Below are 72,089 nucleotides of genomic sequence, written 5' to 3'. Positions count from 1 at the left end.
GGCATCGAGTGGTTGATCGGCAACCGTTAATGCTATGGCCGAAACGCCAACACTTGAGGCACTGTAGTGCTCATGGGGCTAGGGGTTCAACCCTGTAAATCAATGGCCAGGCCTTAATCTCTGATGGGCGAGCCGTCCCTGCAAACGTTGCGATAACTGTTTCAGTAGGGACCTTCTTGTTGTCGACCACCCTTGTGCATCGATAAACTGATACTACACCTGCCGGTGAAAAAATGTCCAATATTTCTGCAGGACTTAGACTTACATCTACACCGCGGACTAGGCCGTTGCAGCAAGCTAAGTGAGGAGGGATGTGACAGCTCACCGGGTGCGAAGCGAAATTAGTGCATTTTAGCAGATCTTGCACACAAGCCTGGTCCGGCGACGGGCAGAGGATCCCCCCTCGTCCAAACTGTCGAACCTCTGTGATTAGCTGGAAGTGATTGGAGACTGCCCGAAGTTCCGTTTGAATGGCTTTAGGATTCTTCATACGGATCGTCCCCCTTTGGTAGTGGGTACCAAAGCCACAGGAACGCTGCTGGTTCCGCTGCGAAGAAACAGCTCCACCGGTATATCCTGAGGAGGGATGGAAGCAGACCAGAGGGAGGCCCTCTGGCCTGGAGATGAGACAGACATCAAGTCAAAATGAACCACGACTTTCAATCAAAAAAGGTGTGAAATAAAACAATAAATGTAAGAGAATAACCGCCGGCTACTTGACAGCAAACCCGGAAGTAGGCTGGGTAAGGGCCAGGCGATCTCGGGCAAGCACACTCTCTGGAACGGCAGGAACGGCAGTAGAAACGGCAGGAACGGGCGGCCGCTCAGCGCCGGTATTTTCACTGGCTAACCTCCTTGTCTTTCTTCCCCTTCTTTCTCTCTCAAGATAACACTCTAGGCGTGTAAGAATAATATTTTCTATTACTTTCCCTATGCAACATGCCAGGGCAGCATGGTGATATGATGTCAGGTCGAAAGGCGACTTTCCTGGTTTGAGCAGCGGTACAAACCGACTGATCTTCCACTCCTGAGGAACGATGCCGTCATGCATTGAGCGGTTGTAGCAATTCAACAGCTCTTGCCTGGCCTCTCGTCCGAGATGGACAAGAGCTGCATAGGTGATGCCATCGGGCCCTGGTGAAGATGAACGTCGAGAAGAAGCCAAAGAGGCGTCAAGTTCTTCCATAGTAAATGTAATTTTCATTCCTGGAACGTGGGACACAGGGACGACACTAACGTCTTCGGTGTTGGGGGTGACACACGCGCCAGCGATCCGCGCACAAAAATCATTCGCCACGTCAAGTTGCGTCTACCAGTGATGTAGGGCTAAGGCTATGAAAGGATGTTGCTGTTGCGGAGACGAGCGCAGGCCACGAACAGTCCTCGAGATGTATGACAGCGGTTTACGAGGGTCGAATGATTCACAAAACGACTTCCAACGTTGTTCCTACAATTTGTCCAAACGCCGCTGGAGTTTCTCAGGTCAGAAACTGCCTTCGTGCGCCCGTATCTCCTTTCAGCTCGTCGTCGAAGTGCAGTTAGCCTCTCCAGTTCTACGTCAAATTGGGAACGGTTCGCTGTCAATGTCAATAGGCATGAAGCTTACCTCATTACCTCTATGATCGCATCTTCCAGGCTATGGCCAAGGTCTTCTCTGCGTGCATTTTCCATGTTTAGCTTAAATTTAATGCAGTCAATTCATCGTACTGCCTTCGACCAGGAAGAAATGTTTAGCCTCGTGATCCGCAAGTAAGTAGGAATATGGTCCCTTCCATGCGTTTCTAGGTCTGAAAACCAGTTAACTTGAGAAATGAAGCATCGTGATACCAAAGGTAAATCCAGGCAACTGCTATACTTGAGGCCTCGCAGTTATGTAGGACTACCATCATTCGTCACACAAAGCTCGTGATCAGAGGCAAGTGATACCACATTCCTGCCTCGGGAATTGATTGCCGAGCTACCCCAGAGTAAGCGATGCGCTTTGAAATCCCCCGTTATAAACCAAGGACCACTGGTCTATAACAATATGTCTCGCAGACTATCGCGTTCAAATCGTCCTGACGGGGATATGTAGACACCAATGAGTGTGAATGACACTTGCTTCTTTCTTACACGTAAGCAGACATATTGATTGTTATCGTGTGGGTGTACTGCATGTTGGGCATGCGTAAAATCCATGCGGATGTAAACGAAAACTTTGCTGCGCTCCTCGCACGTCGACGACAGAAATGGTTTGTACCCTGAGAGTTTGATGGGAGTAACTAGGTTGAGTTCGCAAATAAAAATTATGGGAATCCGATTTGTGAAAATAAATTGACAGAAAGATGAGATGCGGGACCTGAAGCCTCTGGCGTTCCACTGTAAAATCGAAGCTTGTCTGACCTCAGTGCGAAATGACAGTATTGGACGAGCCATGGTGTCTACTCAAGGCTTGCACGTACTGGATTTAGAGCATCCAGTACCTGTAGTGCACTCTGGCGTTTTTAGCTTTCCGAGGAGCACGCGAATGGCATTCATCAGTGATCGAAGCATTGCGATCATTTGTTTGTCCTCTTCAGGCAGTTTATCGGTGTCAGGTTCAGAATTCAAGGTTGCCGATGTGCCCGGTGAGTTTGCTGGTGGCTGTCGCTTTGACAAGCTAGGCCAAGCTGCATCAGCCGCACCCACGCTTTTTTTCAGTATTCTGGTTCCTATCAGCCGCGACCGTCCTGGGTGGCAAGGGAGGTGGAGCGGGAGGGTATGTGACGGACGCGGTAGAGGCACTGACCTTCTTTAACGAACGTCGGGGATGATATCGTCGCTTTCTGATGGTTTTGGCAGCGTCCCGAAGAGACAAATAGTCTCTCGCCATTTGTTTTAAGACAGCCCGCTCTTTTTTCATGTTTGGGCAATCCTTTGATGATGATTCATGCGACCCATGACAATTCGAACATTTAGAGACAGTGGCCCTGCAATCATCCGCGGAATGTGTTTCCGCGCAGCGAGAACACACTGCTGTATTTTTACATACGCTTCTCACGTGACCCAGCGTCATGCATTCGAGGTACGAAACGTCGTGCAGGGTGTTGAAAGTGGCCCACCTTTAAATAGGGAGGTAGAGAGTCTCCCTTGAGCGCTATCTTCAAACAACGTGAGTTGCCCAGGCGGGAACACTGGAGAAGACAGCAGATTCACTGGCCGGCTTGACAAGAACTTCTAAGTCGGAGTTGGGAATCGCTGCATCTACGACGTAAATGACACCGGTGACGACGTCTGAGACCAGCAGGAAGTGAGAACGGATCTTCATTCTATCCAAGTCGGTGACGTTGCGCAGGGTATTCAGCGCGGTCGCATGCGTGACATCAATCGCCAAGACCTTCTTACGTGTGTTCACTCTAACTGCGAAGTTTTCAAGAATAGAACCGCACCAATTTGGCCAGCTGCCCATACTTTTGATGGAACTTCTCGTGTGCGGTTTTAGACATTCATTACTTTGCATCCACCCTTTTTAATAGCCTGGCTATTAACGTCCAGTGACACTAGCTTCGCAAATTGTTAATAAGACCGTGCAAAGAAAGAGCGAAGGACATACTCTAATGCTTGCTGCAGGTGTGTTCCTGGCCATACGCCTAGCCACGGCAGCGCTCGAACACTGAAGCAGCGCATGCTCCGTTCCTGCTGCGTTCGAGTGTGACCGTGGCTTAGCATGCTACTGGAAATTATCAGGGCACTGTGAAAAAGGATGTAGTACACTCTACTAGACAATGAAGCCATGAAATGGCACACTCATTTATAGTACACAAATACACAACCCACACGATAACAAGTAGCTTAAATGGTTAGCTCCTGCCGGTGTTTTCCAGAGGCAGACTAACAGCGCTTTCGTAGGCGCCATGCATCAAGAGCACGGCTTCAAGGCCCAAGCATGCTACGCAGCTTGAAGATGCAGTCACGTAAACATAATGGAGATTTGAGGACAGCTCTTGTAATCGCAAAGTGTGCATAAACACACAATATTGGACATAACTCATCGTACGCATCGCACACATTGCACAGTGATGATCCTGTTAATTGCAGGCTATAAAGAAGTAGTTTGTATAGGCAACGATTAAGCAAGTACTGCGTGAACATGTACCATCACGCCTTGTATAGGGCCACTCCGCAAGTGAAAATCTCACACTCTAAGAAGGAGGAAAGGGGGTACCGAAGTCACTCCTTTAGGGGAGGAACTGATCTGCTACAACCATTCCTCCCTTTAGGGGGTAGGTGAGAGGGGATGAACTGTTACTCCCCATGCGTAGGACTAACAGTTGCTCTTTTCCGATGCTCCTCAAGGGAGTAACGGTTATTCTTTCCGGTGCTCCTCGAAGATGGAATTAATTAAATCAGCCATTTATACGCGCATAAAAAATGACTGGGCTGAAAAAAAAAACGCGCCATCAAGTAGGATTCGAACTCACGTCCTCTCGCTCATAAGACGGGTACCCTAACCACTTAACCATGGCAGCTCTTTTCGTTCCTTTATTTCATGGAAATATTAGTAGTTATATGCGAAAATTAGTTGTGTTACACATATACATACATGAAAAAGAAATTCATACACGCTAGGCAGTCCAATGAAAGTTCAAAAATGGGGTAAACAAACACAAGCGTCCAGATACGAAATCCATTCAGGAACGGGGTCAATAGTTGCAACCACACTCCGCACTTGAGCAGCCTCCTCTCGAAAGACAGACCTTGTCGAGCGGGGTGGCTCGGCATGTCTGTGCATCATTCGGCTTCTCCTTAATGAATGCAGTCGTAATAACATAAACAAATCATATGGTGCATTACTGATTGTCTTTTTGAAAGGAAGGAACCGGATACCGTAAGGTGTTAGAGGAAATTATTTTTTGATAGTTCTTTGTAAAATGTCCCAAAAATAAAATGCATCACGACAAAGAATAAAGCAATGTTCTATTGTCTCAGGTTGGCTGCACAGTCTACAATTTGTATTCCACGGTACATATAATCCTTTCTCATGAAGCCATGTTTTAACTGGCAGGGTGGAAGTGTGCAGCTAAAAGAAAAATGTTTTCGCTGCTGGCGTTATACACATTCGACGAACACGGCAAAGAACATCTTGACCAAATAGAGAGAGATATGGCTTTCGATACATAGGTGCAGGGAAAAGGTTATTTACAAGTGCTATATTTAGCGATGTTCGATCAACGCTAAATAAATATTCTAACGTGAATCTGGCTTTTAAAAATCAGATAGTATCCACGAGTTCTTTTAGGAAGCCCCGTAACGGCAGTTCTTGAGCGGAGTTGGTCGTGATAAAAAGAAAAGGGAGGTGTGAAGCAAGACGTGTTCTATTAACTGCAAGGAGGAAAGGATGACGGACATTTTTAAGGTAAAATAATCGCATGACCAATTGTCTCACAAACAAATGCACAAGACTGAGACCTCCCTTCTCAAGTGGAAGAAAAAGATTATCCCTTCTCATGGCTTCCCATGATGACTGCCAAATAAAACATGCAAATATTCTGTGGAATGCCTGAACATGGATGCGAGAGCAGTGCAAGACCTGCAGAACATAAAGAAGCTTAGAAGCAAGGAATATAATGCACGCCTTAGCTCTTGCGAAAATGCAGAAGTCGCGTTCCTGTCAGGTTGTCACCTTTCGACGGATTGTGGTTATCGCGGATGTCCAATGAGGTCCACTATTACGGAAGTTATCGAGAGGCACACCAAGATATCGCAGCGAAGACTGATTCCAATGAATATTCGAGAACACAGAGGGAGTTAGAGCCCACATGCCTAGCCAAAACCCCCTACTTTTATCAAAGTTTACACTACCTCCTGCCATTTCACAGAAACGCAAGGTAGTGTTTATTGTCTCAGTAATACTGAGCTTATCCATGCAAAAGAAGGCAATGTCATCAGCATAAGCTAGAACTTTAATTTCTTCATCTGCATACCTGTATCCCTTAATGCTTGAATTATAAAGCACGCTTAAGCAAAGAGGTTCCAAGTATATTGCGAAAAGTAAAGGCGAGAGCGGACAACCCTGACGGGCGGATGACTGTACCTGTATTACACCTGAGAGGGTATGGTTCACAATTAACCTTGTAGTGCACTCTTTATAACAAAGTGCTATACCATTATATAATGCATCACCTAACTGCAGATGTCGTAGCACTCGGAACAAAAAACTGTGCTGAACCTTATCAAAGGCTTTGGCGAGGTCAATCTGAAGAAGAGCTACTTGATCCATGCTACCTTCTAAGCACTCAAGGACTGAACGTGCAATATGAATATTTGTTTGTATAGAGCGTCCTCGAATTCCACATGTTTGATGGTCACCAACTAATTTAGCAATGACTGCCTGCAACCTATTCATAAGTACTTTTGCAAATATTTTATAATCGACGTTACATAATGATATCAGCCTATATCCGTTTACACTCTTTAATACTTCATTATCAGTGCTCTTTGGGATTTGGGTCGTATGGCCCTGATAGAAAGTCGGAGGAAGCTCACCATGTTTATAAGCGTCTTTGAAAACCTGCTCAAGAAAGGGACACAGGAATTCCTGAAATTTTACATAAAACTCGGCACTAAGGCCATCAGGGCCAGGCGTTTTGTTTTTCTGCAGAGTTTGAACAGCAAGCTTAATTTCTTCTCGAGTTATTGGCTCGTCGACGCTGACTCGATCATCATCTTGTAATTGTGGCATAAGAGAAATAAATTGATCGGCTTTTTCTTCGTAACCCTGCTGAAGCGTAACTGCAGTGAAAAGATTTTTATAGTTATCTTGAAATATGGTGATTATCTGCGACGTTTCTGTATATATGGAACCACCAGATTCAATTTGTAATATTTGCTTTGAAAGCGCGTATCGCTTTTCATCACCAAGAGCCCTTTTTGTGGGCTCCTCATCTGTGAAACGAGTTGTGCGTGAACGCACCACTGCTCCTCTGTACGCTTCCGTCTCATATTTTTGTACCTCTGCTCGAACTGTATTTATCTCGTCGCTATACAACACTGGCTCCTGGCTTTCGAAAGCGTGCAGCTTATGAAGTAGATTATAAAGGTGATGTTTTTCTGCATTTTTTTTGAGACAGCTCACATGAAATAGCAATCGCTTCATTTTTTACTCTCTGTTTGAACATTTCCCATTGAGCAAACAGTGGGAGCTGTCGACATTGCGTTATCTCTAGAAATAATTCTTTCACTTTGTTTACAAATTTTTCCTCTCGTAAAAGTTCTGTGTTAAGTTTCCACAATTCCCAATTCGAGTAAACTTGCGAAACTTTCTGGGACCCCATGAAACAGCCACTAAACAATGGTCTGTGAAAAATATAGGCTTCACGACGTAGTTGTGAATGTGAGACCAGAGATCCGTCGAAACATACACACGATCAAGTCGAGCATGAGAGACGCCTTGAAAGTGCGTGAACCGCACGCAAGAAGGCGTGTAGACTCCCACGTCTATTAGATTGTGGTCTTCTAGTAATTGCTGAAGCAAAGTTGCACTTGCATCATAACGCTTTGTTAGGTATGAATGGTCTCTATGATCACAAACACAGTTAAAGTCTCCCAAAACTACCAAATCTCTGTCAGTGTCTAGGAACGGAGCAAGAGAAAGAAAGACTTCCTGTCACTCACTTTTAGGGGCGCATAGACACAAATAAACCGCGAATTACGGGAAGGAAAAGAGAGGTCACAACATAGAAAGCGGCCTTCCCCATCAACACGTAGCGACAATGAAGCGTGATTCAACTGCTTTCTAACTAACAAAAAGCATCCAGCGGAAGCACCACACGCTTGGCTAACATACACCTCATAATCTGGTTGAAAAATTTGCAGCGCAAGGTTGAGATCAGTAGTAGAAGAAATCTTGGTCTCTTGCACTGCACCAACATCAATTTCATGCTGCCTAAGCACGTGGAGTAACTGCTGCTGACGCCTTATACCCGCAGCCCACGCACGTTGAGTGTCGCTACACATAAGGGGAGGGTGAAGGCGGTAGCCATTTTGCTCACCTAAAGCTTTTGTTCTTCATCACCCTTGGCCACAGGTAAATCTGTGGTCTTGCTCCCTTTGCACTTCTTTATAGCACTCTCCTTACTTCGCTGACAAAACCGCCGCGGCACACCATCACCAGGGGAGGGAACCATGGTGAGGTTACTGAGACGAGGTTAACGACCTTACCGCAGGTGCGGCAATAACAGAAGAGACTCGGCATTTGGTGTATGCTATGCCGGGAAAGTCTAACGTTGCGCATACTTACAAATCTAAGTGTCTACATAAAGAAAGGTGCCCGATTATTCTTACGGTGATTTAAACTGAGACATTACGTGATCTTCGTGTAGCGAGCGCAAACGGGGCACGCAAGACGACAGAGGACAACTTCTCTATCGCTTAGCGTGCCCCTTTTGAGTTACACATCGCCTCAGTTATGTTTATAATCTCCTTGGAACGAAAGGAACTCCTTAGGTACTATTGGCCAAGAAAATCTGGCAATCCATCTATGACTTGCGCGCTTAATGTGTACCGTTCACACGAATGTGTATCGAAGAGCCGCACACGAAGTGCACGGCTCTTCAGATTCCACCTTTTAAATTACAGGCAATTTTCTCACGAAGATGCAAAGCGCTGCTTTACATCTAGTTCAGTAGACAGTACACGAACGTCCATCTATTCATGATATATAGACAATACCGCGTTCGCCGCATCACTCCACGAGACGGACGAAAACAGCAGAAGTGCATGGGGAGTAACTGTTGCAGTTTTTCCTCGCCGTTGCTCTCTTTCGGACCAGGGATCGTACACTTACTCTCCAAAATTTGCACACGCCACCCACACTCCTGCAATTACTCCCTTGAGGGACGAAAGTGCCCTTTTTTGGACTAACTGTGCAGTTACTCCCGTTTTCCCCGGAATACTTCTTAGAGTGCATATTGCGTTGAAATTTCGAATGAGTCCGCACTGTCGCAGCACATCAAGTGAACCTTGGAAGCGCCAGGCGACGGCGTTCACGTGGACTTAGCCGTCGCTAAGTCCACGAAGAGAAAGGCGCAGAAACCAGTGGCATTCAGTCGTCGCGCTCCACTCAACCCTACAGTGACGGAAAAACAGGTGTAACTGAACAGTTGATCCTAAAATGGGTGCTTTCGTCCGTCAAGGGACTAATTGCAGGAGCGTGCGTTCAGATTTCGGAGGATAAGTGTTTAGTCGCTGGTCAGAAAGAGATCAACGGGAGGATGAACGGCAACAGTTACTCCCCATACACTCCGCTGTTTTCCCCCGTGTCAAGTCAAGCGGTGGAGGCAGTATTGTATGCATAAATCTAGAAAACGTCAATAATTTGAAGTTCGTGAACTGTCGTTTGAAGTGCACGCGTAGCAGCAATTGGTCTTCTCGTGAGAAAATTGTGTGAAACTTATAAGGAGAAATCAGAGGAGCCAGGCGCCTCATGTGCACACATTTATGTGAACGATGTGAATTTAAGTGAACAGTGCACAATAAACGCGTCAGTCATTGATGGGCTGGCAGAAGTTCTTGGTCAATTGTGCCTAAATTGATTCCGTTCCAAGGAAATTACAAACTTAAGTGAAGTGATGCGTAACTCAAACGGGGCAGGCTAAGCGGCACAGAAGTTAACCTTCCCTCTGGTATTACGTGCCCCGTTTGCACCACACGTATATCACGTAATGTCTCGATTTAAATTATCATAAGAATTATCGGGCAGCAGCTCTGCAGTGGACATAAATATAGGATGATGATGATGATGGTTACAAGTGCTCCCAATGCTAGATTCTCCCCGCATAGCATACCCAAAGTGCCGAGTCTCTTGTTTAGCCGCACCTGCTTTGATATGCTAAGCATGCTCCCAGTATTCTGCCTTGTGAGCTGTCGTATACCTGACTCGTGAACGTGAAGGCATGAGTTGGAATCCTACTCTGCGGCACTTTTTTTCAGCTCAATATTTTTTATGATCTTTTAATTGGCTAACGTGGTTAATTTATTATTTGAGGAGCATCCGAAAGATTAACCATTGCTGCCTCGAGGAGCATCGTACAAAAGACACTGTTAGTCCTTGAGAAGTAATCGTCTGGGAAATAAAAGTTCATCACCTCACAGTTACACCCGAAAAGGACGAATGGTTGTGGCATGTAAGTTACTCTCCAATAGCAGTGAGCTCGATGGTCCCATTTCCTCCTTCTTTTTTCTTACAGTGCAGCTGCCCCTCCAGCATCTCCACTCCAGCATCAACCCCTCCTCCCCGCCATCTCTGCCCCATATCTCGGAAGGTTGTCTCTCCAGGATGAACGCGTGGAAAATCGTATATATACACAACCACGATATTTTGCAAAAATCAAGTCCACTCCAGATAGAAATCTTGGGTGCGCTAATGCTTGCGTGCACTAAGGTATGCGCAACCGTCAACTTCTTTTATTACATTTATTCAAGGAAATGTTGGTGCGTCTAGGTGAAACGGACTACTTGCCTTCTCTGAAATTATAATTGTGTTCAAAGTGATGGTCATATTAGAATCCACGACCAGAAAAACATACAGTGACACCATTGCTAATTGAGCAAATTTTGTAGGACAGAACACGCCACCCTAAAACACATTCTATGGGATTGCGCACATGTTCAAGATAAAAATGCTGTCTTCCCAGAACAGCTTGGGGCGCGGTGGAAAGCCACGCTTATCAGCTCAGATCTGCAAGATCAACTATGGACCATCCAGCGAGCTCGAGAGGCGGCCGGGAGACAGGGTCTCTCTACCGCCCCTGGCGCGGCCTAGGCCCAGGCCTCAATCCGCTGGTCTCAATAAAGTTGTTTCACTCACTCACTCACCATTGCTAAAGCTTATATAAAAAACTAGCCTTCGTGGGAGTTTCCAAAGGATAAATTTCTTGGCCAGGTGCAAACTAGGGTCTCTCTTGAGTGCCATACTGCATGCACAACACTCGCGAACGCGGACACAAGATCCATGGAAACACGAAGACACGGACCTACAGAAACAAGAATCTGTGATTTCAGAAGTACGCGAAGGGGAAGAAGAACAAGCATAAGAACACCTAGATCGAATAAGAAGAGCCTGGTGGCCTAAATAGAATTTAGCGACATTTTGATATTCCTGTCTCCTCCCGAAACTTCCGTATTACACCTATTGCTTTCAGATTGTTTAAAATGTGGAAACTCTGCGACATAGAAATGAAGCCTCAAGCCTGCACATGTTACAAGTACGTCCGCTGGAAATATGCGATCTCACTTAGGAAGCTGCATGAGAGGGTCGGAAAAAAGCTTCGCATTTAAGGGTGGAACGCGATAGCATTCAAAGATCCCTGAATGCTTGTCAGGCTTCCCGGCAACTGTAGCTTTCTTTTATTGCGATAGCAATTATATGGACACTTCAACCGGATTTCTGCCGTCGGCGTCGTCGTCGCCGGCGCCGTGAGGTTCCGTGTAGATAAAATCTTCGCCGCGCGCCGTATGCCCCAGCGGAAGCGTGCGGGGACGCGCGCTATCACGGAGAGCGAACGCACTCAAACTCCCACGCGCAAGCAAGGAAGCGGAAAGCCAGCGCCGGAGGAAGTAGGGGGGGTGGGGGGCACTTCTCTGCCAACAACCGCGCTCGTCGCTTGTCCGCACAGTCTCTTATCTCTCCCACGCGCAAGCAAGGAAGCGGGAAGCCAGCGCCGGAGGGAGCGGGGGGGGGGGGGGGCGCACTTCTACTCTGCCAACAGCCGCGCTCGTCGCTCGACCGCACCGTCTCTTATCTCCACACGGCTCGTACCTTTATGCACTGTGCATTCGCCGCTCAGTTTCTGTTGCAGCGATAGACTGCACGTACCTTCGCCCGCTGCAGCGTATGGGCTTGCTGTCAGCGTTTTGACAGTCGTTGTCTGCAGTCATTCAGTGTGATCTATTCATGTTTGTTTGTGCGCGCTCACACCACGCTTGTTCATTCAGTTAGTAATAGTCGGGCCACATTTTCCAACGCACGCTACACATGTAATGCTGCCCGGATCGGCAGTGCAGCGCTACAGGTGTGTGCCTTCGCACGCGCTGCCCACTGGAAGCGCTTCTCATCAACACCACCGTTTCATACGCACCTTCTCGTGGTCATAGAGTCTCTCTTCATGTCGGTCTACTTACGCCGCAGCACGCCTGCTTACTTAATCAGCTCATGTTTACTACAATTTATATTGCTATCAAAGCCGCTCACCTTACATCGTATGACATTGCTGTGTTGCTATCGCATTCATTGCTTCGCCCTTAGGGCGAAACTGTGACATTTTTAACAGCAAAGCTGTTCAAGGCAGCCGTAATTTATGGTGCGTATCAAGAAACTACCTAGAAATAAAATAAACGTTCTTGCCGAGGCGAGATTCGAACCCGCGTGCCCCCGGTCCGAAGGCTAGTGTCGTAACCACTAGGCTATACAACCACTTTTTTTAACATGGTATTTATTACAATGAATGAAACGCTTGCAGAACATGCATTTATGCGAACCATATGATTGCGTTCGAGCGTCGCCGTCTTCGTCCACAGCTGGTGCGTTCGTACGCTCGTGCTCTGCGAGGTGAAGAGATTTTGGCGCTATGAGAGCGAGAGAGAGAGAGACGCATTCACGGAGCGGGTCTCCTGGAACGCAGTGTCGCTGTTGGAAGCTGCGCTATGCAACGTGCAGTGACGGCCGTAAGTCCGAGACGCGCGAAAACAAATTATCATCATCATGAGTAATAAGATGAAAAGTTGGCGCGCACTTCAGGAAAATGCTGGGCTACGATCGCCCAGCTTCGCTGTTTCAAGCGTTGCGCGGCCGAGTGCAAGGTTAAAAGTTTTTTTTTCTCCCCCTTCGCCTCTGCGCGCCGCTACCTTTTACGCCACCGTCAGGGCTTTAACGCTGCCGAGGAGGCGAGCGCCATCCGGATGGGATCTTCGCAAGTAACCTACCCGAGCGCGCCGCTGTTGTTATGGTATAAATGCGGGAAAAAGCGATTTGTGTTTGAGTTTCCTTGTAACAGAATTATGTTTTCTCGTAGATTCAAATTACAATCCGGCGCTATCATGTCTGTAGGTTATTGTAGTTAAGTCATGCTTTATGATTTTTCTGACGGATTTTACTGTGACAAATTCAATTTTTGTTCAGTAATTCCTTGCGCCACGCGGAGGGCCTGTGTGGTCGCGGTGGTTTGGGATGAATGTCTCCGCCATGCATGCCACGGACGCTGATTCTTACGCCGAAGCTGGCACCGACGCCGGATTTTCTGCGACACAGGGCCCTTAACGCTTTCGCGTTAAAACTGGGAGAACGCAAGAAACCATGGAGCGAACATGATGACTATACCGCATGCAGTGCTGGCAAGCTCCGAAAGCCAGTTTTTCTCTAACTGAGCTGAAAAAGTTTCCTAGATTTCCCTAGATTTTTGCCAAATGTACCTGTTCAGTTCGCGAATATGATTTTTGTAGTCATAAGTGTTTGTTTGCATTATGCAAATGACTGCACATTTTATAGTTTAGATTTATTTGTAAGCTCGTTTTAAAATATTCAAATAAAGAAGTCACTAGACTCAACATCTAATGATGTGGCACTGCAAGTTATGCTAATAACATGGCATTGCTTGAAGCCATGTATATTCACAGAAGAAGATGCCAGCACGTGTGCACTTTGTTGTGGAAATATTTTTTGAACATAAGGCAAGGTGCCAGAATTGCACGGAACCTTATTCAAATTGTAAGTAAGATGGTTGTTGGACTTCCCTAACAGAATGTCACAGTGTCAAAACAGTACGCCGCTTCAAAGCGGCATTGTAAAAGATGTTAATTATTTTTGCTGTTTTTACATGCCATGTACTGACGTAGCACCACTGCTTCTACGCACTCACACGTCATTTGCTGCATGGCACAAAAATACGCGGCTAATTTTTTTTCTCCAAAGGAAAACTCGCCCAAAACAGATGACCACTGGGACTCTGTCCAAACTTGCTCTCCCTATGGGAGGGTCCCGGTAAACTTTAGTATACGCATGCATAGTCGGCTCTTCAGCGCCATGACCGCATTCTCGTGCCCGGTGCTAAGTATATGTGTCCACTTACGCCCACATATCCCCGTGCTTCTGTGTTTACTTTTCCATCATATGTTCGTTTCGCCGTTTGCAGATAGCATTTCATTCAGAGTGCACAGACATAGAAAGCACAGCTTTCGAATGGCAGAAAGGACAGTACGAACGGCAAAATCGTAGTAGCAGCACTCCGTCGAGGAACCAGGGCATCCACACCTTGTCGTCTGCTTGGCGAAATGTGTTCACTGCACAGCGATACGATCAAGACCTACTTCGCATGTTAATGCGGAGATAGTTTGAGCGGATTGAAATAAGAACACGCCTTCACGTAAGCAGTTCCACCCGTTTCAATGTCCTAGCGAAAAATTTCCCCAGATTTGAACAAATGTTCCTATTTCTATCAACAAGGGTTAAAATACGTAGATGTAGGTAAAGTTTTCTAGAGTTGACAGCAGTGACTGCATCTCACAAGTAGTTTGCAGCACTGTGCAAGCTGCAGGGCTTTTTAGTCGAGAGCTAGGTCGAATGCTCCTCAATATGTGTTAACCCGCGCGGCGTCGTCTGGTCAGTGTCTGCCCTTGTCATCCGGTCGATACATGCTTCATGGTTGATGGATTAGTTCAACAAATGTTTTGGCGATGTAACCATAAGCTGCGTTTACATTCATGAAAGAGACAATGGGGATTTCCTTCATCTATACGATTTTTCAGCAGTTCCTTGTGGCCTCCTTAGCTAGAAATAAGGGCCAACGCTTTTATCAATGTTCATCCGCGCATCGTCTGCTTGGCGTCTATTTGGTGCTTGCTCGCTACCGTCATCACGTACCATACTACAGCGGAGTAGTAAATTGATGCAGTGGTCAATGAGGCCTTCATAGCGTTCCGCACTGTCAATGGATCCCCCGCTCTAATGCTGTAGCGTCAATATGCTAACTAAAAATGAACATTTGCTGCTAGATGCTGCCTCTTAGTCCTAGCAGAGTTAGAACAAATAACTGATCTCAACAGTAACGACAAAACGTACCTAATGCTTTGCCCTCAGCGAGAGATGAGACTAAGTGATGATGGATTTGGCACTTATTTCTTGTTGTGCGGGCGGAGGGGCAGTAACAAGCGTGAGTTCGGATCGGAGTGGGTGGTCTAGGCAGTGTCAGGCGCTGCCATAATATGGCTGCCTAAACATGGCTCGGGTGGCTATCCCGTAACCGCTACAACAATTCGCGGCATATACGACGTGCACGCACAAAGGTTCGAACATGACACATATCGCCGTTACGTATCACGTACTACACAAAAACAAGACTATCTAATCCCTCCAATAAACATACAGTTACGCCCAGAACCATATTCCGCTGCACAAGGATATTTCCTGTGTACGCCTCGTACCGTAGGTAGTGCTGCAAACGACTTGTAAGAGGGAGTATCGAACACTGTGCGCGAGATGTGCATTGCGCTCTAGACTACTTCCTAAATGACACCGCACCAGAACCTGTTTTGTCTTACGGGTAACTCGGAGTTCCCATTTCTAATAACTTATCTGGAACAACCTGTTCGAATTGTTACAGGAAAAGCAAAAAAAAAAAAAAACCAAAGAGGAGAGAAAGGTTACTTGAGAAAGACTTTTTATAACTCCACATGGGTTTTAGAAGAAGCTACGTTATACCATTCATATTAGGCCACAATTAGAATATGCATCAATCATGAATAAAAAATACAGCCTTTTTAGAAAATTTCTTTAAAAACGTGCGCGCAAAAGTTATATACGGGCAAGGTTTCTATCGGGCGAGCCCCGTGCGGCCAAAGTTTTCAAGAAAGTTGTTTTAGGGGTGAAGCACCTTAGGGCCGAGCCTTGTCCCCCCCCTCGTCGTCCGTAGCTCTGGTTTCCATGGAGTCCGCTAGGGGCGCGGCTTAACTGCAAACGGAGTCGAGGGTTCGCAAAGCTGCTGCAGCACGGCGAGGCAGACAACAAGCAGACCCGGAGCTGAGGGCTCGCGAAGCTGCAGCAGCACGGCAACACCGGCAGGCGGACCCGGAGCTGAGGGCCCGCAAAGCTGCAGCAGTACGCGAACGCCGGCAAGCGGACCCGGAGCTGAGGGCTCGCGTAGCTCGCGCTTGAACCGAGCATCGGTGCCACCAACCTCAGGTAGAGAACGCTTCCGGCGTTTTGCCGCCGCTGCCCGCACTCTCGCCGCCTCTGGGTCCGCTTGCCGGCATCGCCGTGCTGCTGCACTGATCCCAAGGCAATGTACGAGGGATTCACGGTTACTCGAATGATCCCCCGGTGCTTCGCCCACTCATCATTATTCATTTCGTGGATATGCGGTGTTTTTTTATTTTAGGCAACAGTTCTGGCTGCAGAAGAAATAAAAGCCAGCAACACCATGGCTTTCATTGCCGTGTCTTTTCGTAACAATTCAAGAGAACCGTGAAGGTTAATGACGTTGAACAGAAAGCGAGGTTATCGTAGAAAAGGTGAGAAAACCCAGACACATTCTCGAGCAAATAAGCCCTTGCAAGTGGCTCTGAACTTTGAAAGAGAAGCAACTAGAATTCTCAGCGAGAGTATAACCGAAAATAAGTACCATGGAGTCTAGACCATGCAATTTCAAGAACGAAGAAGAATATGCAGCGCGCCTAAGACCGCCCGCCGCTCGCCGCTCTGACAGTTGACGTGGCGAAGGTTACCTTTGATGTGTGTTGGAAGTTTATTTGCACTCTGCAGAGAACTCTCCAAATGGTATTTCCGCGTCGATTCAATTTGGTGCCCGAGCAAAGAGTCATCGGACACGGAAAGCGCTGGCGCTCACTTTTTTGCCGGCATGTAATGAAAGTGGTGGACGTTTGTTCGGCCCTTTCTCACCTCGGTTTCTGGCAATTATCGATTACGTTGGTCTTAGGTCATCGACCGGTGACCTCGAAATCGCGTGGCGTGCCGCTACGACTCCTTCCAGTCGAAAGACGTCTTGAGAAGCTGGAACGTGCGGTGCCAAGAAAGTGATTTCCAGTTCTGTTTGTCCTCAAAGAAAGAGAAGCGGCCTTTCACTGCTTGCCTGGTGCATTCATCGCGCTTGTTCTTAGATTCCGAGGCATTTTACTCCCACGCTTTAGTTGTGTTACTTCCATGATTGAGAATTTTAAGCCTCATTTTACCTCGTATTCTTTTTTTTACAGAATTTCTAAAATTAGCCAATAGCTGATAGCGCTACTTAAATCCTTGGATAGCTTGGAGTGGTGGGCATTACTTACTCAATAAATCGAAATGCATAATTGAATAATTACAAAGTTTTCACAAGTTAAGTTTTACGTAATCACATTACGGCACATATTTCGATTGCAATTTACGATTACGAGCCGGTTAGTTTTCAAGGCATATGCACAACAAACGAATTCTGAGGCTGACACCAGTTTCTAGATAGGCGCCTTCTAACTTGCAATAACACTGCACTGTTGTTACACTTACTTTCATAACAAAATGCTGTTTTATCCATTGAAGCACAAACATAATTGGGATGGTACTGTATTTATTTATTTATTTATTTATTTATTTATTTATTTATTTATTTATTTATTTATTTATTTATTTATTTATTTATTTATTTATTGAAAATACTTTCAGGGCCCAAAGGCACTACAGAAAGCATTGGGGGGACCGTGGCGAATGTGCAACTAACGTGGCGAACGTGGCGAACGTGTGCAACTAACAACAAAACAATACAAGGCATATTGTAAAGCGATCTTGAACTCGTGGTCATCAGTTATGCTTGCGAGTGTGGAGGGAAGGTGATTCCATGCGACGCTTGTTCCAGGAACAAAAGAGTCATTACACAATTTAGTGCGAAAGGACAGCCGCACATTTTGTCGCACGCATTTGGAAAATTTATCTCAAAACTGGTGTCACCCTACGAAGTCATTCGAAGTGAATCTTCCTTCAGAATTCACCTGCTGCAGTTATAGAAAATTCCAGTATATGTCGAATACTAATTAGTTAGGTGCGCAATGAGTGACATTTTATGAATTATGCGATGAAGGATTTCAGTTTTTTGTGCTACTAGTCTCCACTTTTTGCAATAATTCTGCACAAGGAATCGGATTGTGCTCTTTGACATAGAAGGTAAAAAAAATTCTGTTCAGTCCTTTTCTTTATGCCATCCAATAAAAATTCCGCTGGCGAAGTACTATTTGCCTTTTTTTTTAATCAGTATACAAGGTTAAGTGCTCACCGTGGAAGGAAGCTCAGTTCTATAGCGCTTTATTACGTCGCTTCTTAAGACGCAGACATCGGCATTGGCTTCAGCCCTTCACATAAACTTCCCTGTGAGTTAACATTCGAGGACATCTACATATTTGAGGAAAGATTTGCAAGCCAGTGTGGTGTAACTAGAGCTTACTTCGCGCCATCCAGCTCTTTGTAGTGAGTTCTCATTTATCCTGTTCGATGTGGAGTGATGGACAATTGAGTTGGATACCTTTGGAGTCAAGCTTCCCGGCTTTTTTTCTCTGGTTTCATTGTGCCATGCATTTTGCATATTATAGAAATAATAATAATAATAATAATAATAATAATAATAATAATAATAATAATAATAATAATATAGTAATAATAATAATAATTACTATATAGGATTTTTGTCTATTATATCAGATCAGGATTTCGTAAACGTAATACATTTAAAGTTCTCTTTCGTAATCAGTATCTTTCGCGTTACTTAAGATATATACTTTGTTCCTAAAATAAAAGGTTAAACAAGCTATACAGACGGTTGCAACCAGTTCTAAGACCAGTTTAAGTCGTATTTTTCCACCCAGTCTAAGCAACCATATTAACGGCCCTCGCAAACACCGAGTATTCTTTTGTTTTATTATTTGTAGGGGAGTTCTAAAAGTAACTTTTTACACCAAATTGAAATACAAATAAATAAGGGCAGAAGAGATTCGAGCCAAATGCTTATGATTTCGGAATGATTATCAATATTTTTCGTAAATAATAAAGAATACTCTTATTCAGATACTATTATAACTTTTAGCTGACTGCCACTAATGCACTGCCCATTATTAATTACGGTGTGTTACAAGCTTAAATGAATCCTTAATGACACACAAGTCGTTTGTTCACCTACTAAGGACTCTTCAGAGCATAAGTGGTGGGAAGTAATAGGATGAAGTTCATTACCGCAGTCTCGTGGGCCAAGAGAACCAGTGTGTATTGCCGAGATTATTACTCCAATGACGTTGTCTGCGGCGACGGTAGACAATAAAAGCAGACTTTTTTATCATCGTAATGGTGGCGGCCACTGTTATACCAAATAATGCTAAAGTGATAGTATACGTCAGAGCAACACTGGTGTGGGGAAGTAACCGCACTTTAATCCTGGGCGAAGCGGCATGCTTTAGCAAATAACGTTTCATACTTCATAGTGACTGTGGTCGCAGGGAAATTTGTTGCATTTTTTTTATAGGAAATTGGTTGATCCCACACATCTACCATGTAAAGTATTCGAATAGATGTTAGAATTTGCAAATCGTGGCAATTCGATTCCCACATGGAACCGAAAAGCACATCGATAAATGATTTATCAGAATACTGCGGCAATCGCATGCTACCAGTTATTTGTAACGAACCCTAGCCTTTCACGAAGACCCCTTGTCACCCCGAAAAACTGCGGCTGCAACTTTCCAAGTAAGTGTCTGTGCATTTCTCGTAGCACACGTCTCACGCGCACTCATCAGAGCAATTGAAAGCTATCTCCAATGAAGTTGTCGAACATACTGGTGCAGATGGCCAGTCACAATTGGTGCACCGAGCTAGGCACGTGTTCTTGAAGCAATAAATGTGGAAGGGGCTCGAGTAAGAACACTTATAATGACTTATACGTGACATCCACCGCTCCACAGACGCCCTACAATGTCATAGGGAATGATACCTATGAAAGATTCACGGCAAAGCTAAAATGCATGCAAATTAGATGAAAATAAATGACCCAAGTGGTATCAGTCGTGTAAACTTTCCTTCCTTTACACCGAAGAAGAACACAAAAGGATCAGCTTTTCTTTATTGTATTAAAAGATCCAAAACTCGGAACACTGAAGTGTACCAAAGAAATTCTGGCAGAACCCATCTCAGATGAAGGTCGACGTTAATGCGAATAGCAGTGAAGTAATGTAGCCGCACACAGTCTAGCAAACGCAGGGACACGTCATTGAGGAAGTGTTTATGCAGCCGTATTCATGATGATGATGATGATGATGATGATGATGATTTATTGGCATCCCCTTTGAAACAGGGCGGCGACGAATAGTCATCTAGCCTGCTTGAGGTAATCAGGCATGCTATACATGCTTTTCATTCTAGCATTTTGTATACATCTCCTTATTCTTCCTTCTAGTCCTCGAAACTTCTCTATCAACTTTGTAACACTACCTACGTCTGTAACGGATCCGGTTGTATCAATCTCTTCCCTGCTTTTTTCACCAATACTCTAAAACTCACTTGCTTACCTCGACTGCTGACTGGTTGATTCTTCCACGCATTTTAAATCAGAGAGCTCCTGGAAGGTGTACTTTGGCCTCACGGGTTGTATACCTTCGCAATCCATTAGGATGTGCTGAGTGGTATCCGGATTTTCGCTGCAGCATACCACTGCCTCATCTTGATCCGATATGTTTTTGTCCTTAGGCAACCAACTCGAGCCTCAAGTAGCAAGGCACTTCATTTTTGTTAACGTACAGATTTATCTCTTCTTATTTCTTTCTTCCTAATTTTGTAAATCTTTATGGTCTTTCTTGTTTCCATTCTTTGCTTCCAATTCCCTGTCTGTGTTTCTTTCTTCTTGATGACTCCTGGTTGTCTATTTACAGTTTGAGTCATCCTGCACTAGGCTGCCAACCATCTTACCTTGCATTATCACCATCATTATTATCATAATTATCACTCTATTTATGTACACCGCAGGACTAGGGCATCTCGCAGCTATCTCCAATGACACCTGTCTTGCGCTAGCCGAACCTATCTTATGCCTGCGAATATCCCAATTTTATAATACTGTCACGCTGCTGTGTAACTCGCTCGGCGAGCTTCGTCTGCCCCCGGAGAAATTGTCACGCTGCACGGCGCAGCCGAAGGAACAGGAAGAAGGGTGCGCGAGGAGCTGGCCGCTGCCTGTTGGGCTTGCATGACCGTCCTGTCCCTTGCGCTACGCTAACCATCCATCATTCTTGTAAATAAATCCATCCCATCCTATTACAATACCAACTAATTCTCTGCCACCATTGACTGCGCTCGCCTTTTCTAGGCTCCAATTCCGGAACTTTAACAGATCCCCGGTTATCGGCCCTACGCATTGCATGTCGTGCCCAGCTCAATTTTATGCGATTAGCATTTTCTTTATTTTAGGGTACTTCACCCATCTGCACGGGGTCTGTCTGTCTGTCTGTCTGTCTGTCTGTCTGTCTGTCTGTCTGTCTGTCTGTCTGTCTGTCTGTCTGTCTGTCTGTCTGTCTGTCTGTCTGTCTGTCTGTCTGTCTGTCTGTCTGTCGTCTGTCGTCTGTCTGTCTGTCTGTCTGTCTGTCTGTCTGTCTGTCTGTCTGTCTGTCTGTCTGTCTGTCTGTCTGTCTGTCTGTCTGTCTGTCTGTCTGTCTGTCTGTCTGTCTGTCTGTCTGTCTGTCTGTCTGTCTGTCTGTCTGTCTGTCTGTCTGTCTGTCTGTCTGTCTGTCTGTCTGTCTGTCTGTCTGTCTGTCTGTCCTGTCTGTCTGTCTGTCTGTCTGTCTGTCTGTCGTCTGTCTGTCGTCTGTCTGTCTTCTGTCCTGTCTGTCTGTCTGTCTGTCTGTCTGTCTGTCCTGTCTGTCTGTCTGTCTGTCCTGTCTGTCTGGCCTGTCGTCTGTCTGTCTGTCTGTCTGTCTGGTCTGTCTGTCCTGTCTGTCTGTCTGTCTGTCTGTCTGTCTGTCTGTCTGTCTGTCTGTCCTGTCTGTCTGTCTGTCTGTCTGTCCGTCCGTCCGTCCGTCCGTCCGTCCGTCCGTCCGTCCGTCCGTCCGTCCGTCTCGTCTGCTGTCCTGTCTGTCTGTCTGTCTGTCTGTCTGTCTGTCTGTCTGTCTGTCTGTCTGTCTGTCTGTCTGTCTGTCTGTCTGTCTGTCTGTCTGTCTGTCTGTCTGTCTGTCTGTCTGTCTGTCTGTCTGTCTGTCTGTCTGTCTGTCTGTCTGTCTGTCTGTCTGTCTGTCTGTCTGTCTGTCTGTCTGTCTGTCTGTCTGTCTGTCTGTCTGTCTGTCTGTCTGTCTGTCTGTCTGTCTGTCCTGTCTGTCTGTCTGTCTGTCTGTCTGTCTGTCTGTCTGTCTGTCTGTCTGTCTGTCTGTCTGTCTGTCTGTCTGTCTGTCTGTCTGTCTGTCTGTCTGTCTGTCTGTCTGTCTGTCTGTCTGTCTGTCTGTCTGTCCTGTCTGTCTGTCTGTCTGTCTGTCTGTCTGTCTGTCTGTCTGTCTGTCTGTCTGTCTGTCTGTCTGTCTGTCTGTCTGTCTGTCTGTCTGTCTGTCGGTCCGGTCCGTCCGTCCGTCCGTCCGTCCGTCCGTCCGTCCGTCCGTCCGTCCGTCCGTTTCCCTCCAACTTATGTCAATGGGAAGACCCTGATGGCTAGAGCATCGGGCTGCCGTAGAGGCAACAGGGTTCGAAACCAACCACCGGGCCATTTTTGGTCACCGGGAATGCGACACTGGGTATGTGCCGCTCACCGGATTACCCGTTTCACGCAAACTTGTTTCTGGGTATGTACCATTGCTTATGTCTCGCTGTTCAGTGATCCTCTTTGACGCCAACTCGAGTAACTATGTGCCACTTATTAGGTGCCACTTTTACATGGCAAAACAAAATAACTTAAGATTTTTCCGGTGCTTGCGCGGAAATGAAGCCGCCTCGTATATTTTCATAAAAACTTCTACGACAAGCCCCATGCGCGGACTTCGCGGCGGCACCACTGAATGACCCAGCACGTCTAAAGGGAAGCACGAGAAAGGAACCCGGCAGCAAACAAGCGTCGTACATGACGTGTGTCTGTGGCGGCTATACGGTGCGTCGCTACTTTGCTTCCTTGCAATCGCATCAACTGTCGACACTTATCGTGAGATGAGTTCTGCGGCATTTTCACCCTCCTAATGTCAACTATATACAATATCGACCAACCCCGTTTGCTTTATATTTCACACCACTGTCTTACTGTCTTTTAACGTTGCACTTATCATTTTCCGTTCCATCGCACGTTGCGTGGTCCTTAAGATTTTGTCAAGCTTCCTTGTTAACCTTCAAGTTTCTATTTGATATGTTGCTACCGGGAAAATGCCGTGATTCTGCGCTTCTATTTTCAAGTATTGAGGCAAGCTGCCGGTCATGATTTGGTTATGCCTGTCACAGTGCGCTCCAACCCATTTTTATTATTGCGTAAATTTACTTCTCAAGAACCTGGTTACCTGTGACTAAGATGGCCTATATACAGGGTGTTTAGCTAACACTTTCAAACATTTTTAATGGTTGCCTGTGGCAGATAGGACAATGCTAGTTCAAGAGCTGGCCTACATGAAGAGATGGACATTACCTGCACAAGAATTAAAATTCCTAATCGACGAATTAACAGAATTTCACTACTTAAGTTTATAACTAATTACCTTATAGCCCATATTGCAATTTACAAATTGTAGCCGTAGAGTTTGCAAGGCGGATCCACTTGAAACGAATTCTCAGGATGACGCCAGTTTCGAGATAATTCCCAAACTTTGCGGAGAAATGCATTGGCGTTCCACTTCTGTGCTTCAGCGTATAAAACGACGTTTTGTTAAGAAAGTAACTGGAACGCCAATAGTTTTCCAATTGCAATGTGGGTCATAAGGTAATTATTTAGGAACATAATTATAGATTTTTTGTTATTTAGTCGATTATGCATTTCAATTTATTGTGCAAAAATTTCCGCCTCTTTGAGTAGACCAGCTCATGAACTAGAAGTGCTATCTGCCACAGTCCTTTTGAAACTTTTTGAAAGTGTTCGCTGTAACACCCGGTATATGCACTCTTTCACCGATTCTAGTCGCTGACTGCCACTCGCAAATTCTGGTTCTTTTGCTAGGCTACTGAACATTACTTGAGTCTTCAGCATAATATTCTTCAGGCCAGCTGTTGAACTTTGTCGGCAAGCGGGAGCCGGCCTCATTTGTCACCGTTACGAATACCGCCTGCCATGACTGCGCATGCGCGGAGTCTGGCGGGCTACGGTTAAGTTTAGCGGAACGGATCCCACCGTTTACCGTGTCTGCGTAACCCGGCAGTGCCCAGGCGGTCTACTTCGATCGGAATTCGCCGGTATCTCTTGCTATTCGTCGTGACAGCAATACAGAACTAGTAGAATCAGCCCTGACTTAGTCGTCTTTCTCGCTGAAGACAAAGTGATAGTGATGGCTTGTCTTTATTATCGCGATCAGGTGTTTGTTATGATGATTTTAAGCACAGAGAGATGGCATGGAGGCCTAGAAAGTAGGTCAATTCTACTTCACAAATGGCGCAGCAGCATTTGGCTTCGCGAAACGCTTCCTGAATCTAAATGTTAAATGCTTTGCGAAAAATATGAATCAAAGTGGCCCGGGCACTGACATGTTGTTACGCAATCACACTAAGCAGTGCTAGATGTTCCAGTAACCTTGCGAGGGCCCTGAAATCTCCGCCCACACGCCGTCGTCGTGGCCGGTATGTGACGGTATGAAAAAAAAGATCGATTTATTATTCGAGAAGATGACAGCGTTCATTGGCCATTCAGACTATACGTGCTAACAGCAAATACGAATGCTGCATTGCTGATTCGCGGCATGGTGTCTGTAACAGATGGTGGTCAATCTAGGAAAAAGCAATTTCTTAGAGCAAACCGGAACATCCGGTAAAAAAGGAAGCTTAACAGCCAGAAACGGGACATAGAAAAGAGTGGTAAGGAGAGCGTTACCTATGAACTAAGGCCCAAATTCACGAAAAGCTCTTACGCTAGAATTTTTCGTCAGAAAAAAATTCTGTCCGTCCAGAAACTGGACATATCATTAGCGAAGGCTCCAGATCACTTACTAAAGAAAAGTTTTGTGAATTCGGTCCCAAATGCTTTACTTCCAGAAGCAGCTATTAGGGTATGTGGAAAGGTCACGAAAGCTGAAAATAAAGTAAAATAAAACTTTTGCCATTAATAAGGGTAAGTAACAGCATATTGCATAATATATTTCTTTTCGGACTTGTACATGCCGGAGGTGCGGTTGCAGTCCTACCTTTAAATATATTAAAGTAAGAAAAGTTCCTCAAACAACATGCTCTTGAGATATTTGAAGCTTTTATCATCTAGGCACATGGAACAGCAAGTTTTTCACTGTTGTCAAAGGAAAGAAGCTTATCTATCATGCGGATTAACTTTTTGTTCATGTGTCTGTGCGTGCTTCGCAGGTGTGTTTGTGTGCCGCTCCAGGAAATAAGTCTGTTTGTTTCTTAGTCAATGCTCGGTCTCTTGGGTTGCTTTCTGCCTTGTGTCACGGGGTTAAATTAAGTTTAATGTTTATTTGACGAACTTGTTAACATCGCACGCTTATGCGTTTGTGAGGCAAGTATTCCTTTTTTTTGACTTAGGGAAAGCTTCCTTAACAGTTTCTCTAACCAGGTCACAAATTCTTTTTATCTTTCACCAGGGAAGATACAATCAGCTTTTTGTTTACTTGAGAACTATCAAAGCGTATCAATCATGTATTTAGTCGATTTATATACATTGCATAAATTTTCCCATGGCACTTGATTTTACTTCCTCTCGGAAAGTTCAAGGGGAACAGAGATGAGCTCTTTTCGAATGAAGCCGCTCTGGTAAACGTGCATCATCGGATCAGCAAGAACATTGCATTTCAATGAAATCTAGCAAGCACATTATTATTTAATCTTGCTGCCGTGTGATGTCTAACGTCCATAGTCTACATGGCTATTGGCAATTGATATCTACTGTACTACTGCTATCCAAGGTTGATTAGGTTTTTTTGCCTTGCATGCCTTAGCATTTAAAAAGCGCATGTATTATACCAAGATCACATTTCTGCATCCCTTGATACATCCACGCTGTTGTGCTAGCACAAGTCTGCATTGACTTCTTTGTGTATCCATTCACTGCGATTTTGTGTGTGGTGCCAAGAGAAGATCTTAACATGCTCTAATGAAATATAGAATTTGGGATGTCGACAATGAAGTGAGTTTATTTTTATGGTATAGGCTGGTGGTCATTGATTTACTGCATGTTCATAAATATAGTCGAGGAAGTGTGATATCCGAGTGTAGATCCCAGGGACTCCTGGCTCTCCGCATTTTATGCCCCAGGAAATGACGCCGATTAGGGTCCACTGCTTTGACCTTGACTGCACCATCAGCGGGCCGCCAGAGTCGCCCTGCAAGCGAAGGTGTTGAGATTACAAAGAGCAGACACTTGCACTGACACATCAATCAATCATTACTGTAGTCATGAACGTGGTCAGGCTAGCACAGTCATAGTAAGGTCACTCAAGTTCAAAAGGTAATTGTGTACTTGAGCAAAGGCAGACGTGCAACTGAAACTCAGTTATCGTATCGGTATGGACTGGAGGGTCAACGCGATTGAGCGCCAAGTGGTATAGAAAGACGCATTCATGAGAGTTAGTAGACGATTTACTAAATATATTTGTTAGCTCATTTTTCTGCTAGTCAACTACAGGGTGACGTGTACAACGACTAGATAATGCTAACTGCGAGGAGAGACCAACTTTAATGAAAACAGAGAGAAATTTAATTTGCTTGTACGGGCTATAGCGTTCTTGGCCTCAACGTAATAAGGAAACTGATGTGCTGCAGGTAACAGGTTATGACCCTGTAATCGCGGCTGTTAAGGCAATATTTTCTTTTTTATCAAGTTTCCATAATTTATGCAATTATTTCCTTTCAAACAAGCCCTCAAGGTCAAACTATCAAGTCCTTTTTCCTTCCGTGCAGAGACTACGTTACCCACGCGTTCGCCTTGGTTCGCCTGGTTTGAGACCCATGAAGAGGAGCTCACCAGCTGGGACTTGTGCAAACAAAAGCTCGCTGATTTGTTTGGCAAGCCTGTTGGCTGCCGGCGCGCCGCGTAGCAAGACCGTGCTTTCGGAGTTCAGACTTCCACGGAGTCCTATGTAACTTATATTCAGGACGTGCTTGTGCTTTGTCGCAAGGTTGACGAGAAGATGCCGGAAGCGGGAAAGGTCGGACACATCCTCAAAGGCATAGCGGACGACGCGTTCAGTTTCCTTGTTTTGAAGAATCCTTCGACAGTGCAGGACATCATTGCTGAATGCCGCCGCTTCGAAGAAGCCAAAAGCCGTTGTATTACTCACAACTTTTCTCACCTTCCTAATACGGCTGCAACATCTACCTGCGAGGACCTCCGTCTCCCACCCGCGCCGGATGCATCCGACAATATTGTGCGCATCGTCCACCGGGAGATTGGAGCTGCATCTCCAGTTCCTTCCCAGATTCGCGCGCCAGACGATTCCCAAGCAACAATATCTCTTATTCAGACCGTTGTACGGCAAGAGTTGGCCAATGTCGGACTCCACTCACTTAGCCAAGTCCTCAGACCCGACTACCGTTCACCCGGCGTACTCGCTCTACCACGAAGTTCGTACGCTCGTCCTCCTTATCGAAACCCGGAGGAATGGCGCACCTCTGATGACAGGCCTATGTGCTTCTGCTGTGGACGCGTCGGACATATTTCTTGCCACTGTCGTAGTTCTTGGAACTCGAAGCCTTGGCCGAGCTATCGAAGTACCCGGCGCCCGCCTGGCAGTCCCCGCACGCCGACACACATTGAAGAAGACAACGCGCCAACACCTCTGCCCGCACGACCAAACCGTTCCCCTTCGCCATGCCCACGTCTTTCAAACTCGCCTCTGCCTCGTCGCTCTCCGTCGCCTTCTTACTCCCGCCGCTCCTCGGAAAACTAACGGGTGCAGCTCCGAGAGGTGAGCCTGCCATGACAACCCGACCCGAAATCCCCTCTGCCTACATTGCCTGGCCATCAAAACCTCATCAACGTGGACGTGGACGGTATACCTGTAACAGCACTTATTGACACAGAAGCACACATATCGGTTATGAACTCGAACCTCCGTACGCGCCTAAAAGAAAGGACTTCCTAACCCCTGCTCCGCTCGCCGTTGTCCACGTAGCCGACGGTGGAACTCCAGCTGTCACTGGGATGTGCGCCGCCCGTGTCACTTTAGTCGCACACCACACGTCTGTTTTGTTTTATGTCTTGGAGCAGTGCCCACACGAAATCATCTTACGCCTTGATTTTCTGTCAGCACATTCGGCCATTATTGACTGCTCTGCGTGTGTTGTTCTACTCGCCCTATCATATGCCGTTGACCCTCCTGATCCTACGTCCAGTCGACTATGTTCCACCGATTACGTTCGCCTACCTCGCCAAGCCGTGACCTATATTGCCACTTCACCCGATCCACCTGTCGCCGACGGTGATTGCGTCCTGTTACCCAAAGCCACCATCCTCCTGTCACAGGACGCCGCATTTCCCCACACGGTTGTACGCATAAAAGACAATGCCACCTGTCTTCCTGTAGTGAATTTTGGCCTCTGTTCTCAAGTGCTACCTCGGGGCATATCTCTCGCAACCTTGGCCCCGGCGTCCGATTACCATATTTCTGCTTTATCTGGTGATACTGCGCCGTATACCCCTGCTGGTTCGTGCCCTACAACCCAAGATTTAGAACTTCTCGCGACAATGATCACTCCTGACCTTCCGGCCCACCATGCGGACGCACTTCGATGCCTTCTCGCCTCGTACCGGGACATTTTCGATCTCGCTCACCGGCCACTGAGTCAAACGTCTGTTGTGAAACATCGAATACACACCGGCGACGCTAGCCCGATACACCGACGGCCCTACCGCGTCTCCCCTACTGTGCGCCAAGTCATACAGAAGGAAGCCGACAAGATGCTTGCCCGAGTTATCATTGAGCTTTCTAGCAGCCTTTAGGCTTCTCCGGTCGTGCTCGTGCGAAAGAAAGATGACAGCTGGCACTTCTGCGTCGACTATCGTCATCTCAACAAAGTAACAAAAAAAAAAGACGTGTATCCCCTGCCGCGGATAGATGACGCCCTCGATTGTTCACATGGTGCAAAATATTTTTCATCGATAGGCCTTCGCTCCGGGTACTGGCAGATTGCAGTTGACGACACTGACCGTGAAAAGACCGCGTTTATTATACCTGATGGCCTCTATCAGTTTAAAGTGATGCCATTCTGGTTATGTGAAGCCCCGGTTACATTTGAACGTATGATGGACGCTCTCCTTCACTGGTTTTAAGTGATCAATCTGCCTGTGCTACCTCGATGACGTTATTGTCTTTTCACCAACTTTTGGCACGCACCTTGAGCGTCTTTCGACAATTATTTCTGTTTTCCGCAAGGCTGGGCTTCAGCTTAATTCATGAAAATGCCACTTCATCCGCCAGCAACTAACTGTGCTCGGACACCACGTCGATTCTTCCGACGTCCGCCCCGATCCAGAGAAAGTTCGCACCGTCAAGAATTTACCCGTGCCGACTTGTGCCACCGATGTTCGAAGCTTTGTGGGCCTCTGCTCATACTTCCGCCGGTTCGTACGCAATTTCACTAACGTTGCACGTCCTCTCACAGAACTTCTCAAGAAAGACGCGGTTTTTGTCTGGGGCCCGTAACAAGCTACTGCGTTCGCTGAGCTTATCGTACGGCTAACTTCACCAAAAGTTCTAGCCCATTTTGACGTGACCGTTCCAACGGAATTTTGAACCGATGCCAGCGGTCATGGAATCGGCGCTGTTTTGGCTCAGCGCCCGCAAGGTTCCGACCGTGTTATTGCGTACACTAGCCGTTTTCTGTCCCAAGTTTCCATTACTGAACGCGAATGCCTTGCCCTCGTTTGGGCAATGGGTAAATTTCGCCCCTACTTGTACGGCCCGCGTTCACAGTTATTACAGACCATAATGCCTTATGCTGGCTTTCATCCCTAAAGGATCCTACTGGTCGTCTCGGACGGTGGGCTCTACGACTCGAAGAATACTCCTACACAGTTGTGCATAAGAGCGGCCGATTGCATGAAAATGCTGATTCCTTGTCGCGCCATCCAGTAGACCCACCAGAGCTTCCCGACAGTTGCGAGTATACCTGCGTGCTGTCGCTTACGGCGTTTCAGAATATCGGAAATGAACAACATCGTGACCCCTACTTGCGAGACGTCATTCATCGGCTGACTTCTGAAACACCTTCCCCTTCTCTGCATACGTTTTTGCTGCAGGATGGCGTATTGTACCGCTACAACATGCACCCTGACGGTCCTGAACTGCTCTTGATCATTCCTACACACATGCGTCAAACTGTGCTCACGCAACTACATGACACTGCTACCGCCGGTCACCTGTTAGACATCGCTTCTTTTGGCCCGGCATTTACCGTTTCGTCTGCCGTTACGTCGTTTCCTGTGAAAAATGCCAGCGCCGAAAGAAACCAGCAGTACTCCCAGCTGGCCGCCTTCAACCCCTTGACGTACCATCGGAGCCATTCTTAAGGGTTGGTCTTGACCTTCTTGGCCCTTTCCCGCTCTCTGTCATGGGAAATAAGTCGATAGCAGTCGCTACCGACTACACGACCCGGTACGCGATCACTCGGGCGCTTCCAACCAGCTGTGCAACCTACGTTGCCGACTTCCTGCTCGAAGACGTTATCCTTCACCACGGCGCTCCTCGACAGCTCCTCACAGACCGGCGCCGCTATTTCATATCGAAGGTTGTCCAGGACCTCGTGCACTCCTGCTCTACAAAACGCGAGTTGACAACGGCGTAGTACACTCAGACCAACGGCCTCACAGAGCGTCTTAACAGAACTATCATTGACATGCTTGCTATGTACGTTTCCGCCGACCATCATGACTGGGACGCCGCTTTGCCCTTCGTAACATTTGCCTATAATTCCTCCCGACATGACTCTGCGGATTTTTCCCCGTTTTATATCTTGTACGGAAGAAATCCTACGCTGCCATTTGACACATTGCTTCCCGCTGTTCTTGACTCGTCGTCAGAATACGCCCGTGAAGCGATCTTACGAGCTGTCGAGGCCCGCCAGATTGCACGCCTGCGCCTTACCGCTTCGCAGGAAAAGCAACGACGCTTCTATGATGCCCACCACAGTGATGCCTACTTCTACCCTGATGATATGGTCCTTTTTTGGGCACCGTCACGGCGAGTTGGCCTTTGCGAAAAGTTGATTTCGCCTTACTCCGACCCGTACCGGGTCTTGCGCCAAGTGACCGACATCACATATGAAATCACGCCCCTCGATTCCACCACGTCTCGATCTTCAACCGATGTCGTCCACGTCACACGCCTTAAGCGATACCACTCGGACGATCTAGCAAGCACCGGGACGGCGCCATCGCCGACGGAGGTCATGTTACCAAGCAATGCTCAAAGCAACGCTGAGGATAACACAGAAGACGACGACGCTCTCTGATGTCGCGCGGACTGGTTTTGCATCTTGTATGCCTTGTGTGCCAGTTGTAAATATTCTGTAACTATAATTTAAACCTCTGTTTCCCCGTAACAATATACTGACAATACCGTTGTGACTGTGCATTGTGATTTACAGACTGGTTGGTGCCTATTACATGTTGAATTATTTACACCCATATTGTAGGTGGTAGTTATTGCAAATTCATTCTCAATGCACGCGATTCTAGGACAATTCTAGCGTGGCATGAACAAGCCTTGTGCTTTCTTTACCACCGTGTCTATGTGAAAGTCAGTGACGTCTAGCGCAGAAATACTGACATACGCTGTTACTGTTGTTCTAATAGACATGCAGCACTCTCCTGAATTGACATTAACCTCGCCATTTTCCAAGGCATCTTTCAGAACTTTTACCGCACGTTTCTATAGGATGTTCATGGTCTCTGTTGCACACCGCTGAAACGATTCATTTCTTGAAAAAATAAAAAATGCATTTCACAGCAGGGAATTTAACACGTACATCTTCGATTAAATGAACATTTGTTAAACAATGTACAAACTTTATGTCTAATGCAAACATCATTCGGTGGATTGCTTCTGCAAAAAGACATTTTGCTGCATCACATCACTTTTGCTTCTTAACTACAATAATACGAAAGGTAAAAGAAAGAGCGACTTAGAGCGATGGAATTTACCACACTACTTTGAGAGACAGTAGCCCAAGCGCACGTAGAAAAAGGCGTGATAAAGGCGTGACAATGTTGTAGTACATCCGTGTGAAACGTGAATGCGCGCTCCCGTTTGCTAAGTTGCTACAGTTGCGGCGCCATTGAGGGGCCTCGCACGGTCCCTAATGCTTATTCCCCAGTTGGTTATTTTACATGTTAGTACACAATGCACAGCGCTTATCAGAAATACTGTCATGACGAGCAGCAAATGTCTGTCAACAAAGGGTGACTAGACGGATGAGCCGGCTGCGTGTGGTCAGAACACCACGCGTGGTGATAAAAAGTTGGCAAAAACAGCAGAGGTCCCCATAATCCACCGGTCAATCAAAACTGAAATAACAAGGCTGCAGACAAATGACAGGTCGAGGTCGAATTATACTTTACATCTTGAATCACTGAACCAATGAATGAGCATATAGCTTCGGCGGAAGGAGCGGTAAAGAGTTGCGCTCAAGAATATTGGACAAACATGTCCATGTGACATAGTGAAGGGAGGAAGAAAAACGTAGAGAGGGGAAGCCGTAAAGAATCGTCCATTTGTGAGCCCTCTGTTCAGCTACAATACGTGTTTTCGAGAAAGAATATGTTTACACCCACCGAAGAGCAACAGTAGGGCTTTTCCATCTCCACTTCCTGCTACTGCACATCCTGAAGAAGGTATTCATTATTCGGAGCCTAATTCTTTCCGCGAATTCTACCTATTAGCGCTGCTAGAATCAATGCCGCAGTTGCCAATCGCTTGTTCCGCAGCCTGCTTTCCCCCCACTTTTGCATTGAAGCCGCCTATGTCTACAGCATGCTGAGTTTGCACCTTTCTCACTTCAACATCTTCATAAAACTATTCATTTTCTGAAAGGAAAGATTGACATCCACCCGTGCTTATCACGAAGCTACAATGGAAACCCACACGGGTTTCTCAGAAACAAAGCTTCGTAGCTTCAACTACTAAGTTTTGTTCCTTAGAAACCCGTGTGGGTTTCCTTTGCAACTTCGCACTAAGTACGAGAGGATGTCAATGTTCGCTTTTGTGAACCTTTAACCTCCTTGCGGAATTCCACAGAACTGATTCGCCATATTCTATTTCTTCATCATCATGCCTTGAGGTTGGAGCGTAGGCTTGTACTACCTTTAATCTATACCTCCTATTCAGCTTTATTACGATGATTCGTAACCTCTCATTAGTGCTGTGGAATTCATAAATATTGGCCACTATGTGCTTATGAATTAGAAATTCTTCCCCGTATTCTTTCTTATCTGGGAGAACTCTGTAGGAGAAGACGTGGCCGTTAGTCAGCACTGTTTAAGCCTCACAAGTTCTAACCTCACTAAGGCCAATAATATTCCGGGCAATGCCTCATAATTCCTCTAAGAGGTCAGCTAAGCTAGCATCACTCGAGAGCGTTCGCGTGTCAAATATTGCCAAGTTCAGTTTCCAGTGGCGGCCTGTTCGGATCGAAAGATTCTTAGCGGACCCTATGCCGCGTCGCAGGTCTGACCACCGCCTTGATCAGGTGCTCCGCAGCCGTTGGGGACTGAGGGTCATGGTTTAATCGCAGGAGTCATGAGAGAGGTAGTAGCCGAGTACTGGGAGGCCAGTTCCTGTTCTGGTGAGGGAGTGGCTTTGTTGAAGCTTAGTGGGCATTTCTTAGTGGGCACCTGGACTAGTATAGCCCCACTGGCACTCGACAATTTTTTTGCGGCGTCAGGCGCCACTCTTTTATGTCAGGGAGTGGCGCCAGACATAAAAGTGGAGCTGGGCAGGCCATGTAATGTTTGGGGTAGATAAGCGGTGGACCACAAAAGTTACAGAATGGGAGCCAAGGCAAGGGAAGCGCAGTCGAGGACGGCAGAAAACTACGCGGTTTGATGAAATTACAAAATTTGCAGGCGCAAGTTAGAATCAGCTAGAGCAAGACGGGGATAATTGGAGATCCTTCGCCCTACAATGGACTTATGGATAGGCTGATTATGACGACGATGATGATGATGATGATGAATAGCAGCATGCATGGGGCTATAAAGCAAACTCACAACGGTTCCTCAAAAAGCTTCGAAGTGAACATTTTATTCACTTTGCATACAAACTCATTTGCGTATTGTACCTTGAGCAATGAAATCGTTCACAGCCCCAGCGAAGTGTGTGGCTGCGATGAGCGCTCTGCATCACTATGATTTGTACGACCGTCCACTAGAACAGCAAAGAAGGGTCCTGGCTTTTCTTTCTGACCTAAATGGACGTTGCAGGCATTGGAACTACTAGTCTGCAATTTAAATGCTACGATGCTTTGTGTCTGACTTTGGCGGTAACGTGTTTTCTCACGGCGGCTCTTTCTCAAATTTGGGACGTGCACCACGCTTTCTGGGAATGATGCATTGCACTGGTATGAACTGTTGCGTACATTTGGCCCTGATTGTGACCATCGTCTGCCTCGTGGCTTCACTTGCGAGATCAGGCATATGCCCATCAAACGAAACGCTGGGCAGTCTTTCTGAGGCATTTTATTCATGTTAATGTAACTTCGAAGCCACAGGTAAGGCATAATGTGCCCTACAGGTGGTTTTCATTTTATGACTATGAGGGAATGTTCGTGACGTGCGATGTTCAGGAGGACTTTAAGGTGGCATTCGCGTTTGCAGGCGCTACTTCTCGAGCAACGTCTTTTAGGGGCCAAGCTCCTTATAGCGGCACCCGTTCCGTCCCCGTCGTCGTAGTAGTAGTGTGTAACCAGTAGTGTGTAACCAGTCTGAGAAAAATGAGAAAAAAAATTCGGAAGTTATGTCCGTAGCGCGGAATCGAACCAGGGACCCCTCGCTTCCGAGCGCGCGGCATTAGCCCACTACGCCACGAAGCGGACATGGACACACGCACCACGATGGCAATAAATACCCAACATTAACGAAAGGCCGCGTTTCTAGCGCGTTTCTAACGCGTTTGTGCTAGCGCGTTACGGCCCGTATAAGAAGCTGGTGTAAGACGCTGTGGCCTCTCCGCCTTACCTTCAACGCGTTTCGAACGCGCTGCCCAAAGCGGTGGCAAGTCAAGTTCAAGTCGAGGAGCGTTTATGAATACAGGGGGTATACTCTCTCAGCAGTCATGTGATGGCGTCGGCAAACGCGGTGCACGTTCCGGCATGTGTAAATGGCTGCGTAAGACGCTGTGGCCGCTCCCCCTTACTAGAGAGTACTGCACGTTTCTAACGCGTTTGTGCTAGCGTCCCCGTAAGCGGGAGATCCGATGATTCCCTCCGGAGCTTCGCCCACTCATCATCATTCACCCCGTGGATATGCTGTGATTTTTTTAGGCTGCCGTTAAGTATTCACCGTGACATTTCCCGTAACCTACGGCACTGTCTTGCAACTTCTGCGGAATGTCTAATACGCGCGGCATGAAAAAATAAGCACTTGTTCGTTTTTCTCTCAATTAGCTGAAGCACGCCCAAGAAAGTTTCCTCGCCGTAACAATATGAACAGCCCCGCTGCGGGGATTTCGAGCACCGATGAAAATTTTAGATCCCAGATAGCAAGTCTACGATGATTCGATAAGAATATGATTGTCAGTTTGTGGCTTCTCGTGCCTCGAATTCCGTGTTAAAAGGGCGCATTTACATTTTATTAGACACTTAAAACTGGGTTCGCTATTCGTGGCACAAAATCTTTCCCCCTGTCTTTTATCATCATCATCATCATCATCATCAGCCTACATTTATGTCCACTGCAGGGCGAAGGCCTCTCCCTGCGATCTCCAATTACCCCAGTCTTGCGCTAGCTGATTCCAACTTGCACCAGCGAATTTCCTAACTTCATCACTGCACCTAGTTTTCTGCCGTCCTCGACTGCGCTTCCCTTCTCTTGGTATCCGTTCATAACTCTAATGGTTCACCGGTTATCCATCCTACGCATGACATGGCCTACCCAGCCCCACTTTTCCCGCTTAATGTCAGCTAGAATATCGGCTATCCCAGTTTGTTCTCTGATCCACACCGCTCTCTTCCTGTCTCTTAACGTTAGACCTAATATTTTTCGTTCAGCGCTCTTCGTGCGGTCCTTAACTTGTTCTCGAGCTTCTTTGTTAACCTACAAGTTTCTTCCCCATATGCCCCCATAGCCAACAAATAACGCGTCGTTGTTTCTTGGCTTCTGGTGACTGGCACTAATAAAGATCGGACCCCTCCGTTTCCTTTCTTCTATGTGTCTTTTAGTGCGACAACGCTTCTAAGTACAAAACTTTTTTTGCTACGTCCATCCATCATGCTTTCGTTTGCGCCGTCGTCATCGTTGTCTACCCTCTCACATTTCCACTATCAGCTTTATTCTCAAATAAAGACAAAGAAAAACTAAGCTTCGCTACTAAAACTAAAACCACCTTTAGGGCTTCAACTGGCAGCCCTGTGGCAGTGTGCAGCTAGATGCCAGACGCGCTAACCACTGAGCTATCGCGGAACACTCTGGCTTGGCAATTTGCAAGGTGTTTCGTGCACCACGCAGACTCTGAGTGGCGGCGTTTGGGCATGCATTATGGCAGGCACTCCTTGCAGAAAACTGTCGAGAACGAAGACAACGTTCTGTGCATTACGAGTACATGGTTTTGAGAAAATTGCGACATTATTTGAGGAGCATTCAAGCAAGATGGCGGCGTCCAAGGGCCTGATGGTGTTGCAGAAAATAAGTTCGGAGTTGGAAAATTTGTTGAAGTTTTCATTCTTGTAGTTACGTCCTGATGCCTGACGCAAAACAGCAAGCTATTGCATGGACAACACCAACTACTCCCACAAAATTGAAGGTCGTCTAAAAAATGTGGCAAACTTTACCAAGGGCTTTATCATACACAAATTGCTGTATCAAAGTTGTGCTCTATGCTCACCTGACAGGCATCCCCTTCCCTTCGCTTCGGTCCAGCGCAGAGAAACACCTCAGTGATTGGTTGCGCAAACCGGTCGTTACATTCGGTGTTGTTCCAGACGACGAGCTTCACCTCACGCAGAATGTCACTGTAAGGGCCACCTGCGGTAAGTGTACATTTTCAACGTCCTTGTCTATTGTCAATGATGAACAGTTTTGGGCACCTCACTGTCTTTCCAACTTATAACACTCTTATATTATTCGATATCTGTCTTGCCAGAACTCTGTAGTATGTAGCTAAGACAAATATATTCCCCAACAAACGCCAAAGCATTATTGTTGTAATTTATGTCATGTTTCACACTATTATAGAATCAACAAGCCATAACGACCACCATAGCGACTACTTATGGAATCAAAGCAGCTGCGAAGAATACAAAATTAATTAAAACACAAAACAATTTGGCACTCTTGGGGGCTATCTTTCTTATTAAATACATTAGAACTGTCAATTTGCCACGAAATAATTTCCGTAGTAGCTGACAAGGATAACTCGTGTTAAAGGAATAGTAATAGAAAAAAATATGTACTGTCAGAAATTAGGCAAAGAAGATTGCCCATGCCCTTCGTAAGCCATCTAGAAGCCGATAGTTCAAAACTCAGTAGAATGGTTGATGCTACAGCTACCGTTGTATTACTTAGAGTAGCACAGCTGTCAGGTCTCGGCTACTGAAATGTGATTGTCTGCTACAATACCGCACAAGAGGTCAATCACATCAGTGGAGTCGCCAAGAAAATATGCGACCTGTGCGATGCCGGAAATTTATGCGAGTGTAAGGGTAAGCTCACATTGTGTGTGTACGTGATGATGAATGTCTTTAGAAAGTTAAGAGGAAAAAGAAACAACTATCTCACTGTTTGGTTTACAGAATACAGTGACCAAAATGACTATAGCGCCAACGGTAGAACATTAGCATGGACAAGTATCAGAAGTTATTTATTACCAGAACTATAGAGGCAGAAAAAAAAAACTAGAACCCCACAAAAAAAGCCTGGCCGCGTCACGTGGCTGGGTCCTCTTAAAGCCCCTTCTTGCTTCTGGCCCCGTAATACCGATGAAGCATAGTTGGAACTTTATCGTCCTCTTCATTTTTAGTAGGGCTAAAAACAAGATTCTCCGCCCGAAGTGAATCTTGCCCGAAGCACTGGTTCGCCTGTCATCACGATACGACAAATACTTGGCCTGTGGTAAACATTGTAATAGCCCTGTGCACTGTCTCAAAATCTTCATTGTTTTGTGAATTTAACTCCCCAATACTGACACTACTACATATAACATCGCAAGCAGACCTTAACCTAAACAAAATCATTGACTACATTAAATGTAGCCGCGGCTGATGTCAGTCGCATCCAAATCCACACATCTGTTTGAGCCAAGCAAGAATCCTTAACACTTATCACTGTGGAAAAATGACGAAGCTTCTTGAAATAATCATACCGATAACCATAGGCAAGTGATAGACTGTCATCAGTGAACCTGTAATCGGCTCTACAGGAGCCACATTGTCGTCCTTCAAACAAAGGAGTCCTCATGACGTTCTGAACACACTTAGTAAAGGAGGACCAAAATACTGCCCCTTGAATGCCTTAAACAGTGGTGAAATGTGATGTGGGTAAATATGATACGTGAAAAGTCATCGTTCTCGACGTCGGCACAGAAGGCTTATTCAAGAAACTGGTGCGACACAAAGCTTTACATTTTTAATGGGCCCTGAAATGGCAGTCTTTGGCAAACACTGCTTTAAAATGTTACGAAGCCGTGGCTTTTCTTTAGCCCTTGTTCTGACTTCCTTCCCGCCTACCTTTTATTGTCCGGAAAATGAAGCACACATTGCTGCTGTATAGGACGAGAACACTTCGTTGAATATACGCTGCCGTTACGTTTTAGGTATAGCGGTTCACGTAAAGAATGGTTCCTAGGGAAAAAAAATGATTGCCGGAGGTTGTTTATATGAGCAAAACTGTCAGCAAGTACTCTCTAGTGAAAACGCATAGCCGTGCAGGTTCACTTGTTGGTATACCTCTGACTGCTGAAGAGGCCATCGCGAACATGAAATGGAGATTTGAAAAAGAAGGAAATGCGGCTGTAAATTAAATGAGTAGATTCTAGATACTTACGGGCCGGAACCACGATTTGATTGAGGCATTCCGTAATGTGGGGCTCCAGATTAATTTTGACCACCTAGATATCTTTATAACGTGCATTCAAAACATGGTACACGAGCGTTTCTGCATTATGCTCCCATCAAAATGCGGTCGCCGAGGCCGGTGTCAAACCCACGGCCCCGAGTTCAGCAGCGCAAAGCCATAGCACTGGCGAAGAGGCTGGAATGAAACGCTCACTTGCAGCCAATAATTAGTTAGTGACATGCTCTCACGTAAGGCACTTGTTGATATGCGAGTAAGTTTGCATAGAAGCCAAAAAAAAGTACAGGGCTATTTCATTTCTGCACCAAATTACGTGTCAGCAGAAGCTAAGGCTGGTGAGTACTATAAAGATACAATGAAACAGTGAGAACAAGTTGTGTAAGTAGCCCCTGGTTGGCGATGGCCTCAGTCTGCGCAGTTACCGCTGCAACAACGCGCCCTTCTCAACACACTGCCCGTGATCTGAGGGGATGAACGACCATATGGCGATGCCAACACAAGAAAAATTGGTTTATTAAATGCCAGTAGAGCAGTGTTTATTAATGCGAGTAGCATTCTTTCTCTACTTCAGCCGTTCTGAGCCTATCTATCTATCTATCTATCTATCTATCTATCTATCTATCTATCTATCTATCTATCTATCTGTCTATCTATCTATCTATCTATCTATCTATCTATCTATCTATCTATCTATCTATCTATCTATCTATCTATCTATCTATCTATCTGTCTATCTATCTATCTATCTATCTATCTATCTATCTATCTATCTATCTATCTATCCTACGCCAACCCAATGGTCCAGGTTGTCTACCTGCTTGGGCCACTATGTTGTGATGCGTCGTGGTCGTTCCATTGTCATCATTCTCGCTTCGTGATATCTTATCTCCTCATGCCGCCGTTGTCAAGCCTTCTATTCCGATCCAGTGGCCCATGTCGTCAATAGCTTGGACCTCTAGGCATGGGCTCGTGGTCGCGAGGCCTTCGTGGTCGTTTCATCACCACCATTCCAGCTTTGTCATCGACACTCGTCTTGCCGTCGTCGTCACCACATCCTCGTGATACAGTCGTCATGCATTCGTTGTCCCACCGCCATAGTGATGTCGTAGTGGTCGTTCAATCAAAGTCATTTCAGCTTCGTGATTTTACTCTCGTCATGCTGCCGTCACTCCTACTTATAAAAAATAATAATAATAATAAGTTTATTTGCCATCATACATATTAGATGGGAGGACGGAGGGAAAAAAGCTGCTCACATGCAGCTTGACCAGCCCACTTCGAACCAATGGTCCAATTGTCTAATAGCTTGGGCCACTAGGTATGTGTACGGGGTCGTGGTGCTGTCGTGGTCGTTGCGTCGTCGACATTCTAGCTTCGTCATGCGACTCTCGTCATGCCGTCGTCGTCACATCACAGTCGTCCCACAGGTTTCGTGAAACAGTCATCGTCACGCCATTTTCATTATAGATTCGTCGTCATTCGATTGTCTTCATGCCGTTGTCATGCCATCATCATTACTGCATCGTCATCATGCATTCGTCGCCATACCGTCGTCATGCCGTTTTGGTCGGGCTATCTCGTCCGTCATTCCCGCTTCTTCATCCTGTTGTCGTCATATCGCCGTCATCATCATAAAGTCGTCGTCATCTCATTGTCTTCATGTCGTCGTTATACCATCACCATAATTGAAATAGCGACACGTCATTGTCGTCGTACCATTGTACTCATACGCCTTTTTGCCATTCGATTGATGTCATTCCTTCTTCGTCATTCCATGGTCCTTGCTGAACGATATATTGCAGCACAAAGGCACAATTTACACAGAAGTTACACAGACGCAAGTGTCTTCTGTGTAATAGTGCATTTGCGCTACAACGTGTCGTTCAGCAAACATCAACTTGCCCAACACCAAGTCCTTCTGCATGGTCGTCATGCCTCCATGCTGATAGGCCACCTTGACAAGCAAGTGCCATTGCAAAGTGGGACAATATCGGAGTATGTGGCATATAGCCGAAGCAACGAAAGTCTCATAATTACCACTAGACATGTTAAATAAATGTGGCTTCAGGAATATAATGTCACACTACATTGCTCTATTGCTGTTCGCATTACCATCAACAGTCATCGTGAGACGAGTTCTGCCGTAATTTTTTATAATAATGTTCAGTTTGTCGGTGCCGCCGTGCAGTGCTGGTGACCCCTTCAACCGCGGGGAGCATGTTGTGGCTTGTATTGAACGCGATTGTACACCAAAAAAAAGTGCCTGTGGTGCACGTGGTTGTAGTGTACGTTCTATCCAATTTTAAGGAAGCACCAGTACGACGGATGTGCGTTTCTGACCGCGTTTATTTCCCGTCATTGCCATCTAATAAAATTAAGTGTTTCGACCCGTCCGTGCTTACGTGTACGTCAAATAATTTTTCAATCGATTAAAAGCGCGGGCTGCCAAAGAAGGAGAGCGTGTGCCTGCATGTGCTGCTTGAAGCCACGCCAATCCAAGTCAATGACATGGCGAGCCTTCGACATCCTTGGATATCGAGAACCAATCTCGGAAGACCGCGAAGACAACGCTAGAATATTGCTGCAGAGCGAATATGAAAGTAATAGACGTCTAAAACATCCAGTTTTTGTGAAAGGGAATACGGAGAAAACTGGCTAATAATTTTGCCTGATGCGGGCAGGTTGGGCGGTACCTCGTCGGGCCATGGCGTAGTTTCCGTACTACTATGATGCAGAAAGTTTGCTGCACAGTTAACCACAAACCAATTCGGCGATAAGGCACTACAGGCTCTGTGGATAAAACAACAAACGAAAGGAGTCTCGATAAAGAGTTCAGCTTTTATACCCACGGTGACGCTGAACTGAGCTAGTTCAAGAGCACGTGCTGTTGATCATAAATCGCCGCTACAGGAACGAAACAGAAATTGCGCTAGTAGTGCGCAGATATTAGAGGCCTTGGTACGGCGCATCGAGGTACTGTGGCGCCATCTATCATGCACTCGGTGAATGATGGCTGTTGTCTCCAAAATTCCAATGCACCGCTCTCGAAATAAACATTTTTTTTTCGGCGGGTTGCGGTGTGCAGATTTGTGTTCTGATATATGTGCACATTTCTGTTCTGCGCGATTACACTTCTGTCACCAAGAGACTTCAGACAAGAATGCACGGACCAACGCAAACACCCATGAGGACATGCTATCTCAAGTAATGCTTTGCTCGATTACAGATCTCAGAGTCAAATAAGACACGCAAGAGAATCGCGAGTCTGTGGAAGCACTAAGTAATAAAACATGCGGTCGGGAGTAAAATTAGAAGAATAATATCGCATGTGGTCCTCCTTATCTGCACACACACGTTCTCTTGTCTTTTCCAGAAGCCATGCTCACCAAAAGTCTGCGTTCCCCAGCCGGTGGCAATGGCGGTTTTTCCAAAGTAGTCTTCGTCGCTACGCTCAGGTAGGCAGACAGGCCGAATGTACTCGTTGAACTTGACGGTATGCTTGAGCCGTAGTACTGCAATGTCGTTCATGAACGTGTCCTTTTGGAAGTCGCGGTGCTCTCGAATGCGGGACACCTCAAAGTCTTTCACGTTCACCGATAGTTCCTGGATGTTGTGGGCACCTAGTCTGATAGTTATGTTGGCGGCTTTCAGCCTGCAAGGAAAGACAATGTATGCATCAATAATATGTGCTTCTAACTAGCAATTTTACGAAAAGCATAGACGCGGAAAGAATGCATTGCACAAAATTTAACATGTCTACCGGTGAACGGCAGAGCGCTTACAATAACTAGTCCTTTCACTTTATTTTTCAAAGAGCTTGCCGTGCGGTGTAGATAAGTATTCAAATATAACTTGAATATTCTTGACATTTAGCATTTGCATTAGTTTCTTAGCCACTACTGGAATGATTCCACTGGCGACTATGCCACTTGAGCGAGGTGTTTTCTGAAGTAATTCGGCTCGCGCAATAATCATGTCACAATGCGCACGAAATATGATAGCAAACCTGACAACCACTAGATGTTGGTAAAAGCGCCTCAACAGCAGGCATTGTCGACAAGATTACGTTGCCAGCAATGCTGTAGCAGCCATCTCTTAATAGATTTGATTTTACGCTACAGTTGAAACTATGAAAATACATGCTGCAAGTAAATGAATCATCAATGTTTTCTTGCACAAGCTTCCTAATCGGAATTATTCGGAACACTACTTGCAATGCCCTAAATATGACTGCAGTCTTTCGTGGCCGTATAAAAGCACACTTTGACCCGCGCACAAGGACACACACAGCCTCACATAATTTTGATGCGGCTGTTTTGAGTTTTAGAAAGGTGACGACAGGGGCCTAAAGTTGACAAGATATGGTAATACTACGCGTAGACTGAATGTTATGACATGTACAGAGAATACAGAACAAGGCAAGTGAAACTGCGAACATGTTTTTTTCCTTTTAAGGAAAAATTAGGCGACGGTGCAGAAAGCGAAATTGTGGTATTGTATAATACCAGACAGAACCGTGTGAACACGTTAGGCTTGAGAATTGTGCCAGATCCCGCTTCAAGACAATCGAGGGTGCGCTTGCTTAGTTACCGATAAAGAATCGCGTACTGTTTTCGACTGTTCATACCGCAACATGTAGACACTTTGTTTTGCAATAGTCTATCAATCTAACGTGTTCAGAAACACGTTCTTACTCTAAAACCAGCGCTTAAACTCAAGGGGGAGGAGGAGAGAAAGGGGGGCGGGTGTACCCGGTACCCCCTCAATCGTTTAGAGGGGCCTAGGCCCCCTCGGCAGAGCTGTAGCACTGCGGTACCTGTTCGACAAGCGATGGTGCTGATTTTATTACGAGAAGTGCCTTGTACGGGCAATTCTAGCTCAAATTGTTCGATTAATGATTGAAGTGCGATTCACCGCCGCATCCAGCGATTCAACGCTTCACTGATATATATATATACTTGTCCCCGCCCTATGAGGGTCCTTTCTTCACTGAAGGGCGGCTTAAGTCCTGTCTGGAGCAGTTCGTAAGACCAGATGCAAGCTAATCCTGATTGTGGACATAACTTAATTCGCAAAGGCGGCCGGCCAATAGCAAACATGTGGTTTGCTCTATTTGAAAATTTCAACTCCAGTTGAAATTAACAACATTATGGCGTGCCTCGTAATCACATCGTCGTTTGGGCACGCCAAACCGCAGAATTCAACGTAAGGGCGTTTCACCGTTAATGGACCTTCGGGCACCCGCTGTTCGTGTCAGAGATTGTCGTGGGTGAGGACGCGACGGCTGTGGCGTGCGCCAGCTTCCTGCTGCCTTTTCAATACAGGCCCCGAGTAAAAAGACAGCGACAGCTTGGCCTTAACATTGCTTGAGTGCTTCAGTTACTTAAACGGCGTCGGTGAATGTATCGAGCCAATTCAATCCGTTCACAGCAACGGGAATGTTGGGAGAATTTGCGGCCACCCTCCGAGCATTTCGTCGAAGGAAAGAAATGAGTGTGCGTGTAGTTCTTTGTTGCTTTTTATTTTTCATGCTAACTCATTTGACATTCCCCCCTGCCCCTTCCCACTTCAATGCCGACCAATGAACATGAAAAAAAAATGTCACCTCGTAATGCCTTGTACTTGCCACGTGGGAATGCGAATGTTCGAATATACGAATATAACGCTCAGTTCTCTGCTCATGGCTGACTACTACAGCAATCCGTGTTTTTGTCGATTGCACGTGTGATTCAGCATTCGGAAAACATAACACAATACCCCGTACTAGACTCCTGGTACCTCTTCATACTTATACATCTATGGTTTTCAAAGGCGTTATGAAATCACCAGTTCAAGAGTGCATCCTGTGCTTTAGTCGCTCTTGCTCATCGAATGACGCTCGCAAAGGGCAAGTGACGTCTTCACAGCGAGAACATGTCGTGAGCTACTACACTTAAAGTATCATAAGCGTCTCCTTCTTTGTGTGTCTGCCGAAGACATTTTCAACATTCCCTTGCCACTCGAAACAACGTTACAGACTGCGCGTCGTTATTTTCCCGCTTTTGTTAGCTTCTACTTTTCGCTCCCAAAGCCTATTGCGCTCTTTCCGCATGCGTGTTCCATTCAAGGTCGGTCAGCGCCGGATAATGTGTTTACATTCTTCCAGAGGCAAACGAATGAGTGGAAGCCAGTTTCGGACACACCGGCAACTGAATACGCAATCCCTCCCCGGATTTTTTTTTTCGGACTGCATGAACACAAACGTCACAAAGTGGCGTCAGGCTGGCTAGACATCCGGATATGGATCGTATCACGGGACGACTTCTTTTCATGCCAGGCACGCAACGAACGCCATGTTAAGCAATAGGTTCCATTACTCTAACCACAACGTGGCTCTACCGTTTCCATGCTGCCGCAGGCTAGAATGATAAACGACCGATGTGGCCAGTTTGAGTGCATTATAGACCAGAATAGTGTGGATAACGTGAATAGAAAAGGAACGTGTGTTTTCCAACAGCGCAGATGCAAGCGTTATTAATGCATCGAGTGCCAAACCATTACCACGTGGGAGGAAAGTTTCAATGCTCTCTTCTATCACAGCTTGTACAATTCGAGCAGTGACATTTACCACGTGCTGAATCATTACCATGAAAGAATGGCGAATGTTATGCGAGCTTCTGTTGTGATGACACGCTCACAGTAGGCTTCTGCCATTGTATACTCGTACAGCATTAACACTGCAACGCTAAATGAATCTTCTGCCTTCTCAGAGGACAGCGCTAATAGTTATTGCTTTGCGAAATGTCAATTACGAAACCGCAAAACTTTATCCTCGTGGCGCTAAAGGAGGAGTCTCTGTGTTCCCTAATGTCTGTGCTTCAGTTTGTATTTGTTTTCTAGACATAAACCACGTTTCCTTCGTTCGACGTCTGCGTTAACATTTCGCTACATGGAATTTGCTATGATTCAGCACGACTCCGCTAAGAGCGGTGATTGCGGCTTGTTATTAATTTTGAGCTTAAGTATAGCTTTTACATGCCTTGCAGTAACAAGTGGATCAGTAAAGAGCTTGGACTCCACGAGTAATATATATTCGAATATTACGGCACTCGCGCCTACGACATTATATTTCTCTAAGGAGCACACCGGAAGTCGGCCTCAGGCAACCGGAAGTTGAGGTGTCTCCGAAGCCGTGAGAATAATAAAAACCAATCTAAAAGGAGGTAATCGTTCAAGTTAAGAGCTGTATGGGATAGATATGATGTAGGAGCATAAGTTTAATTAAGGAAAGGGCCTAGTGCACGTTAAAGAACCCCAGGTGGTCAAAATTATTCCGCAGCCCTCCACTACGGCGTGCGTCATACTCAGAACTGGTTTTGGCTCGTAGAACCCCAGAAAGAACACGTACTTATGGAAAGGACCAATTAACCTCCAGGTCTTTCTCATCATTATGATCATTAACTATCATCCTCAGCAATGGCTCGAGCGTCGTCGTCTTCTTCCACAGCTGGCTGGTGGAACACCCTCTTGCCACTGCTCACGCGTTCGTCGTAATGGGGAGGCCATGTTTACGGGGGTATGAGCCATTGCTTAAGGGGGTATGAGCCATACATTGTGTGTCCTAACGCGCGCTCCGCCGGAACGTTAGGACACGTCGTCAGTTGCTCCTCTGGGTGTGGTAGGAGAATGACGTGCGTTAACCTAAGGTCTAGGGGCTAGTGCCATTAACGACACTTAAAGGTAACATTACAGTCTCCTAAAGTATTTTATTAGGTTTTATGCAGCTCAGGAATCCCATATTCTATACAACGTGTATGGTTATCTGTATAGCAAAGCTCACCGCACGGAAAACATTTTTTGACATTACCAATATTTGTAGGCTGAAAACAGTAGCACGGCGAGGTTCTGAACTGAAAAGTAACTGTCATTACTATACACGTATTTCGCGTCAACAAACAAGCGTAAAGGAAGTTTTGTCAGAAGCAAAAGGACAAAGTTTAGACAAATGTTGAACTGGCCTTCATTCTCATGTTAGCTTAACCGCCACGCTAATGACGAACACTTATACTTTAGAACTAGTAGCCACAATATAAACCTTCGCGCATAGTCTACGCCCTTTCACACAAGTGCATGTTGACGCGCCTTGACTTCTTTGCAAAGTCCGTGGTAGTCCTCACCAGGAAAAGGCATCGGGGCTGACGCGAACAAAGAGAGAGAAAGAAACGGAAAGAAAGACAGGGAGTTTAGCCAGTGTAAGTACCGGCTGGCTACCCAGTGCAGGGGAAAGGGGTAAAGGGAATAAAAGATGATAGAAAAAACAAGCAAAAATGAAGTAAGGAAAATCCGCACAATAACGCGACCCTACGCGCTACAACATTCAAAGTCAGTCGCACAATTCACAAGCCCTTAAGAACTTCAGCAGAGCCCTTAGGGCCTTGAGTGCCGCAACCGGTCTTGACCAGTGTCCTAATTTTTTTCCACTGTCAAGGGGCGCACTGTCAAGGGGCGATCGTCCAGTTTTTCAAGCGCAGTCGCGAGCCCTTTTTTTGCACATTGTAGCGGGGACAGTCACAGAGGAGGTGCTGTATGTTAAACAAACTTAACAGATTATAATAGACTGCGCGAAAAATAAATTAAGTCTACACTAATAAACAAACTTCCCCCAATCTTTTTCCTCAGGACCTTTTAATAAAGTTCTTGTCAACTGTCAACTGTCCAGGCTCTCTGCAACCATCACTGTCCGGTGGCCGATGAACCTTCGCCCCGACGGGGGCGCATGCCACAAAAACGCGCGATTGCCGCACTGGCCCGAAGCAGCTGCCCCGCTGATCCTTCTCGGCGTTGACTTATGACGTGTTTGCCACGCTTGTTAAGATATGCGCTGACCACCATGTGACCATTTTGTCATGACCATCAATGAGGCATCGTCACGTGGCGGCTGCTGCTGACTGACCTTTCCGATCAGATATGAGTGGCAAGTCGGCGATCCCGACAACGTTTAGAACTGTAGCTTCCTACTATGTTCCTGCAACTTACCCGTCTGTGCAGTGGGCAGCCGTGATGACGTATCTGTTGCTGATGAGGGCTCCACCGCAGTAGAGCTCGCCTGTGTCTCTTCTCAGAAGGGCAGCCTACGGCAATGTATATAGCAAAACAGAGCTTCCTTCGTGAGACAGTCAATTTAAAATGCTATAGTTGAAAGGTTCTACAAAGTCTAGGCCGCTTAACTCCCTTTCTTAGAAACTCTCACGAATGGTCACACGAATAAAAAGCACACTTTACAAGCCGCTATGGCGCAGTGCCGATGCTATTGTACTCGTGAGCATGAAGTCACGGATTCGATTTCCAACAGCGGGGTGCGAAAGCGCAATGCGAAAGTGCGCAGCGCAATGCGAAAGCGCTCGTCTGCTGCGCCTTGGGAGTATTTTAAGGAGCCACAGGGGGTCAGAAATATTCAACAATCTCTACACTATTTCAAATAGGGCACTTGTTTCTTCGTGGCAATTAACACTGTTATTCTCTCAATAAATGAAGTAATGAATGAATGAATCAATCAATCAATAGAGAGTTGCCGCTGCTGAACTCATGTATCTTCCTTTGCTCATAAGTTGCGAGTCACGAGGCGTTTTATTCCGAATGAAACTTTAATGATATATTTTGCACTCGCTCTTTATCCACTGGGAGGGCTGCTGAATTGCACCCTTTCAACTTTGGATCGTCCCAGTAACTATGGCTAACTTGACGCAATGTGTAACACTGCACAGCTGTTGTACCGAAGTCGCGAAATGAAGTGATAAATAGCACGCATTTCAAATGTTTCAAGTCCTATCGCATTCCCAACGTGCTGGGCCTTCTTCAAGCGAATCCCTCATTTCTTCGTCGCACTTACCATCCACGCCCATTTGTTGGGACTGGCTTCATTCCCACCGAACGATTCTCTTGTGAAGTACAGGAATTCCGCAGGCTGAAATTGACAAAGGAAATTACTGTTAGAATATTGGGCAAAATGTAACTTTTCTTCGCTTAATAAACAAAAAGAAAATGTCACTCCGACGCGAACATAACTGTGTATCTGCGTGCTCCTAAGACGTTGATCGGATCAATACCTGAATATGAGCTTAAAATGAAGTGTCTGTTTCGAAATCAGAAAGTTTACTAGTGCCGCCACGAATGCTTTCGTTGTGTTTTACATCATAAAGACGCGCCTTGCTTACGTGGGACGTGTTCCTGCAGAAGTGGTATGTGCCTTTTTTTATTCTTTCGCCCCCTTGCGCTTCCTGACCATTCTATTTCGTTCAAAGAACGCTTTCGTTCAAGAACGCTCCCTGCGGGTTTTTCTCGCTCTGAGTCATTCGGGAAAAAACCATTTGACAGCGTTTTCTCCTTCACGTTGTATGGTGTATTTCTGTGCGTGGTCTGCCACGCTGTCATTTTATTTTAGTGCAGTTCATCATATCGTCTAGCTTGTTTATTGGCTTAGTTCTTTCGGGATTGTACAATATGCATGTGACGTGACCACAATATATAAACAAAGCAATGAAAGTAAAAATGGCAACATCATGAATGGCAAAGAGAGAATTGCTCCTTTTCTAGTCCAGTTAAGTGAAACAAACAGCTCACGAACAAAGAACGCAACAGAAAAGGCCGAACTCTGTCCATGGGCACACCGGGGCCTTCTGTTAAAAGAATTTATGTACTACAGGTGCAAAGTAAGCAAGGTGCAAAAGTAGGAAGAGGGGTAGTACAAAGGCGACGAAACGTTTGGCGCAGGCACAAAGTTGAAGTTCGGTGCCAAGTTCAGGCATAAAAATGCGCTGACCACAACACAGGAATGTACACCTCACTCACATTAGTGCGTAAATTTTCAGGTTTTATATTCGTGTATGAGTACAGAAAGGCTACTAGTTCAGCATTCTCAGATTATTAGAAAACTGGTATTCTTACAAAACTCACCGTCATGAAATAGACGAGGGTGGAAATTATTTGACGCAGTTCACCAACTCTGTCACCCTCATTACTACGTTAACAAATTGGCAAGCTCTTGTTTGAGACAAGCGTTCAGTAGGAACATTTTTGTAAAATTGGTCAGTATAGATATTTCTGTTCCACGAGGCCCCAATAGACAAGAACAAGCGTGCTCGCACCGCAGTAGACACAACGTGGCCAACGAGAACTACTGTAAGCGCAAAATTCACTAAGGCAATGCGCTCAGTGTGTAACGTTACCGAGGACATGCAAAATGTATACTATATGACCACTGCCATACTTATTTGAGAGGCAATATCTGACTGTCACTCTATGTCCGCAGTGCGATTCCACCTTGGAACTGCGGTTCCTATTGGTATTCTTAAGATGTGCAGGTCTTTCTTAGACTTTGTGATTAACTTGAGCGTGTTGGTGTGGCGTCCGTCATAGCATGCGTCGTTTTCTATGTTTGTGCGGTTACACCGTGTATCATCGTCGTCACCTAAGTAAAATGAAAAGCCATCAGTCATCAGATTAAATTAAAATCAGCATATCTGTCTCTATGGCATTATAATTGCATGTAACGATTTACGCAGGGGTAAGAGAGAGACTTCTGTTTCTGACATTGCCATTCTCTGTGTAATGTTGTCTGGAGATAGCTTTATGGCCTTTCTCTCAGGTTGCCGCGGCAGGGTAACGATTCGAATTATATTATTTAGCTGCTGGAACCCACAGTAAGTACCCTAATAAAACTCGCATGCCTTCAGTACTGGCACGGAAAGAAACCGAAACGGGGACAGTTTTGAAAGCGCCAATATGTGCATGTTGGTCATGAGAAAACTGTGACAACAACGATTTATAGCAAGGGCGTATTTGTGTTTTGTTCACTGGCTTGTTTTAGTTTTATACCTGAATACTAAGCAAGATAGTATTCGATATGGTAATCCTATAACGGCCGTAGTAAATGTTTAGTGTGATCAGTCATCGTCAAAATCTGATGGCAACAGTCATTGCACGAGCTTTGCATTGACTACGGCGGCTAAGTGGATGTGGTACTGCACTGTTCAGCCCGAGGTTATGGGTCGATTTCCTGCTGCATTCTCATGGAAGCCGAATGCGTATTCTACTTCAATATCTACAGTATACCCCCCGCCCCCCTTAACGTGGTAGAAGCTATTCCAAGACCATTAACTGTTATGCCCCACACACTCAAGTGTTATTTCAGACGTTACATCAGGTGAGTTATTAGTGCCTTATTATTGTACTACAAGTACCCACTTCTTCAAAATGTCAGAGACCAAATTAGGAGGCTGGATTATAATCCTATGTGTGCTTTGTGGATTTTGCAAAGAAACTGCACGTTGTGATACCGCTTATAGCTATCTGTTTAAGAACTCCACCTACGTCACTGTACGAAAAGATTGACTGGGAAAGTGCGTGCAATCCTTACCGGTACCACACTCGGCCTAGTGCGGATCGATAAACATCAGTGGCGAGTTAGATGGCGGGCGCGTGGAGGTCTGCCAAGAGTACGTGCGCCTAAGTAGATCTCGCGACCTTCTAAACAAAGTGCTGCATTTCAAAAGCAATATGCACAACTGGTAACAGCACCTTGTTTGAAAAACTAAGTGATGAGAAATAATCCGATGTTTATGGAGACAGCGAGTGAGCTTGTTTCGACAGCGAGTATTATATGTTGGTCATATGAGCTTTTCATGTCATTTGGGACTATAGCATCACGTCATTCGGAAGTACTATTGAGTAGGAACGCACGTCGTTCTAATTTTGTTGACAGTGTGGTCTGCTTTGCTAGAATTTTTTTTCATTTATTTGACCTTTCGATTTCCGCGCTTCAGTTTACATTCGATGCAGACATGTATTCGAGTAAATACGGTATGTAAGATTGCTCGGTGTTCAACGACACTCACACTGTCGCATTTCCTGCAGCTCTGGTGGCTCCGGCCTTGTCGGGTTCCTCTTCATGTGGGAATGCGGGCCCGTGTCGGGCCTAGCCGCAGGTCGCCTCGTTGTGGCCCGGTTAGTGCTGGTGCCATCCTGAGGTTTGTTACCGGGACGGCTGTTCGGCCTGTTGCCAGGGTAGTCACTCGGCCTGCTGACGGGGTAGTCACTTGGCTTGCTGTCAGGGTAGTCGCTCGGCTTGGAACTGGGATAGCCGCTCGGCTTGGCACCGGGATTGCTGCTCGGCCTGCCACCGTTGTTGCGTGTTGGTGCCACGTGTCTCTTTCGCCGCAAGAAAAGTGTTTGTAGCAGCTGTATTTTAATGTCGGAAGAACAAGAGATTTTGTGTGCGCGTATAGCCGAGAGCAAAAGTGCACACATAAGTCCGCAAGCGCATTCTCTTGCTACGATGCACCGAATTGATCTGCTTACACTGTTTCCATCTTTCGACCTAACTATTCAATTAATCAAAAGTGTAGAAGCAGTTTTCAGACCTTTCTTGTTTCCTACTCTTCCTTCTATTGACAAACAGGTTGCGTTGTGAAGCAAGGATTACTAAACTAGCCACTCGTTGAAGATCAATTCAAAGAATGTGCTTGCGAACAATCTCATACACTGAAATTTCCTTTTTAATTCACTCCCCTAAGGGAACTTTGCCAGCGAGGAATTCCAGCTAATACTGATGCCATGAGCAAAATACACCACATGTGGGCGAATATTCGAAGTTTCAAATTCTATACAGCTATTACACACTAACTATTCGTATTCAAGAAGAAACCATTCGGTGTTTCGGAATATTTGAAAATCACCAAATATTTCGCAACAATCGACTGTTGATGCCTGGCTATTGTTCTCCGTATCCTAAACAAAGTATCGCAATTTTTCAGGAGTGAAACAACGGCCAAGATTTTTGAACCAATGAAAAAAAAAAGGGCAATGCAAGCTCTTTTGTGGTTTTGCGTCGGAAGCCTACAAGGCAACCTGTCCTTTTTGTGTGTAGTCTGTCACTGAGTACTTTTCGCACTATAGTCATGTAGCAGTTTTATCTTTACGACACAGCCAATGATGTCTTCCTTAAAACTGGCCCTTTTCCACTTATGTGTAGCACAAAAGTCCTTCAGCAGCCTTTTTTTCTGTTTGCTTATCTGCGGCTTTAATCTTCTATGGCTGCCACTTATGTAGCGTTTTCGAAAAACTAATCACACAGCAGTCATTCATTCTTGGTTAGTTCACTTGCAAACAGGCTCTAAAAATGTTGAGGGCTATCCATGCGGTTTTTTATGACAATTGATAATATGTTTGAAACTGATTCTTTGTGACATTTAATCGTCTTTTTTGTTGTAGTTAGTACAGGCCTTGTGCCTAATTATGCTGAAAAGGATATTTGTGGTGCCAGTATATGCTTCTGTGTTTTACTATTCGATACTCGATTCAATATTCGAGACTTTCTAGTCGTATTATATTCGTAATCGAAAAGGTTGATATTCGCCCACATCTCAAATAAACACCTAAAACAGCAGGCGTTAGAGCATAAAATCAAGTCAGAACATCAGCACTAGTTCAAAAACCTTATACATACACACAACACCCTAAATTATTTTGCGTATATAAGGAGTAAGTTGGCGCTTAGATGAAGTTCCCATCAAGTGTCAAGGGCATCACAGCCGTTTACGGTGACATTGCCCCAAATCTGCCCGAAATGGTCATATCTCAGACTGGAAGAAATAATAGGATTTGCAAACAACAAAAGACGCAAAGAATGCTACGTTGGCGCATTACTGCTTTTCCCACACGCCATTGCATCGACAAGTCATTGTACTTCCATGCGTATAATACTATCTTCGTACTGCCGAACGATGGCGCTGGCCTCCAAAAACTGTTGACCATGACGCGTTCATTTCTGAGGAACACCAGTTCACTAAGGACCATGCAGTCGTTAAAGACTGAAGTTCTTCTATCAGTTCTCATTGGGTTCATAACAGTCAGCGTCTTGCATCGTACAATTAGCGGCACAAGAACAACACTGCTCCGCTGCATTGCTACATTCGGAATGAACGTTTTCATGACAAGAAATTCTATGTTTGAAGTACAAGGTGTCATGATACGCACTCAAAAACAGTAAATATATCCTTTTCTCTTCGCTTCAGCTACATCACTGTATACAGTACAATTCAATGGTGTGGATACTGCACAGATGACGACTTGTTTTGGAAATAATAAGGAAGCGTGGTCGACTACTGTGAGGTCAGTGTTGCGTGAATTCTGTAAAATAGCTGGAAAAGTCGTCCAGATATTGAACTTTCATTGCGGACTCATTGTGCTGTCTTACCTACTGCTTGTTTTCAATGTCTGTGGATGCACTGAAAAACTGCTGTATGATGACTCTCGTTGGATTTACGTACTTTGCTTTTTTGGCTGAGATACCAAGGAATTATCTATCTACTTCAGTTTTAAGTGCATGGTTTGGCTTTATTTGCACCTTCTCAGGCACTTATATGAAAACCTTCAGAAACGTCGTAAACTGGGAACATGGGACGGTGGGTTCATGCATCATATTTGTGTAAAAGAGGAGCTGCTTGTCAATAAACCAAGAATGCAAGATTCTGCCGTCGTATATGAAGGTGTTGTCGAGACAAAAAGATAAGACTGTGCGGGAGATTGCAGAAGCTTTCTTAAATCCCAAGTCCAGTGAAATGTGCGTTTGGAGGCCGTCAGTGATTCTGCATAAACTAGAGATTGAGTACTCCGCCGCTAATCTTGAACCCTTTGACACGTGTTTGTGCCACGCTAGATATTCCTGTTTCTGCAATGAACCCCAGTTGCTAGTCAGCACTCGTTTCGTGTTTTTCTTAGTCTCATCTCTTGGGTATCGCGTGGTTCTTTGTCAGTGTTCAATGCCAACTCGCCCAGCATTCAGAGCTTCAAGAAAGCCCCCCCCCCCTTCCCGATATCTTGTAGGAATAAATAATTGTTATGCTTTTGTGAAATTTTATGTAATTGTGAATTCAACACAAACTCACAGCTCTGAATACGTTTATACGCCAGTTCCCATATCTGCCGGTTCGCTGTGACATCAATATTGCACTCACAAAAATTTGGTATTAAATGTGCGTTCAACTGCCTGGCACGACAAGCAAATTGTAATGATTCGTTTTGACATCAACACACTTCGCCATTCGTTTCCTTCGACTTTCTCGCTGTGTGTAGCATAAAACGATACAGCTCACTAACTTGAGCCGACCTTTTTTTTCAGCCATATTGCGTTCTTTGTGGGAAAAGGGCAATGCCCTCAAAGGATACTGAAAGCACTTGCAAAAACAAAACGACTAATGTTTTAACGATAGGGAAGGGTTAGAGATAAATAGGCGGAGCATGCCTCTTTGCCGATATTCCACAAGGGCAATCGAGGGACTGGGACAGTCATGATGAGAAAAAAATCTCGCAGTTTCGCCCGAAAGGCGAAGCATCAATTGCGATTGCAAATTGGTAGAGAGCTATTCCGAGTAGGGATAGCAGTTTTATCGGCAGCATAAACTTGGACACATTCGCCTTCTAACTGAATTGACAAGCCTGGTGTCATCGCTCACAAGCAAACGTGAATAGATCACACTGAATGACCGCAGACAACGACTGTCAAAACGCTGGCAGCAAGCGCAGCCACTGCAGCGGGCGACGAATCATGCGGTCTATCGCTTCAAGTGAAACTGAGCGACGAATGTACAGCGCATACAAAGGTCAGAGCCGGGTGGAGATTAGAGACGGTGCGGGCGACCGCCACCACAGCCAGTGCAAGCGTATTTGTTGGCAGAGTAGAAGTTGCTCCCCTCTCCTCCCTCCCGCGCTGCCTTCCCGCTTTTTTGCTTCCGCGTGGGAGATTGCGTTGCCAGTTCCCCTTGCGCTCGGTTGCAAGATAGGCATTTGGTGCCGTAGCACAGCGTCGCCCCACCTCCGTCCCCCCCATACCCCCACGGCCTTTCGCGCGACGGTCGCGTTTGCTTTCCGCCGTGCGTTGGCTCTCCGTGATAGCGCGCGTCCCCCGTGCGCTTTCACTCGCGCATACAGCGAGCGGCGACGATTTTATCGCCCTTGGAATCCATACGGAACCTGACGGCGACGGCGACGATGACGGCGACGCCGACGGCAGAAATCCGGTTGAAGTGTCCATATAATTGCTCGCAATAATAAGAAGCGGCGACGAAACACCACATTTAGTGCTAGTGACTTGTCACAAAACTCACATGGTCGGTACCACCGCGGTCTGGAGTGCCCGGATAACCCGGTTCTTCGTGCAGCACAGGATGCACAGGCCGTGAACCACCCGTCAAGCCGACGTGCACCGTCGGGCTCCTAGTCGGTCGCGAAGGACTGGGATTAAGGACGGTGGCAATGACGAAGGTCCCATCCGGTCGGCGAGGTATGTTCGTGTTCGCCACAAACTCGGTGGGACAGCACACGCCGATGTGGTCGTTGTCTATAGCGCACGTGTGCTTGAGAAACACGTCCAGACTGTCTAGGAACACGGGCAGCACGCACAGTCTAACGGGAGTGCAGCAGCCCTTGCTTCCGCTCGGCATCAGGCAGGCGTGGTAGTCGGCGTTGCTTCTGAACTGCGTTGAACGCTCGAGAGACCTCTGCAGCTTGCTAACGAACCTGGCAACGGTGTTGCTGTCGGTGACCGGAGCCTGCCGGTTGCGATTGACACCGGTAGGGCGGCTCGGGGGGCGAGCATAGTTTGACGGATCCGGTGAGTCTAGGGACGTCGATGTCCTTTCTGTATATGCTGAAAAACAGGTTGAACTGACTGTGAACCAAACAATAAAGTACGTTTTTTTTTGTGGTGAATCTAATAATAAAAGAAATCTGAAGGAACAAACACACCGCAACGCTAACTCGACCTGCGAGGCCATCTCTTTTTCTTTTTTTTTACTCGAACGAATGATTCCGTTCCACATCATTTTGAACATGCAACTGCAACCTTTATGTTTAAATAGGAAATGCGAGCGACATGTATAGTACAGCCGAAACTTAATGCTGGAAGAGGCAAACATAATACGTTTTTCTTGATCCACAGAAAAACTGTGTTTCACGCTAACACAAGATTTATATATGGGCTCGTAAACACAGTGACAAGACGTGATTGGAAATGAACGTTGAAAGCTGGCCGCACCGGAGATACGCGTAGGGAGCGCGAGTGTCACTTGTCCGGCAGTAGTTGTCTCGTCCAACCTTTTTTCATCCTTATCTGTTTTGTTTCATTCTCTTGTTATTGCTGATTGGAAGGACTTAACGCGTTGCGCGAGGAACAACGTTTAATAAAACTGAGAAGCGTCCGACTCGCTTGGTGGCTGTCTTGCTCTAAGATGGCGCGCTGCGTGCCTCGTGTCCTCCGTCGTCATCTTCTTCTTTCTTAAATGTTTCCACACAAATAATTTATTACACCCGCGCAACATGCACTCCTACTGTTTTATCCTTAGGCTTACAAAAAAAATGAGGTAAAAGTCTGGCTCGAATTATGAAAGAGTGAAAACATCTACTTGGAGGAAATCCCCGAGTATGCCTCGCGCGGCTCGCACGTGTGCATACATTATATGTGCAATAAACGTAGATGCAGGAATGACTCAAATACAATTAGAATACGCTGCGCTGCACAGTCCCTATGCGTCAAACGTGTCGGTGAGGTTACACAAGCAATTAACGCGCGCCAACTACCTATAATGAAACTGCCAAGTTTCTCTAATCGTAGAGCTGGTCGTACGAAACGCTACTACTGAACCTTAGATGTGCAGACAGTACTTTCAGGGCCGCGCTCCCCCTACCCACAAGGAAGCTGGTTAGCACAGCTAGCGTCAGAAAATGGATGCAAAGGCGCTATACACTCCAGCGCTCTAGGACATGGTGACGAGGCAGTGATGGGAGTGAGGTGTGTAGGAAGGGTACAAAAGTTTCGTTCGACGTCTTAGCACGGTGCTGCTAAGAGTGCTGGCCATTGAGTACTTTTTTTTTCACTTAAACAGTTTTAGGGCATCCATCCATTAGACCGGCCACCCCGAGTCGCCAGGTCGCTCAACCTTATCTTCTGTCATTAGTCTGGTCGGGGCTGCTCCGCCCCATCCGCTGCTCGCAAGTGTAAGAAGCGTCGAACTGAAGTTTGCCACGCCTGAACCGAACCGGCAAGAGGATTGAGGAATGCAGTTGTCACCACTTCGTTTTTCGTGGAGGCGACCACTTAACTGTCCGTGACAGCGGCTGTCGCCTGTCGTGTCTCCGCGTCAAAGAAGGCGTGCGGGGCGCGTCCAGCAAATTGGACGGTCAAAGTAGGCCGCATGTAGCAGCCTATATACATATTTATAAGTCAAGGTATAACAAAGTAACTTGTTACCCACCTTCCGAAGGCTTAGGCCAGCTGGAAACAATCTCGACGTGGTGCTTCAGATGCTCCGGGTTATCTTCTGTTCTGCCTTCTCTCTCTAAAATTCGTTGGAGGAGTCGGTGGAGGAGGTTGGGTGCGTGAAGAAAACAGACACAACAGATGACATAAATTCGTCACTCTGACTTTATAAAGATGCGAATGGTCAATTCGAGCTTAAATCGTTTCACTCCGCGTGTTCGGTACACAGTTAGTGCTTGCTTTTTGCAACGGCAGGAATATCAAAGCGGAGGGAACGGCATTTTCTTGCCCTACATTTGGCTCGAAACCTGTCGGCTTAAGTGACAGAACTGACACCATTCTTTAAATCTGTGTTTCGATGTCTTTGTGAGGTGCCTCTGAGAACAGCAACCTCCAGAGGTAGCGAATATTGCTCCACTGATTTCGATGTGTCGTTATTATTCAGTCATTGCCTTATGCCATAAAATGCATGCACTTATATTACTGATGTGAAAAAGACAAATACTTAACTAATGTTGAAAATATTTAAGTGATAATACAGTAAGTTCTTGGTCTCGTATGTTTTTGCCTTTCACATTTTGTCAACCGGCATAAAATTAATAAATTTAACTACGTAAATCGGGTTTCTGAAACTCATACCGATTTCATCAAAGTTATGTCAAATTTAATAGTGATATTTAATAAGTGTGTTAAAGTTACGCAAGCTCATACGATGAGCCCGAGTACGTCACCTACTGCCGACTCAAAAGATAAGACAGGTGCAGTTGCCTATATGCAGGTTGAGATAATTTACGAAATCAAACAAACACATTTAAACGAACGAAAAAACGTTCAGGGACAATCACCGAAACACACAGGCAAAATAACAGTGTCGAAGTTAGGAGGTTCTTAGTAATGATATAAGGTGTTGTCTATGGTATTGATGGCGATGACGGTAGTAGCACCATAACAAGAGTGGCTGTGGTAAAAGTTTCAATAATCGCAGTAGAAGGAGACACGTATTTAGTAATTTGTTAGTTTTCGTAATAAAAACATGACCTTGATGTGATGACAGCGCGACGGGAGGAAAAGCTGCTCAAACCGACTGATTTCCATTTGATCGTGATGTCTATGTCGATTGGAAAAAATTTGTTGGCTGTATTAACCTGTAGTGTATACCTATACGAGATGAAATTAGTACCTCAACGCTGGGCAGTTACGTAGGTGCTAAATCGGAAATGAAACACTCGCTATCCATGCAGTATACCCCACCTCAAAAATATTCCGTTTACTGAAAGGAACTCACCAACGGAAGGAGAAACGCCATGGCATCGACTACACGCGTGTATGTAGCAACATTCGAGGCGCGGAATGTTTGCACACTTGTTACCAGAAAACTGTGACATATTTGTCAGTGCTTTCATTTATCTTGAAAGAAACCAGTCAGTTCGCTGATCGACCAGTACACGGTCGCTGTTCGTATAAGGTGAACCACATGTTATGACATAATTTGGTTGCATACCGGTGCTCCCTACTCATCTGGAGACGCCACTACGCTGTGTCAGCCAAGGATGAAAAGTGGTCAGTGGTACGAGTAGGGAAACGGTATTGATTCGTTAACAGAAATCCGCATTATAAGCTATCACTTTGATTTAGGGCGCGTTCTTTTGTCCCCGGCCACATTGATGGAACGAATAAAGATAGAAATAAAGGATCAATGGGTGCTTCGAAATAGAAGAAGGTCACAAAACAAAAATAGTTTCAGCCCCGATGCAAACATTGCGAAGTAATTAGGAGGTTATGAAGGTAATTAAGAAGGTAAGAAAACAATGAATCGAGAAGGCAGCCGAGATCATCATCGTTCCCTACCTTGCGTGTAAATCGGCTCGTTGTCCGATTGGTTCGGCACATATTCCGCGACACATAGTCTACACACAACGAGTCCCCACAGCGCGAAGGTAGCCAGAAATACCGCACGGGTCATCGCGAACGCTTTCTTTCTTGCACGTTAGTTCCAGGTCTGGGCTGTCGACCTCTCGTTTCTCCGGTGCAGACAGCGGCCGTCACCTCGTTGGGGGCGCGACGCCGATCGAGCGGTCTTCCTCCAAACTTCGCGGCATCTTCTTCGGCGCTAGTCGTCCTGGTCGCGGCGACTTGTGCGACCTGTACTCCGAATGGACGCGCGGCCGACCGGCCAAGTCGGAGAGCACCACGAGCGCTCGGTGGGGGTGCCTGCTTGCCAAGGTCGCCGAAGGATATCCCTCGCCGTGGCTCTCTCGCCTTGTCTGTGCGTGGTGAATGTACGTGCGTGCCAGTACGCTTTGCTCCGGAGCGCGATTTCCTCCGCCGGAGACCTCTTCCTGTGCTGCTGCCTGCCGCTGCTTGCTGCGTTGCTCGAGGCGCCTCTTTTATCGTTTCGTGTTTGTGTGTGTCTCGGTGATCCTCTCTTTCTCTCTCTCACCTCGTACAGACAGGCTCGGTGTGCTGGGAAATTGCCCCGTGCACGCGCTCGCCGCTCGATTGTGAAATATGTTTATCTCATTTGTTCCCTTCTCATTTTTTTTTTCTTTTTGCACCCATCGTGTACGGCTGCGTGCGAGCTAAGAGCATAACTCAAGTTCGAGCGGAAGTACGTCACGGGCTTACACTCTTCTATCAAAGAAAGAGGAGGATTGCGATGTGCCTTCGAGTGCGATAGGCTCGCGGTTTTAATGAACGCCATTTCCGTGTCGAGTGGCTTGTCCCGGAACGGAACCTACAGGCGGGGTAAGGCCGGAAATATTTCGTGCCGGAGCGGAAAGGGGAGACGTATTACACAGTGTCGGAACGCGCATAGGGGCTGGGTGCACGGTGCAGATATTTGACAGCCAGAGTAAGAGACGAAGCATTTCGCCGCTTCTGCATGTTCCTTGCAACAAATCGCTTGACGAGTGGCGGCAAAGATAGAGATGATCTGTGGGATTTTCCCGCGGCATTGCACTGTAGTCTGGTCGGTCCTTCACTGTTTCACTGAGAACTTCGTACGAAGCCAGGTTGAGAGCACTACTTCCCTTATTTGCAATGGTCAGTGAACTGGCTTTTCCATCAGCCACTTGCATGAACTTAGATATAGCAGTTAGAACGGTCGGTGATCAGATTTGCAAATGGGCGCCTAAAATAGGAACTTCGCATTCAGTCGACTTCAGTTTGAAACACACAGATGTGATTGTCACTCATAATGTGTAGGACGTAGAAAGAAACAGACACACAGAGACAGCGCTGTCTCTGTGCGTCTGTTTCTTTCTACGCATGCTTCAGACGGGATAATATCCCAACCTGAATTTATTTCACTGCATCAATCCAGACTGCTTTAGCCCAGACTGCCCTAGCTGCGGACAACGTAGTACTTTAGACCACATGCTCTGGGGATGCCCCTCGTTACAGAGGGCCCCCATCGATGCACTGCAGAGGAGTGGAGCTCTGCTCTTCGGAGCTCTGACCAGTCACGGCAATTTTGGGCTGTCCAGAGTCCCCACGATGCGGCATCCCATCCCAACGTCGGTGCGGCCCACGGCTTCGTCGCCTCCCTGAGAGGGGGCAACGGAGCTTCTCAGGGCCTTCATTAAAGTTCTTGTCTGTCTGTCTGTCTGTCTGTCTGTCTGTCTGTCTGTCTGTCTGTCTGTCTGTCTGTCTGTCTGTCTGTCTGTCTGTCTGTCTGTCTGTCTGTCTGTCTGTCTGTCTGTCTGTCTGTCTGTCTGTCTGTCTGTCTGTCTGTCTGTCTGTCTGTCTGTCTGTCTGTCTGTCTGTCTGTCTGTCTGTCTGTCTGTCTGTCTGTCTGTCTGTCTGTCTGTCTGTCTGTCTGTCTGTCTGTCTGTCTGTCTGTCTGTCTGTCTGTCTGTCTGTCTGTCTGTCTGTCTGTCTGTCTGTCTGTCTGTCTGTCTGTCTGTCTGTCTGTCTGTCTGTCTGTCTGTCTGTCTGTCTGTCTGTCTGTCTGTCTGTCTGTCTGTCTGTCTGTCTGTCTGTCTGTCTGTCTGTCTGTCTGTCTGTCTGTCTGTCTGTCTGTCTGTCTGTCTGTCTGTCTGTCTGTCTGTCTGTCTGTCTGTCTGTCTGTCTGTCTGTCTGTCTGTCTGTCTGTCTGTCTGTCTGTCTGTCTGTCTGTCTGTCTGTCTGTCTGTCTGTCTGTCTGTCTGTCTGTCTGTCTGTCTGTCTGTCTGTCTGTCTGTCTGTCTGTCTGTCTGTCTGTCTGTCTGTCTGTCTGTCTGTCTGTCTGTCTGTCTGTCTGTCTGTCTGTCTGTCTGTCTGTCTGTCTGTCTGTCTGTCTGTCTGTCTGTCTGTCTGTCTGTCTGTCTGTCTGTCTGTCTGTCTGTCTGTCTGTCTGTCTGTCTGTCTGTCTGTCTGTCTGTCTGTCTGTCTGTCTGTCTGTCTGTCTGTCTGTCTGTCTGTCTGTCTGTCGTCTGTCTGTCTGTCTGTCTGTCTGTCTGTCTGTCTGTCTGTCTGTCTGTCTGTCTGTCTGTCTGTCTGTCTGTCTGTCTGTCTGTCTGTCTGTCTGTCTGTCTGTCTGTCTGTCTGTCTGTCTGTCTGTCTGTCTCTCCGTTCTACGTTCTCGTTCAGTCGCACTTACACATTCTATCATGGATTCTAACGAACTAGCCCGCCAACGTGTTTTGACGAAACTCTAGCATCATTACACTGATGTGGCGGATAGTATAATTATGTGGGATTGTTACTTATTTTACCGTTATGTTTTTCACTCCCATATGGCCAATGTTTCGAAGCAGCCTCTGCATTAGATGCACAGCTGCTGCTTATTTTTGTAGGAAACTCTTGAAGACCTAGTGGTTATTGCACACAGTTCTTATACAATGCGACCAAGCAGAACTCTAAAACACGTTGTATAAATCCCCCCACTGCTTCTCAACTTCACTTGAAGCATATTGTCTATGAAGGCGCGCCACAATTTGTTGCTGACTTTATTCAAAGTTACATTCCCGAACACTGCTACTGGCACAGGGAGAACAGGCCACATGAGAAAAAAAAAACGTGCTTCATTTCTGGGCGTCTAATAGTAGACAGTTGGTCAGCGAGACCATCGTGTACTTTCTGGAAGTCCGTCTCTAGGTGTAAACAGCTATAATTAGGGTCTTCCCGCATGGAGGTGCTGGCCTTCGTTAGTCAGCGTTGACCGCCGACCCCTGCTGCTAGCAGCAGGAAATAAACTATCGCCCGCCGCAGAAACATATCCTTGGACTGTACGACTCGTCGTCACTTCATACTCATACGGACAGCCAGGTGGCTGCCGCCGCGTTCTGTCGAATCAGTGATGCGGCCGCGCTTTCGAGCGCTCAGAGGAAGCGGTCGCTCCCGCCTCAATGCTTTCCGCGGTACCACTCTTTGTGGTGTTTTCTTTCCTGGTACCATACTTGGTGGTACTAACTTGGTGTCATCATCAGCCTATATTTAAGTTTACTGTTGAGCAGAAATTTCTCCCAAGCTTCTCTACTATATTCGCCTGTTTTGCGTCCGTCGATACCGTTTTATTCCTACAAATTTCCAAATCGTATCACTTTCCATGGCAGCCATTCCGTTACTCTAATAGAGCAGCACTCATCTGCTGCTCTGAGGAGTATAAGCGGTGTCACCACGCCGCATTAACTTCCTCGCGGCTTGCCTTCCAGCGCTACTTGAATGGCAGTGGTCCGAGCAGGCATCCCATGGGCATCAGGAGATCAGGTCACCGGGAAACGGGGACCACTTTGCGTTGTGTAAACTTCAACGATTTATTTAGAACATGTCGAAGTAGCCCCGCCATAAAAATGGAAGCAATAAGGTGACCCCGGGCGGTTGAGAGTCTTGGCGAAAAGAGGCGTGGTCTTCCCTTTGATTGACAGCCCGTCACGTAGCATCCGTAACTGTCTTTGCAATGCCCGTATAGATTCTGGGCCAAGCTGCCGCCTTTTCTGGCCAGGAGGTCATTCCCTTGCCGCAGGTGCGTAGAAACCTCTTGCTCCGCGGTGATGACTTCAGGCGGAATTGTATTAAAACCCCAAAGAGCGATTGATGTCCGCAGCGTTTCACTTGGCCGCTGCATTCCACGGTGATTGAGCATTAACCAGCAGGGGAGGAGGAACCCGACGTGCAGTGGTCAGCAGCTACTGATCAGAGAGATCGGCATTTCAGCTGTGATCTTACGTCTTATGCGATGGACCGGTCGCTCGCGGCGGTCGATCTCTGGGTGAGTCGCGGTCGAGCCATGCAACCGGGGTTGTCGCACTGTTGAATCGGGTGATTCTCTCCTTGGTCCAGGAGCGGCTTGCAAATTCAACCTCACCACTCCTGGAACTCGTCGCCACGCGCCGCGAGCGAAAGCGCGCGGGGGACGCGTGCTATCACGGAGAGCGAACGCACGGCGGAAAGCAAACGCGACCGTCGCGCGAAAGGCCGTGGTGGTATGGGAGGGAGGGAGGCGGGGCGACGCTGTGCTCCAGCACCAAAGGCGTATCTTGCAAGCGGGCGTAAGGGGAACTTGCCACTCAATCTCCCACGCGAAAGCAAGAAAGCGGGAAGGCAGCGTGGGAAGGAGGGGGGCAGCTTCTCCTCTGCACAACTCCTCTGCACTTTGCCCGGCGGTGGCGGCCGCCCGCACCGTCTCTTATCTCAACACGGCTCTGACCTTTGTATGCGCTGTGCATTCGCCGCTCAGTTTCCGTTGAAGCTGACACCGCGCGAACCTTCGCCCGCTGCGGCGGCTGCGCTTGCTTCCAGCGTTTTGACAGTCGTTGTCTGCGGTCATTCAGTGTGGTCTATTCATGTTTGCTTGTGCGCGCTGACACCACGCTTGGTAATTCAGTTAGTAAGCCAATGTGTCCAAGTTTATGCAGCCGATAAAACTACTATCCCTACTCCGAATAGCTCTCTGCTAATTTGCTATCGCCATTGATGCTTCGCCTTTCGGGCGAAACTACGACTTATTCGACATGCAGTCACTCCGGCACAGTGCTGGATCCACAGCCACAAAGCAAGCGAGCACAAGGTCACTCCCCTCTGAGACGCATCAGGCTTTTGCACAAAATAAAATAATAATAATAATAATAATAATAATAATAATAATAATAATAATAATAATAATAATAATAATAATAATAATAATAATCACTGCTGCTTTCCAATCTCTAGAGAGGTTCAGCTTGTCCGGTAATAGGGTAAACGCGGGTGGACCGGGCGTTGGGGCGTAAGCGTAAACGTGAGCGGCGTATATGGTGCTGCCACCTGGTGGCGCAGAGATTAAACAGACAAAAACAGCTAGTATTGCAGTAACCAAGTATATTCTACTTCGCTGCTAGTGTAAATTTGGGGCAGTGGCGTAATCGTGCTGCTGCCGAAAATTTACACCAGCAGCGAAGTAGAATACACTTGGTTACTGCAATACTAGCTGTTTTTGTCTGTTTAATCTCCGCGCCACCACGTGACAGCACCATACAGGCCGCTTACGTTTACGGTTTCGCCAGAAAGCCCCAACGCCCAGTCCGCCCGCGTTTACCTGATTACCGGACAAGCTAAACCTCTATTCTAACGCGTGTCCTCCCCGCCCCCCTCCGCCCTCTACAGTCCTACTAACAGCCATTCCCCAAGTTCAAAGAAGTGATTGTTACAAAATACGCTAACAATCAACTACCTAAACACGCAAGAATTAAAAAGAAAAGACGTCATCAAAGCAGTATTCGAACACAAAAAATATACAGAGGAGCCAGTACTCATGGAGGCTATCAAACATCTAGGGCAGAGCTTCACTCACTGGTGCTAATCACTACTTCGAGTTGCCAATTTTATGTCTAAAATTTCCATGAACCTTGCACTCTACTTAGAGCAAACTAACAGTGTTCAGGAGAAGGCAAATCTCGCTTCATTCTTAAAATAGAAACACGCGATAACCCCCGCACGATAACCCCCGCACTGCTCACCTGATAGCGACCCCTCTCGAAAACCGAGCGGAATTACCTGCTCTTCTAAGCCCACCATAATCTATTAGCTAATAAGGTCGACTGATTCGTTACACGGAGATTCGATTGCCTTCCCTTTATTCTCGTATAGCCGTCAAAAAGTCGGGACAAGGTCTCCGTCAGCAATGTGCACATCATTCCGGCCATCGGCCATTTTACCAGCTGCGTTCCGTGTTATTGTCCTCAAACTCTCGATTTTCCGAACCAAGGCCATGCCACTGTCTATGACACCACGAGTTTCATTTTCCAACTAATCCGGCACGCTCTCTTTCCTAACTGCGTTCTTTTCAGAAGAGCTCACTTGACAACTGCTTGCTTGCATTGCCACCGCAGACGCGTCCCTACCCGCCTGGCTTCGCATGCCGTGTGCCACGTGCGATTCCACATTGCTCTTACTATTCCTTTCTTTGGAATCCTGTGCGGCCGCTGTGTGGGGTTTACGAAGGCCAGCGGGCTTCTTGCCTTTGCGCCTAGAGGGCTTTGCATTTAACCGTCGCGGTGATCGGTGTTGCAATCTCTGCCAGAGTTGCGCGTTCTTCCTTTCGTCTGAACTTTCCCCGTGTCTTCCAAACTACCGCCGTTCTTCTCCAAGAGCTTTGTGAACTTATTGGAAAATAGGTATGGGCATTTGAGCGAGACGTCTTGCGATACAGCTGCCGCCATTTCCAAGGTGCCAAATTGGCCCTGCATCCATATCTGCGCGACCAACGAACAAATGCATCGCTTATGAACCACCTGTATGATTCATACCTTCTTTCCTTTCAGGTCAGGTGGTTCCACTAATGAGGCATGAACCACGTCGAAGGTTGCAGTGGGGTCTCGGAGCACGCGACACGGCTTGCCGTTAACTGTAAGATGGCGCACGTAAGGTTGCAGGAGGCGCTCGTATCATTCAGGGTTTCCCACGAACGAGAAAACAACACGTGGCCTCCTGCAACCTGCCCAAACGTGAACCGTCCTCTGACAGGTAAAACCGACAACAGGCCTTTAAGCTTCGAAAGCTTTCTTCTCTTGTGCTGCTTTTAGCTCCGAATCCTCCATCGGCTTATACCCTCAACATCGGAGAATATTGTGGCAAACGATGTTGTGGCATGAATTATAACTACGGTTCAATGTGATGGAAAGCCCTCCGCCACCACTGCAGGCATTTTAGCCTGTGGTATAAAACATAGACTTGTATACTTACACCAAAACTAAAAGCGGATCCATTATGGTGATTGAATATATATTTGTACCCAATATTTTTTGTTTCTTATTATTTCCTTCTGTATCAATGCTCCCTTTATTCGCGTTTGTTTTATCTCCTCAAACGCGACACCCACTAACAGCGGGCGCACACTGAAGGTCGCACGTGGGCGCATGCTAGAGTACTGTAAAAGCTCGAAGACCGACAGAATCAAAGCGTCGAGCAGGCCGAATAACTAATCTGCAGGGCGAGAAAAATGATTTGTAATCAGACTTACTGTACACTGCAACTGGATGTTTTGCCACCATGCTTTTTTTTTCTTCTTTTCTTTCTTTTTTGTATTTTTGACGTACTAGAGAGAGTGGTTCCTAAATTACAGCAAATGTCGGGTTCATTAGAGAACGCCAGACAGGCACCAATTTGCCCGCTCACTAACACGCGAGAAAGACGCCGCTACATTCACATGACAGCGGGCGACAGCCGCTCCAGTAAGGTCTCGTAGAGAGATGAACATGCGCTCACGGTATGAGGCCACAATAGGGCTTCTGTGTTGCCCAGGGGGCGCTGCAAAAATGTTGCTATAAAGCGCCCTCAATCCGAAACTGGGTAGTACCAAGCTCGGTGGTCTGCTTCGGAAACTACGTTTACAATATGGACCCGCCACTTTCGCTTGCGTTGTACCACGGCTTGCAGAGAATATCGGGTGCCGAAGTTTTTTTCAGGGGTGCCACGCTGCGTAAAGGCAAGAAATTGTGCTACGCCGAATACGTGTACACCGCTCAAGAAATAAGCGGTGAAGATTTAGCACGGTGTCAATCGCAAGTGAAGCGAGTCACGTACAAAGTTGAACACCAGTTATAAGGTTTGCACGCTGCTAGATTCAGGCGCACAAACGCGAGGAAGTACTTGCTATAAATGAATTCACAGCAGCGATAAGCCGACATCATGTGTACGGAACTGCTCGAGCGCACGATCGTACGCGTCGCGACGGCAGCGGTCTTTCGACATGCCGCGAAACGGCGGGCCTCCTGCAATATTTGTTGACTGCATGCCGCTAAACAAGTAGTCATACCTGCGCTGTAGTAACGGCCATCTGTCCCTTTAGCAACTGTTAAATAACTGATGCAATCCATATGAGCTCGCAGTAACGTACTACGTGCGAATCGCGCTGCAGCGCGAGCTCATGCGCTGCTCGCTTAATGTAAGCTTTTAATGACAGCGCTCGAACATCGATGTGCTGTAATCAATAGTGCCTTGCTGTGATGCCTCAACGTGCTGGCTTGAGGTCAAGGATGAGTACATTTAACTTTCAAATCTGTGTTGCTCATAGTGGGGTAATGAAGTTATCCAGCGTGCCCGACGTTCCGCTTCGTGAGGCCTTGAAAGAAAATGGTAGAATCTGATGTTGGGATTCAGGCCTTCTTGCTCCTGGCAGCTCACGACGTAGCAGTAACGACGGTGACGCTGTTTCGCGGCTGAGCTAGGTCTCTCCGGATCGGCGTCGCCGATTTCTTCTGCTTCCAGCATTACGTCCCACGGCACACGGAGAGTCCGTTTTCGTTAAACTAGGCTGAGGCCAGCTCGCAGCGTGGTCGGCGTGGTCTCTGAGAAGTGACGAGCCTTTTCGCACTAGCAACAGGGCCGAAAAAATGTCGCAGTTTCGCCCGAAAGGCGAATCATCAATTGCGATAGCAAATTAGGAGACAGCTATTCGGAGTAGGAATAGTAGTTTTATCGGCTGCATAAACTTGGACACGTTCACTTACTAACTGAATTAACAAGCGTGGTGTCAGCGCGCACAAGCACACATGAATAGATCACATTTGATGACCGCAGACAACCACGGTCAAAAAATGTCACAGTTTCGCCCTAAGGGCGAAGCAATGAATGCGATAGCAACACAGCAATGTCATATGAAGTAAGGTGAGCGGCTTTGGTAGCAATATGAATTGTGGTAAACATGAGCTGATTAAGTAAGCAGGTGTGCTGCGGCGTAAGTATACCGACATGAAGAGAGGCTCGATGACCACGAGAAGGCGCGTGTGAAACGGTGCTGTTGATGAGAAGCGCTTCCCGTGGGTAGCGCGTGCGAAGGGACACACCTGTAGCGCGGCACTTCCGATCCGGGCAGCATTGCATGTGTAGCGTGCGTTGGAAAATGTGACCCGACTATTACTAACTGAATGAACAAGCGTGGTGTGAGCCCGCAACAAACAAACACGAATAGATCACACTGAATGACTGCAGACAACGACTGTCAAAACGCTGGCAGCAAGCATACGCCGCTGCGGGCGAAGGTACGTGCAGTCTATCGCTTCAACGGAAATTGAACGGCGAATGCACGGCGCATAAAGGTCAGAGCCGTGTGGAGATAAGAGACGGTGCGGACGAGCGACGAGCGCGGTTGTTGGCGGAGTAGAAGTGCGCCCCCCCTCCCCCCCCCCCTCTTTCCGGCGCTGGCTTCCTGCTTCCTTGCTTGCGCGTGGGAGATTGAGTGCGTTCGCTCTCCGTGATATCGCGAGTCCCCGCACGCTTCCGCTCGGGCATACGGCGCGCGGCGAAGATTTTATCTATAGGGAACCTCACGGCGACGGCGACAACGACGGCGACGACGACGGCGACGCCGACGGCAGAAATTCGGTTGAAGTGTCGATATAATTGCTATCGCAATAAAACGCTGGCAGCAAGCGCAGCCGCCGCAGCCGCCGCAGCGAGCGAAGGTTCGTGCGGTCTATCGCTTCAAGGGAAACTGAGCGGCCGAATGCACAGCGCATAAAAAGGTCAGAGCCGTGTGGAGATCGCTTGCAAGTTACGGCGCGCGCGACAACACCGGCAGCCCGTACCGGCGCAACCATATAATAAAGAACCAAGAGCAAGGCGCAAAGTACATGAACATATTTGTTGGCAGAGTAGAAGCCCCCCCCCCCTTCCATCCCGCGCTGCTGCCTTCCCGCTTTGCTCCTTTCGCGTGCGAGATTGCCTCAACCCCTTAACTCGCTCCGAGCCCGTAAAAATTTTCTCCGGCAGGACACACGCGCTCTTATCCTTACACCGGCTGTGATCTCAAGGTGGAACTAGTCGCATTTACCACTGGGTGCTACGTGTCCATACTGCTCCGTCCCTGTGATGGAAGCAGATGCATACCATCTAATATGGACATGTACTGGTTTACAATCGGAACGCTCGCGTCTTCTACTGCAAGCCGGCCTCCGCTACAGTGTGAAAACCAGCTATGACCACTGGATACATGATAACAGATTCCACAAAACACTGCTTCAATTCATACACAACACAGGCCTCACAGGACACATATAATACACATATACACATCAAGAATTATGCCTTAACGGCAAGTCTTTATCGCAATAAAAAAAAAAAAAGATTGCGTCGCCAGTTGCCCTTGCGCCCGGTTGCAAGATACGCATTTAGGCTGTTTCACATGGCGCGATTGGGGCGAAAAAAATCGTTCTGCCGCGCACGTCGCAGAGCGATTTTCGCTGAGAGCTTTCACATGCGTCTGTGACATCGCGTTTTCCGTCGCAGCGACGCCGAAGGTCGCCCCCTGCTCACGAAGCATTCAAGCCTGCATCGCTAAATAAAAACAACGTGGAAACTAGTCACATAATAAAATCTTTTTATTATTTGAAAATAGAATGAGTACACTATTTTTTAATGTTTAAATGCGTTGAGCCTTTACGATCGCTTAGTCTGCAACCGCGGCGAGTGAAACGCTGCACAACACAGCAAGTATGAGCGTGCGGCTAGTGCGCATGGAGGTAAAAAATACAAAAAATAGTTTTTTTTTCCTTCCTCCATGCTAGTGCGGCGTCGGTGGGGTGGTTTCGTTTATTACCCCGTTGTTGTGGTAATATATCGAAGCCGCAACTCTTCTCCTGGAGGAGTATATGCTTCTGCAGAAGTAGCGACCATTGAATGTGTAAGCACCTGGCACAATTTGTAGCGATAAAGAGGTTCATGACGGTGACGATCAAGTGGGTACTTGCCGTATGTTGAAGGCGGCGTCTGCTCCTGACCTGGATAGCGTGCAGCTTCTCAATTTAAATGAATTGTGTGAGCTAGAGAAAACAAAAATTGTTCATGAAGCTCCTGAGCCACAGACGCTGGTGGATACGCTCTGTTAAAACATCATTGAAACTGGTGCGCCACATTGCTCCGCTGAGCTTCCAACACGCGGTAAAACAGGAAAGCGCCTATTTCGACGGCGCTTGCTGTTACGTCACGTTGCTCCGCCCACATCGCGCCGATCGCTGCGACTCAGCGACGGAAATTCCAAC

The 72,089-nt window shown here is 46.7% G+C and overlaps 1 protein-coding gene and 1 pseudogene across 5 annotated transcripts; both read right to left on the bottom strand.

Annotated features, from left to right (window-relative positions):
* Positions 1-4,603: 4,603 nt before the first annotated feature.
* On the bottom strand, positions 4,604-5,793 carry LOC119454991 (uncharacterized; annotated as a pseudogene).
* Positions 5,794-26,256: 20,463 nt separating this feature from the next.
* On the bottom strand, positions 26,257-61,019 carry LOC119456602 (proclotting enzyme-like). 5 transcript variants are annotated; one of them, XM_049668742.1, is made up of 6 exons: positions 52,235-52,299; positions 49,231-49,305; positions 48,378-48,472; positions 42,749-43,014; positions 37,177-37,316; positions 26,257-26,463 (listed from the first exon to the last, which is right to left on the bottom strand). In XM_049668742.1, exons 2-6 carry the CDS (start codon positions 49,231-49,233, stop codon positions 26,299-26,301), a joined length of 669 nt encoding a protein of 222 aa, XP_049524699.1. In that variant the 5' UTR covers positions 49,234-49,305; positions 52,235-52,299; the 3' UTR covers positions 26,257-26,298. The 5 variants fall into 5 exon arrangements, with proteins under 5 accessions (XP_049524699.1, XP_049524695.1, XP_037574359.2 ...); XM_049668738.1 differs by lacking the exons at positions 26,257-26,463; positions 37,177-37,316; positions 42,749-43,014 and adding exons at positions 56,504-57,036; positions 58,649-58,732; positions 60,502-61,018 and having other exon boundaries at positions 48,373-48,472; positions 52,235-52,577; XM_037718431.2 differs by lacking the exons at positions 26,257-26,463; positions 37,177-37,316; positions 42,749-43,014 and adding exons at positions 56,504-57,045; positions 58,649-58,732; positions 60,502-61,017 and having other exon boundaries at positions 48,373-48,472; positions 52,235-52,577.
* Between the last annotated feature and the right edge of the window lie 11,070 nt (positions 61,020-72,089).

This window comes from Dermacentor silvarum, chromosome 6, assembly GCF_013339745.2.
Source record: "Dermacentor silvarum isolate Dsil-2018 chromosome 6, BIME_Dsil_1.4, whole genome shotgun sequence".
Lineage (NCBI taxonomy): Eukaryota > Metazoa > Arthropoda > Arachnida > Ixodida > Ixodidae > Dermacentor > Dermacentor silvarum.
This window is presented reverse-complemented; position numbering and strand designations above follow the sequence as displayed.

Bases quoted from the DNA above. Each gene is read 5' to 3' on its own strand.
- LOC119456602 (XM_037718431.2), bottom strand. From the start codon at position 60,616: ATGACCCGTGCGGTATTTCTGGCTACCTTCGCGCTGTGGGGACTCGTT. The intron at 58,733-60,501 runs GTAGGGAACGAT...AACGAATTTTAG, and splicing joins CGAGCCGATTTACACGCAAG to AGAGAGAAGGCAGAACAGAA. The intron at 49,306-52,234 runs GTGAGTGTCGTT...TGTCAATTTCAG, and splicing joins GCTGCAGGAAATGCGACAGT to CCTGCGGAATTCCTGTACTT.